Source organism: Ictidomys tridecemlineatus, unplaced genomic scaffold, assembly GCF_052094955.1.
Source record: "Ictidomys tridecemlineatus isolate mIctTri1 unplaced genomic scaffold, mIctTri1.hap1 Scaffold_75, whole genome shotgun sequence".
NCBI lineage: Eukaryota > Metazoa > Chordata > Mammalia > Rodentia > Sciuridae > Ictidomys > Ictidomys tridecemlineatus.
Window position 1 is genome coordinate 838259 of NW_027525461.1, and position 72089 is coordinate 910347.

General features: G+C 43.8%; 2 long non-coding RNA genes and 1 pseudogene across 5 annotated transcripts; 2 read left to right on the forward strand and 1 right to left on the reverse strand.

Moving 5' to 3' along the window:
* The first annotated feature begins 4833 nt into the window (after positions 1-4833).
* On the forward strand, positions 4834-6752 carry LOC144374564 (chondroitin sulfate synthase 1-like; annotated as a pseudogene).
* Positions 6753-20481: 13729 nt separating this feature from the next.
* LOC144374567 (uncharacterized) lies at positions 20482-21772 on the forward strand. The gene is made up of 2 exons (XR_013433943.1): positions 20482-20967; positions 21660-21772. It is a non-coding gene; the product is annotated as an uncharacterized LOC144374567 (long non-coding RNA).
* Positions 21773-28348: 6576 nt separating this feature from the next.
* LOC144374566 (uncharacterized) lies at positions 28349-58446 on the reverse strand. Of its 4 annotated transcripts, XR_013433939.1 has the most exons (6): positions 58244-58446; positions 56611-56805; positions 41343-41469; positions 40326-40435; positions 29348-29461; positions 28349-28585 (listed from the first exon to the last, which is right to left on the reverse strand). It is a non-coding gene; the product is annotated as an uncharacterized LOC144374566 (long non-coding RNA). The 4 variants fall into 4 exon arrangements; XR_013433938.1 differs by having other exon boundaries at positions 28349-29461; positions 58244-58440; XR_013433941.1 differs by lacking the exon at positions 58244-58446 and adding an exon at positions 57824-57841 and having other exon boundaries at positions 28349-29461.
* Between the last annotated feature and the right edge of the window lie 13643 nt (positions 58447-72089).

The following is a 72089-nucleotide window of genomic DNA, read 5'->3' on the forward strand; positions in this document are numbered from 1 at the left end:
GAGGGGATTTTTCCCTTCAGGCGGGAGACCCCTCCCACCTGGGTGTATGAGTGGGATATACCATATACCACTGAAGCCAGGGTTGAGGGTACTTTCCCCTCCAGGCAGGAGACACCTCCCACCAGGGTGTCATGGGGATCTCTTATACCTAGCAGCCAGGGTAGACAGGACTCGCCCCTCCAAGTGAAAGATCCCTCCCATCTGCGTGTGGGGGGATTTTGTATACTGCCTCAGCCAGGATCGAGGGGACTAGCTTCTCCAGGAAAGGTGTCACCCTTCCCACCTGGGTGTCAGTGAAAGCTAGTATACCACCACACCCAGGGAAGAGAGGACTAGCCCCTTCAGGCGGGAGACCCCTCACATTTGGGTATGGGGGAAGAGCTTTTATGCAGCCAGGGCAGAGGGGACTCGCCCCTCCAGGGAAGAGGCCCCTCCCACCTTGGTGACTGGGAAGCTCATATACCTCCACAGCCAGGATAGGGTGCACTTGCTCCTCAAAGCAGGAGACCCCTCCCACCTGGGTGCCTGGGGGAACTCTTATACCTCTGCAGCCAGGGTAGAGGGGATTTGCCCCTCCAGGCGGGAGACCCTTCCTTTCTGGGTGTCGAAGGGGGCTCTTGTACCCCTGCAGCCAGGGTAGAGGAAACTTGTCCTTCCAGGCGGGAGACCCCTCTTACCTGGGTGTCTTCAGGAGCTTGTATACCGTTGCAGTCAAGGTAGAGCGGTCTTGCCCCTCCTGGTAGAAGATCCTTCCCCACTGTGTGTCGTGGTGAGCTCTTATACTGCTGCAGCCCCAATAGAGGAGACTAGCTCCTCCAGGCGTGAGACTTCTCCCACGTTGGTGTCAAGGTGATCTTGTATTCAGCCTTAGCCAGGGTAGAGAGGACTCTAACCTCAAGCAGGGAGACCCCTCTCACCTGTGTGTGGTGGGTGGGCTTGTATACAGCTGTAGCCAGGGTAGCAGGGACTCGCTCCTCCAGGCTGTAGACCCCTTCCAACTGGGTGTTGGGGAGCTAGCATACTGCCTCATGTGGTAGAGAGGACTCACATCTCCAGGCAAGAGACCTCTCCCACCTGGGCATCGCGCAGAGCTCATATACCCCCGCAGCCAGGTAGAGGGTACTTGCCCCTTCAGGCGGCAGACCCCTTCCACCTGGGTGTCTGAGTGAACTCTTATACCCTCTGCAGAGAGGGTAGAGGGGCCTTGCCCCTCCAGGGAGGAAACCCCTCCCACCTGGGTGTCACTGGAATTTTGTATACCACCTTAGCCAGGGTAGAAGTGATTGGCGCCTCCAGGCGGGAGACTCCTTCCCCCATGTGTCCAGCATACTCAGATACCACCACAGCCAGGATAGAGGGTACTTGCCCCTCCATGCGAGAGACCTCTCCACCTAGGTGTCTGGGGGATTTTCTACACCGCTGCAGCAAAAGTAGAGGGGATTCGACCCTCTAGGCAGGAGACCCCTCCCCCCTGATGTTGGGGGTAGCTCATATACCACTGCACCCAGAATAGCAGGGACTCGCCCCTCCAGGTAAGAGACCCCTCCCACCTGGGTGTCAGGAGGAGCTCATATGCCGCTGCACCCATGGTAGAGGGGACTCGCCCCTCCAGGCGAAAGACCCCTCCCACCTGAGTGTCTAGGGGAGCCCCTACACCATCGCAGGCAGGAGACCCCTTCCATCTGGGTGTCAGGGGGAGCTCATATACTCCCGCAGCCAGGATAGAGAGTACTTGCCCCTCTAGATGGGAGTCACCTCCAACCAGAGTGCCTGGGAGCCCTTATGTGGCACCAGCCAAAGTAGAGGTGACTGGCCCCTCCAGGTGGGAGAGCCCTCCCACTTGGGAGTTGGGGTGAGCTAGAATACTGCCCCAGCTAGGGTAGAAGGCCACTCGCCCCTCCAGGCAGGAGAGCCCTCTCACTGGGTGTTGGGGTGCTCATATAGAGGTAGAGGTTACTTGCCCTCCATGTGGGAGACCTCTACCACCTGGCTTGTATACTGCCGCAGCCAGGTTAGAGGGGACTCACCCCTCCATGTGGGAGATGCCTCTCATCTGGGTGTCTGGGGAGCTCATACACAGCTGCAGCCAGGGTAGAGGGGACTCACCACTCTAGGCGGGAGATCCTTCCCATTTGGATGTCAGGGGGAGCTCCTATACTGCTGCTGCCAGGGTACAGCAGACTTCCCCCTCTAGTGAGAAGACCATCATATACTGTAGCAGCCAGGGTAGAGGGGACTCGCCCCTCCAGGCAAGACACGCCTCCCACCTGGGTATAGGAGTGGAGATCTTATACAACTGCAACAGTGTAGAGGAGACTCGCCCCTGATGGTGGGAGACCCATTTTTTCTGGGTTTCCGGGGAGTTGTATACAGCCTTAGCCAGGGTGGAGGGAGAAGTGACCATGTGCCCCCCTCCCTCATGCAAGACCACATAGGAAATTCTTTCTAAGGAAAGGTATGTATGGCTAGAGGTGGGAGGAAATGCCAGAGAAAACTGTGTAGGTATCTTTAGAGGACCCTAGGATAGAGAAGCCTTCCCAGGGATGACTTCTGGACAGTGATAAATAGTCCCCTGAGATTAGCAGGAGGCACATGCAGTCATGCTGGGAGAAGGAAATAGTTCCTAGGAGCCCCATCTTCTCACACTGTGCTCTCTCCTACAGCATCTGGACTTTAGCATGTTCTCCCTAAGGAAATTCAACCACCATGGTCTGCCATGCTTACACATACAATCAGCCTCCTTCAGTGCATTTTACAGGTGAGGTCCTCTTGTGCTTTGGCTCTTGCCAGTGTCCTGGGGGTGACCCTGTGTTAGTCTGACCCTCAGAATGTGGTTACTGCAACCTCAGACAAAGTTTAAACTCTCCTGATGCCCATTCCTCCTGTTCACTCCCAGGACTGGCCTCACTCCTGAACTCTGTACAACCCCAGCTTCTCTCCTGGATTCCTATGAATGCCCCTCCACTGCTCCTTTCTTGTTTAGGTTTCACAGAGTAGCAGCCCGCCTCCTGAGGACCCCAAATCTTCTGTCACTGGAGAGCCTATTGCAAGGGTGTCCAGCCTCATTCTGTGCCAGTTGTGCCAAAAGGTGTCCTGTCCTGTGTCTCAGACTGGTGGCATTGACAGAGCATGGGAAGTCATGGCAGGTCAAGTTTGTGTTACCAGGTGCATTGTTTCTGTTAGAAGAGAATCCATCAAACCCAAGCTTATCTCCCTAATGCAATATTGTAAGGAAATTGTGTGAAACTTTGTGTGGATGCAGGCTTCTTAGGTATTTAGAAACCAAGACTCATCTGTTCCATCTAATGTCATCACAGATAATGAAAGACTTCTGCCAATGGGCTGTTTTTTACATGTGTTTTTTCCTTTGTTTTAGGTTCCTCACTGCTCCACTAGCAGCTTCCATTTTGATTGGTTTATTTATTCCCTATCATACCATTTTTGTTACCTTTTATATCCTTTTATCTATATTTGAAATTTATTTTTATAGTGGTTTCTATGTGTTTTACATCAATACCAACATATGCCTGAGTTCTATTACCATGTTCCCTCTCCTCCTACCCTCATCTCTTCCTTATTGTTTATGATGCTGTTGTCACTATTATGATGTGCACACTGGAATTTTGGTGTTCATTTCCATTATTGATTCAAACTATGAAATTTTTCTCCTGTTTTTAATTTATAATATAATATGTTAGAAACTAAAATACAAGGATATGTCATTGTTAGGATTTATGTTCAGCTGTGTAAGTACCTTTAGCAGAGATATTAATTTCCCAGGTTCTCAAGTTCCCATCTCTTACCCTTCTTAAGTCTTAGGACTCCCCTCAGTATTTCATGCTGGGCAGAACTACAAGAAACACTAATGTGCTCTGCAACTGTCCCATTTGTGGTGGTCAGATCTTCTTCACTGTGACCATTTTACGTGACAGGAACAAGTTAGAGGAGGGCAGATTAATTTTTGGCTCATGGCTTCACAGGTCCCCATAAGCTTCTGACTCTATCACAGAAACAGCATCATAGAAAGTCATAGTGGAATATGTAGAAAAATAAAACTAGACCCTATTTCTCACATTGCACAAAAATTAACTCAAAATAAATCAAAGGGCAATGGTGAGCCATGTGCACCAGCAGCAGCAGCAGTCTAGGCCACATGGAGAACAGGGGTGGAGCCTGCCGGGGCACCATAAGGACAGGACCAATATCTCTGAGCAGGTGCCATTGCCAATGAATTTTCATTGGCCCCACACTTCTTTGCCAAAGCTTGAATAGCCATGGTGGCCTTGCTCAGGAGAGGCAGCTTGCATGAGCAGGGCATGTTCCCCTCTTAAAGGAGCAGGTCACTGTTGTGCAGGCAGGTGTGCATAATGAAGCTTCAGCATCAGGCCTGTTATCAGCTCCAGGGTTGCCATGGGCAAGGATGGCCCTAGGCACCCGCTGAGAAGCTGGGACCAGGCTTCCTAGCATGAAGGCAACCAGTCTCTGCCGCTGGGAGCTGTGGTGGGAGGGCTTCTGAACATAGGCAGTGAAAGTGGCCCTATAGGCAGATTGGTGTGGGCATGGCTCCAGGCAAGTTAGCAAGCCTAGCTCTGCTTGTTGCCTCATATCTGACTCCTGCTGGGCTTTGGGCTGGCCACACAGGCTTGTCCTACCCTGTGCTTCAGAGCTGAAACCAGTGGGTTAGTGGTGCCATACTAGCCTGAAGGACTGCTGGTGGGCAAAAGGATCTCAGGCCTGTGGGGCACAAGAAAATGTCTGTGGGGCACAGATATGGCCACAAGGCTTGGCCCAGTGGCAGCCTCGAATGACAGGAAACTTCTCTTTGTGGGAGTCATGACCACCCAGAAATACTTCAGACTCCTGCTGTGGCTGCCTTCAGAATACGACCTAAAACAATTTCTGGGAAAGTGGAGTTTTTCTCTAGTGAGTGTTAAGACACACCTGTACCATTTCCAATTGTGCCACTATGGGGTGTGGATGGCACTTACCCACCCCAGAAGACTTTCATGATACTCGAGTATATGCTTGAGCACTGCTTGGACAGTGATCTGGAAGTAGATGATGATCTTTACATCAACAGAGATCATCTGAAGAGTTTCCTGAGGAGTTTAAATATCATTGAGTCCCTGCTCTTCAGGCAGACAGGACTGAGCACTACAGAAATGTTTTGGGTCTTGTGAGATATATCAGCTTTTTTTAATGAGCATTCTGAACAGAACAAGAAGGGGTACATCTGAGATCTCCAGAACAGTAAGATTCACTAAGCTATCATGCTCACCCTGAACAAAAACCCAAGATACCAGTACAAACTGCACAGCTACATTCTCAGTTGCCAAATTACAGAGCAGAGTTATCACACAATTCAGATCCACTGAGAAATCATCCTAATGAGCAAATACAGCAACACATAGATGCATAGAGGACCATGCATAGGAATTCCTGCTTCCTTCATGAGGTTTCAGTCCTGCCCTCAAGAGGAAGTTCTGCAATGAGAATTTCTGACTGGGAAGAATTTGTGTTTGGCTGTGGACCGTTAGCCACCCTGTACCCCTCCCTCCCAAGAAGAATGGACTCAGCCTAGATAGAAGCCTTGGTTGACATCATCATGTAGGTAGTGGAAATGATCAAGGCCGCCACCAAGACCCGGATATGCATCATGGACTTCAAGGAGATCTGTGTGGCTATCGTCCTGTGGTGAATCCCATGTATGGGGCAGAGTACATTCTGAACCTACTGCTTGTACACAGGAAGTATAAAGGAAAGATGTCAGTTGCTGTGAGGAGGCATGCAGACCTACAGAATATTTTCAGCAAGATCCAGTTAGTGGAGCGTGAGGAACTAGAAACTCAGGAGCTGGCCAACAGAATCAACCAGAAGTCTGGATACCTGTTCTTCCTCTCCAATTCCCTGAAGTAGCTTTTTCCCTTCTAGTTCCCTGGATCCAAGAACAAACACAAAGAGGTCAAAGATGAAAATGTCATATACTGGTGCCATTATCTGGACATTTTGACATGTTTGTGAGGTTTCTGGAAAACTTAGGAAAGACATGTCCCACCCCAAGTCAGCATGCCAAAGTGGTTGTACTACTTTTTAATTCTGATTCCAACCCTGATAAGGCCAAACTAGTGGAACTGATGAGAAATTATAGCAGGAAGTACCCTAAAGGTGATCTGAAGGTTTTGCCTTCATCTTCAGAATTTTAAATTATTCTGGCCCTCAGGGTAAGATCTTCCCATTTCATAATAAATCTTTGCACTTCTTCTGTGAAGTTGACCTGGTGTTTACCATGGAACTCCTGCAATAGTGTTGAGCAAATAGAGTTTGGGGCCAATAAACATATTCCACAATCATCTTTAGACAGTATTATTGAAAGATTATTTATGATGGGAAAGTTCCCAGAGACAACCATTTTTTTTTCCTTTTACTCAAAAACTGGCTTCTGGAGAAACTATGGGTTTAGCATTACTTGTAATTATAAGGGACATCTTGTCCAAGTGGGTGGCAATTTCCATCCATGGCTGGGGCTGAAGGATGTGGACATTTTCAATAATGTTCTCCAAGTATGTTTGAAGATGTTAAGAATCCAATAGGTAGAAGTAGTGCATGTCCAACACTCTGTCTTCCATGACTCCAATCTGGATCCCAAACAATACAAAGTGTGCTTGGGGTCCAAAGCATCATCACATGGTTCCATGCAGCAATTAGCTGAAATGTGACTGGAGATAAATGATCCAAGTTACAGTAGCAGCTAGCCTGATGTCCAGCTCTGCTGGACAAAATATTTTTAATAATCTATTTTTTTTAAAAAAAAAATTGTAAGATCAACTTTTGAAGTCCATGCAAGGATATAATTTCTAAGTGTTTTTCTTACATAGGACTCCTTTAAATTGAGATTTGTGAACAAAATTATGATTAGTCTTTGCCTTTTAACACATCTTCCTTGTGGACGTGATGTAGCAAACCAGCTTAATTCTGATTTGAAAGTCTTGGATGAAATTTTTTTCATTTCCTTCCAGGCCCCTTGTCTACAGTCCTATGGCAAAAACATGAACACTCTCATGAAATATTATTGTAATAAAAAACCAAAACACTGTAAGATTCTGTTTTGCTAACATTGCACAGTTTCTAACTTTTGTCTGTTTTTACAAGTTTTTTAAAAGCCATCTCAAGTTCTGGAGCAGGAAGTAGAGCAGAGAGTGCAGGTAGAAGGATCTTTGATGTTGCAGTCTGGCTTTATGGCTGTGTTGAGATGGCAAAACCTTTAAGACCTGGGGCTTTTGGAAGGTCTCCAGTCATAGTGTGCCCTTCAAGGAGTTAATGGAGTCCCCATTCCTCTCTCTTTTCCTCTTACCCTTACCTGCCATGAGGTGGGCAGAACCTCTCTACCATGTGCTGCCCAACATGATAGACTCCATTACTTCACGGTCAAAGTGATGTAGTCAACTGCTCATGGACCAAAATGTAGACACCTGAAAGGAAGAAGAGACCTTTTATTCATATTAGTTCATTTTTTCTGGTGTTTGTTAGGATGATGAAAAACTAACACTGCAGGAATGCAGAACCAGAGTTGTATCCCTGCATCCCTCCTTCTGTAACAACCCCTGCAGCCTGCCACTGGATGTCTAGCCTCCCCCATGAAGAGCTTCAACTCTTTCCAGCTCTCAGCTCCCCATGTCTGGTCTCTGCTGCTCCATATTGGACTGTCCATGTCAGACATTCTAAGAACTTGGATGGAGAGATTGAAGTTACAGAATTAAAATTGCCTAAAAAACCACCATCCAGTTTCAGGCTCACATCATGCCAGGTGTTTTAAAATGTCTCGTCCTCCCAGGTCTTGGCTAATATTGTTAAAGTCCCAGGACACAGAATTTATACAAAGTTGCTGTGTGCTTTATGCAAGAAAAACTCCCTCTCTGTACCTCTACTAAGTGATCAACAGAAGGAACTAGAATATCCCTTCCAGGTCAGTGAGTCTGTGATAGCATATATTCTACTAGGAGAAAGGAGTCTTTCCCAATTTCTGGAGAGAGCTGACGTAGGAAATACTGTCCTCCCCATATATTTCTAGAGGAGGCAGTGTTCTTAAGATCTTGGAAGCCTCTCCAAAGGGGCTTGGTTCTACAGAGCTAGCTCCTAACTGAGAATTCTGAGACTCAGAACCATTCTTATGTCCCCAGAACAATACTGTCATCCTCTGTCTCAGAATCCCCAATTCCCCACCCTGCAGTGGGACAATCACATGAGTTGAGAAGAGCCATTGGGGATGGCAAGAACAGGAAGCTGAGGACAACTGGGCCTAGGAAGAATGAGCACCTTATACCCACAGGGAGAGTCTCTGAGGACTGTGAGTAGAAATGAGGCAGCAGGAGGCTAGCGCAAGTCCTTCTGACAGGGGAGCACTGGAATAGCATACCTACCCCTTTTCAAAAGGAGAGACACTCCAGGCTCCAGGGACACTGAGAAAAGGGCCAGCTGGACCCAGACTCCTCTCTCACTGCCAGAATCCAGTTCTCAGTGTATATCAGTCTGGAGCAGGGGAGGGCATGGGCATCTAGAGCTGCAGCTGCAACAGCTGAGGAGATCCTCTGCCCAGCCCCGTGAGGATCTCCAGGATCCCGCCAAATCTGAATTTCCAAATTTCTGAGTGTGGTCACCTTGTGAGGATGTGGTCTGTGGTGAGACATCTGCTGCAGGTGCAGGAGCTGGTGGGCGGGGGAGAGGAGCTGAGGCTGGGCATTGGTATAGCTGGTGATACTATGTTTAGGGACAGTCCCTTTTTTCTCCCTGAGACCTGAGACAGCCCCTAGGGGAAACCACAGCTTCTGGGTCCTGATTAGTCAGAGAGTCATGCACATATGGGGGTGCTGTGGAAGAAGCAGCTGCAGCCCAGACTCCTAGGATGGAACCTGGCACCAGTCCCCAGGATGTGAGGAGTCCAAGGCCAGAGGCAGGAGTTAGACATGCACCCTAACAGGAGAGAAGCAGAAGTGGCTCAGGGAACTCCCAGGGACTCCCCCTCCTGAACGCTGAATGAAATCTTTTATACCATCTTGCTCATCTACAAGGTCAGTGACATGTAGGGTTTATTAGCCTTCAGCGTCAGGCCTGGCCCTCAGAAAATGAGAAAACAATATTGTGTAATGGAGAGATTCAGCCTGTAGATAAAGACAGCTGATGTGATGAGTTAAGGAAAATCATTCAGTCATGATCATTGTCCTTGTCTTTATCTCATTCTTCCTTCTAATCATAATCATCACTGAGTTGTTTGACAGTTATTTGAGATTGAGTGATCAAAATTCATCATCTGTACTGGGACTTTACTGGGAGTGGAGAAGAGAGTAGTAATAATCATGTGAGGAAAACAGGTACAAATTAGGAATGTCTGGAACCCCAGGAAATAGGCCTAGATCCCTTCTGCATAGAGCCCCTGTGGTCTAGAGTAATTCTGTGTAATAATTGACCTAACAGATTGGTTTGAGATTCCAGGTAACTAGGCAGTTATTCAGAAAGACTGACCATGACCCTAGCACTCTCTTTCATGTCTCTGTGTTTATGTTCCCATGGCCTCTCTACAATTCTTCAAGAAGGCCAAATAAGTGAGCATTTTCCTCAGGTCACCCCAGATGGAGGGAGTTCTCATGCAAGGTGCTTTTAAACAATCTCTTGACTCTTGAGGACTTTGCACAACAAAATGTTTTTGAGAAAGAAGCAACCTTCCTAGACTGTGTCAATGCTACCTTGAAAGTCATCCAATCTCATGTGTGTGAGGGATCCAGGTTGATTTAGAACTGTTCTTCGTGCATATCTCATTGAGGAGCCTCAGAGGGAGCTTTGATTCAAGGTCATAACATGTGGTCTCTTCAGAACCATAGAAACCCATCCTGAACAGGGGATGAAGATTGGGCATTCTGTGAGATTCTCAAGGATTCAGACAACAGTAGGAAAATTCCCTGGAGATGAGGTTGGAGACAATGAAAATGGCCCAGGAATGACAGAGACCCTGTTGAAGAAGCTGATGTGTCAGGAAGAAAGGATAAAGTTCACAAACATTAAATGTCAGTGGGCACTTCAGTGGACAGTGACTATGTCACCTATACTCCTAGAAGCTCAAGTTTCTAGTTGGCTTGAAAACTTTGTTTTGGACCTGTGAGATGGAAAGTACAGGCTGGGAGTCAGAGTACTATGGGATGAAGAATATTGGTGTCTCCTGTCCAGACCTGGTGGAGGATACTCTCCTGGTGCCTTTGTAGGTCTTGCAGTTGGGGGCATGGACCAGATGGGAGAGTCAACCTGCTCAACTCAGGAAGAGCTACTGGCTCTGCTTCTCCCTTCCACCAGAGCCCAAAATAGCCACTTGATTCCCCTCCCCCAGACCTGACAGCCACTTCACTCTCCCTCCTCTAGAGCCCCAGAGTCCCCTCCCTAAGTATCCCCCACACCCACCTGTGCTATTCTGGGGTATGACTTTTGCTATAGAGAAAGCCAGTCTCTCTCCCCCTTCTGACTCTGAGAACCTTGTCTCATCCCAGGACCCATCAGCTACTGGACCCTGACATCTTCCTTGTACATTGAGGGGCTTACCCAGCTTAGACCTGCTGTGTGGTGAGGCTGTTGCTCCCTAGGGTCAATATAGGTCTGAGCTGGGTATAGAGATGGGAGCGGATGGGTGAGTTTAGGTCTGGGTCTGCTGCCTTTGGCCTATGTGGAGTCTGGGCAGACTGTGTATGTCTCTCAGAATCACCGTGAGATGGGCAACCATAGCCCTCAGGTCTCAGAGGCACTGAGGGTCAATGAAATACTGTGACGTGGCCAAAGTGGCCAAGCACAGGCAGCTGAAGCATCACATGGATGCTTCTGTTGGTTAAATTTATCCCAAGCTTAGGGGGAGATTCCTGTGCTGCATCTGACATTATTGGTCTGCGTGGGTGGTGCTGACCTCCAGGAACTTGAGGCAGGGAGCAGTAGTATAAATTCCAAATTGTCCCCCACTAGTTTGTGAATTCCTCCAGGGTAGGTGGTCCTCATGTTCCTCCACTCAGCAGTTGGCCCATACCACAGCTATGTTCACTAAGGGATTGTCGAATGAATGTGTGATTGAATTAATGATTCAATGACATGGGCCACAGGGATGAGGATCTGTGGAAAGAGCCTGGGGATGGGTCGCCCAGCAACTAACTGTGACCATGATTGTTCATCCATTCATTGTTGGAGCCTCAGTTCTCTCATCTGGAAAATGGGCATACAAATACCTGGTTTGCTTTGCTTTGTGGACCCACTGAGACAGAGTAGACAGAGTAATCCAGGTGCTCCAACTCCACAGACCCACAAGAGTGTTCACATGCTCAGCATTTTCTCTTGGCATTGTATAGGCACAGCCTGCCTAGGAGGGAGAGTGACCTAAGGCCAGGCAGTTGGGTACCCACTATCCATGTGGCCTTTAATACCTATGGCACCTAAGCTGGCTTTTCCCTTACAGTCAGGCATGGGGGAAGATATAGTCACCTTGGGTTGACCTTGGACCATTGGACCTAGGTACTCACCATCTGTGTAGCTGTGGGACTCAGACAAGCTGCCTTAGTTCTTGGAACTTCTGTCTCCTCATCCACAAGGTGTGGTAGTCATATGTCATGCAGTCATATGCATATGTCATGCAGTCATATAGATTCACACAGTAATAATAAAGTCTGTTTCATTCTCTATCCTTCTTATCTCCCCAACCCCTTCCATTCAAATGTCACTCCTTCCAAGGACTTGCCTGACCATCCGACCTCACTTCCCAGGCCCTGCAAACATCTCCTTGGTATTTCCTTCCCTGCACTATGATCTGAATCTTCCTGTGGGTTGTGGTTTTTGTTCATGGTCTGTTTCCCTCTAGAGCACATGCTCCTTGGCCCAGGAAGGTGCCTGTGTGGCGAAGTGTCAGGGGTTCATGAGCAGCCACCGTCTCACACGCTGCCTCTCATGCCTACACACACCAAGCAGCCTTGTGCTCCCAAACAAGTCTTTGCACTGCCCTCATCATCAGGAGCATCCATGCTCCTGGGTGAGTCACCTGTTACCATGCAACACAGTAGCCCTGCAGGGAAGTTCTTGACTTATTCTTTTCCCTCTCAAGTTTTGATCATTTTAAGCTATGAAGGAAACGGAGCAATAGACAGATTAATAGGGAACTTACGTGGTAATTTAGGCACTATATGCCTAAACACAGGAGGCACACACTCCTACAAGAGGCCCAGGGAAGGGCAGGATGGTGGATGGGGTCTTTGGGTTCCTGGGGCACAGGCAGTGGTGCTGGCTTCAGAAGCTTGGGGGAGGAGCAGAGGGAGCCAGGGTTGTCCTGTGGTCCGATAACTTCCACAGCACAGGCACTTGTGACCACCTCGGACTGGGCAGGTGTCAGAGCCCCATCTTCTTTCTGCAGAAGAAACTCTTCCAGGCAGAAAGGGAATGAGTGTCAAACAGGAAGTCCTACCTGCATCTGCCATTTTTCCTAGTATGGATGGATGTAAATCTCAGTTACAAAGGGCATCTTTTCAGCAGCTTCTCGGTATTTCACCTTGAAATATGCCAAAGACATGCTTCAGGGTGGCATGTTTCTGGCCCCATGCCCCCAAAATAAAAAAATAAGCATTGATTATCTTACTCCTGCTTTGGATCAGAATCTGAGGTGTGGTTTGGCCAGCTACCCAGGCCCCAGGTCTCTGTGGCCAGGGCTGCAGTCTCTTTTGAAGGCTAGGTTGGGAACTCCACTTCCAAGCTCCCTCCTGTGGCTGTGGACAGACCAGCCTCTTCTGGGGCTGCCTCAGCACATGGTAAGTGGCTTCCCTGAGGATGAAAGTAAAGCCAGAATGTTTTTACCATGTCAAAGACAAGGTTGGACACTGAGCTGGGGGCTCAGTGGTCAGGCCTAAGGAGGGGTACTCTGCTTCTTTCCCTCAGCCTGTAAGGACAGAACTGGTCACCAGAGGGCACACTGACCCTTCTGTACAGCTTGCAGCAGCTAGACCCAGGATCTGGGAAGTGAGGGCTCCCTTAGGGAGATAGATAGGCTTCCTGCTAGACCACTGCAGCCTGTATTCCTCTCACTTCTATGTCACCAGACAGAACCCAGCCATGAAAATGAGAAAACCTGGATCGACAAAGCAGGCGGAGGCTCAGAGAGCAGGGAATACAGCCGAGCAGGATGCTGGCCTCCAGTCTCAGGGTCTGGTGGTAGGAAACAAGCCCTCCCACCTTTGGAGCCCTCTCTGCCTGTGCCTGGGCTCTGGAGTCCCATGGAGAAGTGATCACAGTGGCAGAGGGGAGGGCCTGGCAGTTTACCAGCACAGCCTCTAGCAGAACACATCTTCTCTCTGTGGTCCTCCAGAGTCGGGGGCTGAGCATCTGAGCGTGGGGTCCCTTCCCACATACCATCAATGAGGTTCACCTGACACTCTCTCATCAACATCTAGTACAGGAAATGTCCCCACATTGTGTCCTTCCTTCTGCTCACTCCCAAGAGAAATCCAAGAAAGAGCCTGAGGTTTAGGTGCTGGCCCCCAGTGCCACCTGCACCAGAGGGTCCCCTACCATTATGGCCTCTCTAGATGCACAAGCTCTTACACAAGGTGACCAAGCCCATGACCCTGTCCAAAGCTGACACCTGCCCAGCTTCCCACACAGCCCCCAGGGGGCAAAAATCCTCCTTCCAGCCCTGTTGCACCTGCCTGAATTCCTGTAGCATTGCCCAAGTGTGTGTAGGTATTCCCAGAGTATGTGTAGAAAGTAAGGGTGAGGAATCAGTAAGCTTCACAGAAAAGACAAATGCCTTAACAATAGCAAGGCTCCCAAAGTGTGGGCTTTTTTTTCTGGACACTAATTCCAGACTCATGTTCCAGGAAGGATCTTTCCATAGCTGTTTGGTCAGGACACCTGACCTGAGTCCCTCCCCACACTCTGGGAGACACTGCATTGACTCTGTGACCCTAGGGTGCAGGTTTGCAGATCTGAGCATGTGCACACATCTAGGGACTGACCCAGCTTTGCAGGGACTATGGGATAGAGGAAGAAGGGCTGTCTCTCATGCTGGTCCAGCAGTGAGAGCTCCTGTCAACAGCAAGCACCTGGCCTCCTCAGCGTATTGTGTGATCTCCACAGGCCTGTTGCCCCCATCTCACCCCATTCCTGGCAGGACACTTTCATTTTCCACCCCACTCGTAAACTCCACCTTCTGAAGCCCCTGAAAACTAAATACAAAACCAGCACTCCAGGTACCACTCCAAACCTGCTAGAATGCTAAATTTCAAAAAGTAAAATAACAGGTGTTGATGAGGATGTGGAGAAGTTAGAACCCTCTTGTATGACTGGTGAGGTTATGAAATGTGGAAGGGCAACTTCTCACGAAAGTTAAGCACAGAATCACACAGGACACAAAATTCCAGTCTCCGGCACCTGCCAGAAAGGACTGCAACTAGTGCTCAACAACACTTAATGTCGACAACCTCATTGCCCACAATGGCCATACAGTGGGAGCGCCCCAGGGCCATCAGTGGGTGAATGATACAACTGTGGTCCAGCCACAGGGTGAATGCTATTCAGCCCCAAAGGGAATAAAGTTTGACACATGCTTCAACATGGATGAACTCTGAAAACAGTATGATCAGCAAAAACAGGCATCTAGTGCAGGACTCCAACTAGAAAAGAGTCCAGAAAAGACAAATCCATAGAAACAGGAAATAGAGTTGTGGTTACCCAGCTCGAGGGAAGGAAGAACAGGGGTGACTGCTTGGTGCTACGAAATGTGTCAAGAGTTAGGTGAAATTTCAAGTTGTACAACATTGTGAATGCAAAAAGCACCACTGAATTTTTCACTTTGAGCTTAAATTTATATTGTGTGAATTTTTTAATATTTTTATACTTGTAGTTTAACACAATACCTTTATTTTGTTTATTTATTTTTTGTGGTGCTGAGGATCAAACCCAGGGCCCTACATACGCTAAGCGGGCACTCTACGGCTGAGCCACAACCCCAGCCCCTGTAATGTGAATACTATCTCAATAAAATAAAAAATAAGCCATGCAGGCCATATGTGCCCCGCACTCAGCCATCTAGCTGTGCCTGAGTGCTAGTACCCAGCTGTCCCTAGAACTCGAGCCCCACCATCCTCAGCCAGATCAGGACTCTCTGGGCTGTGGCTAAGAGCCCTACTCTCCCTCCACCTGCATCCCCCTTCTGCTGCGTGTCCACGACGACTCCTCTCTACCTGATCTGCCCTCACCAGCTGCAGACGAGCTCCACCTCCTGACACTGTTCCCTGCAGAGGGGACCCTGATGGCTCACCTCTGCCCACACTGTGGCTTCAGTCATTTAGCAGCAACCTCTGAACCTTTGCACCTCACCGAGCCATTGGCAGAAGCCCTGATGACCCCCTCCCTGCCTTCCTCCTCCTTCACCAACCTTGAACAAACCCCCACCCATCAGGCATTCCTGCCCTTGGCCTGATGCTGGGGGTTCACCTCCCATCTAAGTCTGACCTTGCTTTGGGGGAAACTTTCCTGGATCTTCAGCCCCCACCTCAGCCCCTTGGCCCTTAAACATGTTCAGTCTCTCACCAGTCAGGCCAAGGGTCAATTCACCCTGACCCTGACTTTCTTCACTCTGCCTCTCTCTGACCTCCTGGTCAGTTGTCTAGGAAGAGAAGTTTGCAGGTATCTCACCCTGCATGGGCAGTGGGCTCCACCGCCTTCAGGAGCAGATCCAGCACTATCCTCTGAGTCAAGGCCCTCCTCACTTGCCAACCCACTCTTGCCAGTTTTAAGGATGTACCGCAGCAGTGCAGCATAACCCATGGAATTATCCTCACCCACCCGTAGGCTTTGATAGTGGCATAAGATGCAGACCTTGGCTGGGTGCAGAGTTGTCCCTCATGGTCAGTCTCTTGGACCCCAGCCCCTCCACATGTGCTCAGTCTACTGTCCTCCTACTGCAAGAGGTGACTGTATGCAGCCAGAGGTCCTCCTGGCATGTGACCTGGCTCTCAGAAACCAGTTTCCCACCCTCTTTTCTTTCCTGCTCAGAAAAATGGAGAGAGTTCCCATAGTTCAGCAAATCCAGCTGTCTCCACCTAGGATGAGACTGGGTATTGAATCCAAGGTCACAAGTGAGGGGGACATTTGGGGAGATGCTGAGAAATTTAGCCAGCCACCACCCACCTAAAATGCAGAGGAGCCAGGAAGATGGTTTGGGACTGCCCTGCAGTTGCTACAGGACTCTGGGTCCCAGGTATCCCTGTCCAACCTGTGGGCTACAGCTGTGCTGAGACCTCCCAAGCCCCAACAAAGAAACCCAGAGAAAATGGACTGCAGCAGTTCTGATCAGGTGAGACTCAACCTCTCCTTGACTGGAGGGGCTGAAGGCCCACGTCCTCTTGCACACACTTGCTACCCAGACCTCAGCCGAGTCCTGGGGAACTGAATACGTGTAGTAGAGAGGCTGAGGCTGTGGAAACCCTAGGAGCCCTAATTTTGAGCACCTCTCTCTCTCCCTTGTCTCCAGTAGTGTGCCCAAGCCTTTCCTGTCATTCTCTGGCTGACCAATGATTTCTGTTCCTTAATGTCTTATTTTCTTTTGTTTTCCCTGGTGCTGGGTATTGAACCCAGGCCTCATGGTAGAGCATGCTGGGCAGTGCTCTACTACTAAACTACACCTTAACCCCTTAAAGTTCTAGTTTTTGTTGTTTGTTTGTTTGTGCTGGGGATTTAATACCGGTCACTTTACCACTGATCAACATCCTTAGTCTTGTCTCTCTCTCTCTGTATGTGTGTGTGTGTGTGTGTGTGTGTGTGTGTGTGTGTGTGTGTGTGTGTATTTTGTTTTTTGTTTTTGTTTTGTTTTATTTTTGAGACAGGGTCTTGCTAAGTAACCAAGGGTGGCCTCAAATTCATTATCCTAATAACTCTGGACCAAGTCTCTGGGATCATAGGCACGTGCCACAGCAGCCGACCTTTACGTTATTTTTAAGGCTCCTATCTATGGTTCAAATGCCAGTCTTGTGTGAGAACTCAAGCTGGCATTGCAGTGGGCAACAGGGGTTGGTACAATGTCTACCCCTTAGCCCATCCAGAGTCAAAGAGAGGTTGAGTCTCACCTGATTGGAACTGCTGCAGTCCATTTTCTCTGGGTTTCATGACTGTTGACTCTTCCTCCTTGAGATCCAAAGATACTCCCACTCCCAGGGATTCATCATCTGCAGACCCTCCTCAGAGACTCTGAGAATCCAGAGGCCCACCTCCCCACAAGTCCATTTCAATTCCTGCACCATCTCCTTGGGAGGGAGAAGAGGAAGGGGCAGGGGCCAGGAGAGAGGGGAGTGAATGCCTTTAGTCCTGGTGCAGGAGGCAGGATCCAGTTCTACCACCTGCCAGAGCTGAGCCAAGTCCTGGCCTCTCAGAGCCTCAGTTTCCTTGGCAGGCCCTCTTGACAAGGTTCATGATTTGCACAAGGAGCTGGGTAGGGAGCCCAGCATACTAACAATTTTAGCAGAAATTGTCATTATCCAGTGTGTCCTCACTGTGTCCCTGTGGTACAAGGGGAAGACAGCAGGCCTGACTGCAGACCCTGGGAAAAGGGGGCAGGAGGGAGGGGCAGTGTCCTCAGTGACCTGGTCCAGCGTCTTTCTCCAGCCTGAAGCTCCAGTAGGAGCTGCTCCTGGGCTGCCCACTGGGGCCAACTTAGGCACAGCGGATGTCAGCTAGTCCCTGAGACAGAAGTGTTAGACCAGTGGAGACCTAAGGGTTAAGCCAGGCCTGGGCATGAGGGTTAGCCCAGAGAGACTAAGGGTTAAGCCCATGGGGGCAGGCTGGGGGCAGGCCAGGGGCAGTGGCGGCGCGGCTGCCCAGACTTCCCGGACGCGCCTGGCGCCGCAGCCGCCAGCCTCCGGGGACGCAGCCGGCGGCTGGGGACAGCTCCACCAGCCAGTGCCCCCTCCAGCGCCCCCTCCCGTCTCCGCCCCCGCTTCTCTCTGGGCCCACAACCATCGTGACTGACAGGGACTGTCACACAGCGAGGCGCCCACCATCCATGCTTCTTGGCCAAGATTGAGAGGTCCTGCAGGACTATCTGACCCATGTCCAGCCAGGGGGCTAACCTGCCTGCCAGAGGGAGGCTGCTGGCTGACCACAGTGGAGGGAAGTCCTGGGTCTGCTCAGCCCTCCCAGACCCCAGAACCTTGCCCACCATAAGCAGTCGGGGTGAGCTTGCTCTCTGGCACCTGCGCCTCCCAGCTTCCACCCACCCAGCCACACACATCCCACCCAGGCCTGGGACCTTGGAGTGGGTGAGCAGGCCAGAACCCCAAATCCCACCGGCAGCAATGCAGGTTCCCTCACCAAACACCTGGAAGTGACCAATGGCAAGTGTTACTTTGTTTATTTTTCTTAGTTGTAGATGGACACAATACCTTTTATTTTGTTTATTTTTGTGTGGTGCTGAGAATGGAACCTACTGCCTCCTACCTGCTAAGCAAGTGCTCTACTACTGAGCCCCAGCTCCAGCCCCAGCCAACAAGTGTTACTTTGAAGTGTGGGTGTGCAGTAGCTGGTAAGATGGGCATTGTTAAAAACAGTGGATTAGCAGGGTTGAGGACAGAGGATCTCAAGTTCAAGGCCAGCCTGGGCAACTTAGCAAGATCCTGTCTCAAAATTTAAAAATGACAAGGGCTGGGGGTGTGGCTCAGTGAGTTCAGTTCACAGTACTGCAAATTAAAAAAAAAAAGGAAACCAAACAGAAACACATGGATTCAAAGAGAATCTGATTGCTGTGGCAATTTTCAGAGGAAAGCATCCCCACTTTTTCTGTTTGGATGCTGGAGTTACACATCTGCCCCTCCATACTCCCACCTGTAGGGCCCTCAGCCCTAGTCAGGACGTGGGGGATGGCTATGTCCTGGTTTTGCCCTATCTGGACAGGGAGACCTGCTCTGCCTTCCCTGCCTCCTCACTCCCATCTGGAGTGGCCAGCCACCCTGACGGGGCTCTTTCCTCCCCAACTGCCAGTCTCCACTTATGGAGAGGCAGGATTCCCCTTCCCACCACCCTCTGGAGAGGAAGACAGCAAGGCGACCACCTGCCCTGCTCCCTCATCTATCACCCTGAACTGTGCTTCACAATAAAATTACTCATCCTCGGTCAGTGATAAATGAAATCAGTCTAGAGGCGACCACACGGAGTGGGGGTGGGGACTCCCCATTCAGGGGCTCCAGACCTGGGTGAGGGAAACCCAGCCAGCTGTCTTTGTGTTAATGCACAGCCTGGCCAGGGCCAAGTCAGTGGACTGTGCATGCCTGGAATGCTCCCGGGGTAAGGGATTCTGTGTGTGTGAGCTGGGGCCGGGAGGAAGCCATCTGAGGTAGAGGGTGTGGTGTGGTAGCAGGGAGGTGGCCAGACAGGCCACAGGGGACAGGAGCAGAGGGACCAGAAAAATGGGGAAGGGCAGACCCAAACAGGAACAGCCCTCTGAGAGCCCAGCCTGGGGCTGTGGAAAGCCTGGAGCCTCCGGACCTTCAGATATCCCGCAGACCTCAGCCCTGCCCACAGCCCATCCGGAAGGACCGTGCCCTTGGTTGGCTCTTCTCTTCTGGTTTCAGTTAAAGAACCATCAGCCAAGAATGCTAGAGTGCCATCCACTGGGGCTCCCGTCCAGTTAGAGGAAGACAGGATTTCTGTGGGAGTCAGAATACCACGGTTTGGATGTGTTCAGAAGCTCCAGGAACAGGATGCTTTCTGACTGGAGGATCCAGGAAGCTTCCTGGCAGAAATGGCATTCAAAACTGGCATCAAGGATGCAGAGGGTTAGAAAGAGGGACCCCAGGGCTGCTCTGTGTCTCAGGCCCTGATGAGTGGTCTTCAGTGCCAGGTGCAGGGTGGGGGCTTCCTGTTCTGCCACAGCAGGTGGAAGAAAGTCTATGCCCTAGAGGTAGAAAGTAGCCAGACTTCGCTGCTGCAGGGGCTGCAGCCTCCCAGCCCCTGCCCACAGAGCCCCTTCAATCTCTCCCTGGGGAATGTTCAGGAAGTCCCAGACCTAACCAAAACACCATAGCAAAATTGGATTGGCAGGGCTATAGCTCAGTAGCAGAGCGCTTGCCTAGCATGTGTGAGCACTGGGTTCCATCCTTTGTACCACACAAAAATAAACAAATAAAATAAAGGCATTCTGTCCATCTGTACTACCAAAAAGAAAAAGTGGGTTGGCAGCTGTTGGGGCTGAGGGTGTGTTCAGCAGGTTGCAGAGGGCATGGGGTCAGCTATGTTGTGCAGCCCAGGCACTGTGAGAGGGCTAGCTCAGAGATGAGGTGTAGCATGTATGAGGCCCTGGGTTTGATCCTCAGCACCACATAAAGATAAATAAACAAAATAAACATGGAGGGAGGGATGGAAGGGAAGAGAGAGAGAGAGAGAGAGAGAGAGAGAGAGAGAGAGAGAGAGAGAGAGAGAGAGAGAGAACACCCTCACAGGTGTGCAAAGAAGCAAAAAACACAGCCCAGCAGGAAAAGAGGAAACCAGTCAACTGAAGGTGACCCAGAAATGATAGAGATGACCTGGGAGGAGACAAGTACATTGGGACATTCACTACAACTCTGTCCAGATGTTAAGAAAACAGAAAGCAGATGGAATGTGGTCAGACTTTTTGAAGCCTGAAGGATGGAACTGCCCAGCATGCAGGGCTGCAGGGGCCACCCCACTCCACCTATGACACCTGCACACACCCCAGACACTCAGTACATACTAATTTTGTCTCCTTTTATCCTCATTCCCATTTTACAGACTGAGGTTGGAAGAACTGACAGTCTCTCCAAGGCCACACAGCCAGGAAGTGGTGGGCAAACAGCCGTGGGCGCAAGGCCTACCCTCTAGGTTCCACATCCTCACAGAGATGAAGTAGGGCTGCAGCCCAGGAGGCACCTGGAGGGGCTTGGCAGGCAAGAGGCAGAGGTGGGTGCCAGGTCCCCATTCCTCCCACACCCCAGCTTTGCCTTAGCCTTGCACTCCCCAGCTTGGCTGGGAGCCTTGCAGGAGGGTGCGTGCTTCTGTGACAGTAACCACCTGGTCACCATCTGGGCTGTGGCCTTGGAGTTCAGCCCCCAGCCCACACACCTCAGCAGCTGTACTTGGAGGTGCAGACAAAAAGCCCAGGAGACCAGGCACAAAGCCCACAGAAGGCTCCCCGTACCCCCACCCAGACCCTAGCCAGCACCATCCCTTTCCTCAGGGTCTCCTCAAGCCCCTGGCTGTTCTGCAGGTGATGGAGCTCTGACTGCCTAAGGCACTGTGGCTCCCAGAGGGGACTTCCTCTCCTCTCTGGCCAGGGACTAGGCAGTCTGTGCCCCTTGGAGAGCACCCTGATAAGGACCCCACCCTCCCTGGGCCAGTGCTTTGCTGGCATGTGAGGTCTGGCTTCACTAACAGAGAGGATCTGAGGCTCAGAGCACAGCACTGCAGCTCCCATGCCTGTTGCAGCCTCCTGCTCCAGGGGTCACACTCCCAGAAGGGCTGGGTGGGGTAGTGCTGAGCCCCACCGGGAGTCTCCAAGAGAAGCAGCAGCTCAGGGCCAGCAGAGGAAGCGGGGGACCTCTGCCAGCTCCCACCAGGTCCTGACAGCATGAACTAATAATTCATGTTTCCAGCTCCCGAAGCCGGCACCAAGGGAAGGCTGAGCCGAAGCCACCCCCACACTGGAGCAGCCGCAACCCTTTATTGCACAAATTATTAACGACCAGAGAATGAATGGCTGTAATCAGATCAGGGCTGCCAGCACTTTTCATTTCACTTATTTGTATAAATCCTAAAGTCAGGGTCTGCCCTGGGGCACAGAAAGCCAGCCTCCTGCTGGCCAGGTGCCCACCCAAGACAGAGCCAACCCTCCTCCTACCCCACCCCTGACTCCAGGGGGTGATGAGGACAGAGGGCTCCAGAGGGCTTAGGTGGGGGCCATGGGTTCATGGTCACCCATGGCAACTCCATTTGGCAGTGGGTCCCTGGGCCAGAGCCTGAGCTCTGCTGTGACTGTTCTGAACAGGGGCTCGCCCACGGCTGAGGGCCAGGCCTGATACCAGGCACAAGATCTGCATCCTCAGCACAGATGGTCCAGGCTGGCCCTCTCCAAGACTCCTGCCACAGCTGTGGCCCCGCCCGACAGAGTCCCTCTCTCTCCCACTTACACCAAACGGCATGCCTCTCAGGCAGGGCTCTCCTTGGCGGTCCTTTCCCTGTTGGGCCAGGCTGGAGTTGGGGACAAAGACTGTGAAGTTTCCTTACAGCACCTGGGAGTGAGCCTGCCAGCTCCTCTCAGGAGCCCACTTTCAATCTCATTGACCTCTCCTTATACTCCGGCACATAAATTCAGATTTGGAGATCTTATGTTCCATCATAAATTGGGCTGGCAGACTTCCGATCAACAAGATAAAGCTGTCTCCTGTGAGGTGGGTGTTTTATTACTCTCTGCCTCAGTGCTGCAGGTGGGGGCTGGGGTGGGAGTAGGAACTGCACTGTTCAGAAGGCTAGATGGTGCCCAGGGCCCTGCGTCCCTCCTGCCATCACAGGCTAGGTTCTAGGGAACTGGGCAGCCCCTGGACCTGGCCTGCAAATGCCCACACACCACTGGAGTGAGCAGCCATAGATGAGCCCTGCCTGGGTTCCCAAGGCCCTGTGTTGACCGTTCATGCAGACGGGTGAAGTACGGCTGCAGATGTGTGCACCATTCCTTCCAGGTGGCTATCATCAGGTCATGAGCCTCTGCATCTGGGCTCTGCACAGGGCCTCAACACATTCCCAACTGGGACCACAGCTGGGGTCATGGCCATTCAGCAGCAGAGTCCTGGTCCCAGGGAACAGCACTCAGGGCTGCCCCACCTGCCCTCACACAGTGCAGGAGATGAGATGGTCCCAGGGGAGCCTGCCTAGTCAGGAATAGGAACTTACACATCCAGAGGGCCTCACCGGACATCCATGCACAAAGCCACCAGTGCACCTCAAAGGATGTCATTGTCAACCTGCCCCCCAAGGACTGGGGCTGGGTGGCAATGGGAGCCTGGAGTCAGACTCGGTCTATACATCAGGAAGCCAGGACAGTGATCTGGTCCACCCAAGCTTCCTACCTCCAACAATCCCGACATGACAAAGACACTGGTGTTGATGAAGGGGCTGCTGGCCCTCCAGGTGGGGCCTCACGTGTCCATGCCCTCTTCCTTTTTTTAAATATTTATTTTTCAGTTTTCGGTGGACACAACATCTTCATTTTATTTTTATGTGGTGCTGAGGATCAAACCCAGCGCCCTGCGCATGCCAGGCGAGCGCATGACCGCTTGAGCCCCCTCCCCAGCCCCCATGCCCTCTTCTTGATGCAGCTGGTTCAGAGGTGTGACCTACTGAGCACAAGGTGACAGTATTATAGCATGAAGAAACACTGAAGGGACAGCCCCAGACAACTGGGCAGCCTCGGGCTGTGTGAGGGAGCATGCTCCACGTCAGGCACTCTGCATTGAACACCCACGTGTTGTCCCCGGGTACACACCTGTGTGTGCACCACTGCTCCCTGTCACTCACCTGAGTGTATGCTGCTGTTCTGTGTTCTGTTCCTGAACACTTACCACTGCTCCACCCCAAATGCCGTGTGCAGGTTGACTCAGGCCACACTGGGGCAAGGACATGAGACATTGGGGGGCATCTGGTACACCGGCCTGCACCTGGGCCACCATCAGTGTCAGGCTCTCAGCAGGTGGCCTTTAGCTTTTTCTTGTGTCCTTCTACCCAGGAGAAGGCCAAGGCTGTTACCAGGCAACTCTGACTAGTTTTCTCTATTTTGAGCTTCCATATCTGCTTCTCCTAGGCCTGAATCCTGCCCTGTGGGGCCCCAGACAGCAAAAATTCCCCACGAGCCCTCGCTGGTGGACAGAGAAGGCACTTCACAGGAGAAACATGGATAAGCATCAGGAGATCTCAGGCAGCCAGCACTTGGTCTGCAGGATCTCAGACCCTCTATGGTGTGACCACTGCCTGTCGCTGTGTGTTCGTGGGCACTCTGCCTCACCCTTGTGTCAGTGGCAGGGTCCTCAGAACAGCACCACATCCCACTTATGCACCCTTAGATCTAACCTTACCTTCCAGCTTGGGCAGTGCTTGCTGAAGACCAAGGATGTCTACCTAGGCTTCTTCATCAGAAGACTTTCAGGTATCTCTCTCTGATGAAGAGGGTACCTGTGGCAGTACCCTTTTTTTTTAGTAATGAGGATTGAACCCAGAGGTACTTTACCAATGAGCTACATCCCCAACCCTTTTAATTTTTTTTTAATTAGAGAGAGGGTCTTGTAAGTTGCTTATATTGCCGGCTATGTTGCTAAGGCTGGCCTGAAACTTGTGATCCTCCTGCCTCAGCCTCCCAGATCTGTAGTCCAACTCTTAATAAGCTTCTGGGGACAGAAAGGTATGTAGAGATTCCAGGGCAGGTGGTAGCAGAGGGGAGCAGTCAGCCAATGGTGCTGCCCAGGGACAGGGTAGCCATGTCAAGTTAGGAATGACTCAGAGAGCCCAGAGCCCAGCAGGTACCAGATCAGGGTATGAGCTGGATCCACCCATGGCCACATTGGGTTGCTCCATGGGCAGTCCTTAAGACACTGGTACCTGCCATGTGCCAGGGTGTGTCAGGAAAGACACTACCCCAGCACTGAGAATCCACCCTGCAGCCTGAACAGCTGAGGGGGCTCTCAGATGAGTCAGAGCAGCAGCTGACCACCTGACCCCTTCTAGCCCTTTCCTTTTCCCTCCAGCACCATCCGTGATGATTCAGCACATCCCACCCAAGGTTTTCTTTGTGAAGGAACTGCCCAGATGTCCTCTTGTTTCCACCTGGCAGTCTGGCAGAGATCCCACCTGTACCCACTCCTCTCCCCACTTGGGGATGACCTCTGCCCCAAAGCTCTGCAGACAGCATAGCCTAGTGCCCCTATCAGGACTTCCTGGTGGGCTCTGGCCCTAGGGCTCACAGTGCCTGTGAATTGTACACAGAGTGAACTCTAACCAGCACTGCTGGCCTGGACCAATGAAGGCCCAGATTCCCAGAGTAAGGAACATGGGTCCCTGAGGCCTTCACACCGTATTTGTGCTGAGTGTCAGCTAAAGTGAATGGCAGGAGGCCAGGGCAGGCACACATAAGCACACGAACACCCCTCACGCAGCATTGACACACATGAGCACAAGGGGCTCCTCACTCCACCCCTGCTGACATACCCTTGGGACATGGAATGGGTGAGACTGCACTTAAGGCCTGTGTGCTACTTAGCTCTGGTGGCCCTGAGGGTGCACAACATTTCTACAATAATTTGAGCCATGAGGGAGAGAACTGCACCCTGCCCCCGCATCCACTCTGCAGGACAGCAGCTGCACCAATGCACCCCTGTGTATGCTCTAGTATCCAGACTGGGCCCAAGTGCGGCCATACTGTCTGCAGGGAGGAGAAGAATATAAACCACCCTCACATCTATCTCAGTGAGAGACAGATGAGATAGATTTGGGGGCCTCAGGGGGCACTAGAGAACTCATTTCTTTCCCTTTGCTTGGCTCAGAGTTGATGGGAGCCCTGAGGGGTTTTTTCCTCTGTAAATGGTTTCTGCGCTCCAGATCCATTTACAGAGGAAAGTGTCTAGGGTGTGCAGGGGTTTGGTGCTCCCACCTCCCATAGCTGCTCTGCTGACTGTTTTACTTCAAGCTAAAGGCGGCTTTAGAAGGTGGGTTTTGAGACCACCTCTCATTTTCAGATGGGAAAGTAAGGTCCCAAGAAGGGCAGAGAAGACTGGGTCATGCAGCTGCTGCAGGAGGGTCTGAGGCTCTGCACACCTGCTTCAGCCTCCCCAACAGAGTCTACCTTTCGGTGGGACCACAGCACCAGGAAGACTGCCCTAAGATGGGGGCTGCTTCTGCCCCCATGTGGTCAGAAACAGGCATCTCTGTCCCTTCTGCAGAAGGTCCGAGTGTACAGATCCATTGGTGACAGAGGATTAGGCCCATGCTGCCAGGCCAGGAGGAGAGGCCTCTGTGATGCCTTGAGGGTGAAGTCAGGAGTGCTGAGCACCTGTGCATCACTGCGCCTGTGTCTGGACACTGCCTGTGTTGACACCCTTGAACATGACATATGACTGTCACTGCACAGGTAACGTCACTCCAGCAGTACAGGGCGCTGTGGGTGCCTGCTAGAATTCCTGCATGTGTGCATCTGGACAACAACTGCATGGCCACAGGAGTGGGGTGAGGCTGAGTTCAGGCCCTCTCTCTTTGTTCCTTTAAGTGGCAGAGACTAAGGTAGTGGACAGCCCCAAAACACCTTCCTGCATGCTGAGAGACAAGGCATGGCTTCTTTTCAGCTCATAGCTAGCTGCCCAGGTAAACCAGCAAGGCAGCTCTCCCTAGGTCTGGAAAGGCCACATTCCTGAAGTTTCTAGCTACTTTGCAGGAATGTCTGAGGGAGCCTCATCTGGCTAACCACTAACCCCTGACCTTCCAGGTTAACTCTTTCTAGACCAATAGTGCAACCAACTGGGTGTCACCTGTGCCTGACACCCTGCCTTGGCAGGTGAACATGTGGACCTGGGTCCATCTGTGCCTGTGTTTCAAGTCCCAGTCTCGGGATATCTGTGATCTGTATCTCTTAGCACACATCCTGTCTGTGTTGGTGCTTGTGGGAAGCATTTGAGGATTTGTGTGCTCCATGAACCTGTCCGATGCATTCAGGCTCAGCAGCTACTGTGCTGGCACACAAAAAGAAAAGGGCAAGATGGAGGCTAAACTTGGAGTTAATAGTAATAAGAATAATGCTGAGGGAACATGAAGAAACTTAATGAGATACTAAATTTAATCTTTGACTGACAAATTTACATAGTAAAGCGACTTTTTATCAATGTCAGCCAAACAAATTATGATCCTATGAAAAATGGTTCAGCTAGGTTTTTTCCCCTCTCCTCCTTTTAACCTATACAATGAAAACAAATTTAAAATAATTTATTCAATGTATACATTATTTTGTACATTTAAAACTTTCTATTTCACACACATGACCAAACAAAAAATATCAATTACTTTAACACATCATCTCTCAGAATACATATTATCCTATAAGAACATGTAGAAAACATATAATATTATGTTCAAAGTGAAAATTAAAATTGAACAAAGGGGTTTTGAAAGCTATATCTTCTCCTCCAAAATATTCTCAAACTATGGAATTGTTTCTACTTTGCCTTCTCTTTGAGATCATAGTCTTCAAAATATAGCAGAGACCTTAGTCTTATTTACCAATGAGAAATACTTTGAGCAAAAGTAGTCTGGTGCCATTTTAATAGCTTTTTTCTGAAGTACTGCTCTAGCATTCTAAAACTTCTTATATGTGCCCATGTCAAATTTCAGTTACTATAAAAAAATACCTGCGACTGGGTGACATCAAGAAAAGAAGTTCATTTTTGGTTCATAGTGCTAGAAGTCCAAGGCCAAGAAATAACAACTGGTGATGGCTTTTTTTTCTGGCAGAATCCCAGGTGGATACGGGTACCATATGGAGAGGCAGCAAGCATTTATATGTGTGTGTCCTCTCTCTTCCTCCTCATCTGTAAAATGGGCTTAAGAAATCCAACCTCATAGAATTGTCTTGAAAATGAAATGTCACCAGGAGTACAGATTGCTAGGCAAAGTGTATGCACTGCATTGAGAATTGTATAAATGATATCTACAATTTTTATTTTTATAGTTAGTATTATCATTATTCCAGGAAGAAAAACAAAACAAAACAAAACAAAAAAAAAAAACCTCAGTAAATGCCAATATGTAGGCAAGCTCTGGGTAAAAAAACTACCTCAGTGATTTCATCTCAAAGGTTATTTGGAAGTGATCAGTTAGAAAGAAAAAAATCAAAATGATGGAAGCAAAGACAGAATATTAGCCTGTAAGGCAACTTCTGAAAGGTGGTATTGTTCAGTATACACACTGAACAGGCATACAAGGTAACCCTTCTTTTAATTTAGAGAATAAAAGACTTTTATAAGGAAATACGCTTTTAGCCTACATCATAAAACCGTAATATTAATTAAGCACTTAATGTTGTCAATGCCTTACATGAATATTTATATCTACATATCAGAGTATACACATCTATTTACTCATGTGTGAAACACGGCACAGAGAGGATATATGAGTTACTCAAAGTTACACATCTTCTAGCTGGTAAATACAGTATTCAAATTTCTGCAACCTGATCCTCAAACTGATCCCTTAGACTTCACTGTTACTTTTTTTAAACTGATGAATGGAGTTAGAATAAATAAATGCACAATCCTAGAATTATAAAAATGTTTAATAAGCAAAATATAAAAAGCAATAATAAATCAAAAAACTCACTTTGGAAAATAGCAGCTTATCACATCACTGACTTCTTAGAGAATTTTTTTTTAAATGTATATATTTCTAGTGTAGGTGGACACAAAACCTTTGTTTATGTGATCAAACCCAGGGCCTCACTCATGCTAGTCAAGCATTTCTACCACTGAGCCACAACGCCAGCCATACAGAATTTCTAAAAAAGAAAAACAACATATACAATTCAGAAAACATCCTGTGAGTTATAGATAAATAACTTATAAGTTTTTGTACCAGACTAAAATCCTTTTCATAGAGAGTAAGTCAGAAAAGTGGTATCATTTGTTTTGCCAAAATTTTTTTCACTTCCAATTAGCTTGGTCCATAAGTAGCAAAATAAGTTATTATCATTTTAAGAGCATGTTAGGACTATAGATTCTCATTTACCTAATTGCGGAGAAAATTATTTTAAAAAAAATTTTCCCCTCAGAAGCATTATAAGAGTAAACATTAAATATGCATAGAAGATACAGCTAAGATTTTTCCTGAAGTAAATAAGCAATTTTTAAAGAAATATAACTGAAGACAATTGAAGTCAGTATATTTAACTACTAGGATTCTATTGTTTATTTTACTCACATAAAAAGAGATTTGAAATATGACATTTTTCCTGTTTGCACACTGAAAGTCTGAAATTTATGATTTGTTACAGAAAGGTTTTGAGAGTGACAGAGGTATAGCTTGGTTAAAACCATAAAAATAAAAGAAATCTGAAAATTACTCAGGAAGATAAACTTATACTATGCTTCCTTGTCATAACTTAAATACATTTCTTAATCAGAAATAGGAAAAACCAAAGATTATATATATATTATGGAACCTCTTATATTTGGCACTTAGAGCATAATAAGAACCCTCAAAGCTGTAATTTCAAAGTTATCAAGAGGATACAAACACAAGAAAAATAAAGGCAACTAACTGCTAAGGTGAGAGCATTGACATTCGTACTGTTACTCTTTCAATTCCCATCCAAACTGCTTATAGGAATGACTGCATAGACTGTATCTTTTGCTGCAAAATACTTCTGCCAAATCTGTATAGAAAAAAAGAGGGTGAATTTGTTAAATAACTAATCTTTTCAACCTATGCCAAAAAAATTGATAACTTTCATTGCTCCCAATAATATACAATTTGATACCAATAAGGAAAAACACACTGTAGTGCTTTTATAACTAATATATAATTACAAAGAAGATTTAATGCCACATGGTCTTCTAAATAATTAAGATTTTACTCTTACTAACAAATTTTATCAGAGAAATTGATTTTATGATGTTTGAAATCACTATTTTCGAGATGTGCCTTGTGTGTGAGATCCTCTTTTTTTTTTTTTTTTTTTGGATCTTCTTTCTTTTCTTCCCAAACCCTCATCTCCCTGCCAAATGTGGGCCTGTTTCTGAATGACATAACATCAGTCATTCAGAGATCAGGGTCTGGCATCAGGAGGACATGGATGTAGATCCTCGCTCCAACAATTTGCTAGCTATGCTACATTGTGCAAATCATGAAAACTCCCAAAATAACATCATTAAAATTGCAATAATATCAACCTCACAGGATTGGTGTGAAGACTAGATGAACAAGTACAAATTTGTGCTTGGCACAAAGTAAGCACTCAAAGTAATGCTAGCCTGTATTAGTTATTCTTGCTGTGTTATAAGCAGCTTTTGAAATCCTGCTTCCTGAAAGTCTTTCATATAAGGAAGAGACAGAATATGCTGGGTGACTATGGTATATATCAGACAGAAGTCTTCCCTCTGCCTGGAATCAGAGAACAAAGACAGCACAGTAAAACCTTATCATGTAAATACCAAATTGTAAGGAATAAAAATTTATATAATAAAATTATAAAATTAGAAAATAGGGAAAAGAGAAATATGCCTATAGTCTTACTACCATAAAAGAAGCACTTTTTTCATTTTTGATAAATCTGTGTCTAGTATGTCTTAAGAATATTTTTCTGTTATAGTATAGATACAGTACATATGCAATACTGTGTCTTGCTTTTTAAAAATCTCTTAACATATCATAAACAGCCTCTGTATCCATATTTTTACTACTATTATTTTTATTGTCTTCTGTACTTTTTATGTAATTGACTCTCACTGAAAACCCATCTTCACTATCTCTGGCCCCCCAAGTCTTTCCTGTTCTCTGAATCTGAGCCTATACACTTTTTCTTTCACATATTCTCCCTTGATCACTTCAATCAGAAGAAATGAAATAAGGCAGAAGGATATAACAGACACATTCTAGGCTCAGCATGACATTATAGACAGCATAGAATTCAGAAAAGATGTCATAACCAAAGTGACCTCTGAGTGAGCAGGTCTTTAAAAATGGGTCAACCTACCTCAGAATTGCTCTGCTCTATCAACATTCTCACTTAAATATAAGGCCCCAGGATGACGGCTCACTGGTAGAATAATTATCTAGCATGTGGAAGGCCTTGGGTTTCATCTCTGGTACCACACACACACACACAAGTCCCAATTGAATATACTAATTAAAGTGTAGTCTAGCTAAAGAAAATATAGCACACAAAAGGACTCATTACCTCCTAGAACTTAAGCAAACCACTCAACTAATGCAGCCTAAAGTTCCTTTGTCTTTTTATAAAAAAAAAAGCATGTCAAAACATTGTCTTATTTTAAGGAAAGCATAGTCTGATAATTTTTAATTTAATTTATAATATCAGCAAAGTTTATGAATCAGCATTGAAATTTATGAGACTAATTCCAGCTTCATCAACTATAATGTGAGGATAGCAATACTGCCTTCAGAGAGTAGTCATGAGAATTTAATGAAATAAGTCATATGAAGAATTAGGCATAATACCTGACTACTCCTTTTATTATTATTTTCATAATTAGTACATATACCTAAAATAAAATTCATGAAATGCCAAAAATAGCTTCTTAAACTCTAATTAGAGAAGACTGAGGCATGAAAATGTAAGTGGCAATGAAAACCAAGGAACATATGGTGGCCAAATAGGCAGAATAGATGATGAGTACTTTGAAGAAAGGAGTTCAGGAAGCTTCTTGTGAAAGGTTCTGGAATAATGGAGAATTACAAATGCAAATAAAGGAAAGAAAAGAAAAGAAAAGAAAAGAAAGAAAGAAAGAAAGAAAGAAGAAAGAAAGGAAGAAAGCAATGAGAAGTTACTTAACATTTGCAAGCATGTTCCCAATATAATATTTATTTTTATTCTTTTAAGAACATAACTATAGCCCTCACTCTCTGCCAGACATTATTCTAATGCTTTAGCGAGCTTAATATGTTTAATTTTCAAGTAGCTTTCAAGAATGTACTGTAGTTATCTCCACTTTATAGTAGAGAATCTAAGGCTCAAAAAATTAATAGACATGTCCATGTTAGACAGCTAGTAGGGTAAAAATCTAGGATTTAAAACTGGCAGATTGGTTCTGGAGTCTCTGTTTGAACCAGTATACTATGATTCCCTATCAGGCAAGCAAAATTTAAGAGAACTCAGCTGGTGAGGATATGATATATAAAGGGAGAAAAATGGGAGCGGAAGACCTACTAGAAAGATAATGCAATAATCCAATATAGGGTATTGATGGTTTTATATTAGTTGTAGGTAACAGGAATGAAAAAAATGAAATAGAAGTATATTAGTTAGGTAAGAGTAAGACCAAGAAAGACAAGTTTGCTAATGTTCATATAATTTATCTCGTTTTCCTCATATTTCTAGAAACTGTTTGCACTTTCCACTTTCAGATTGTTTCACAGAACATGTTTTCATGGAATATGCCAATTCATTTTCATTTGTTATTTGTTTTACTTCTCCTGAAGTTGGGTCTTACACCATCTAAATGTTGAAAGATTAAACTGAGAGTCTTAAAGAGAAAATAAAAAGCAATTAACACCTACAATAAAAAACCCTCCCCACAGCTTTATTCTGGCTCTAATTCTTGTAGGAAACAAAATATTTTTTTTCTTTTGCACATTGAAACAGATCTTCAATAAGCAGAGGAATAGTATATGAAAAGCTATATAAGGAACTGGAGTTCTGGCTCACTGGTAGAATGCTGGCTGTCATGTATGAGGTCCTGGTTTTGATGATCAGCACCAAGTATAAAATAATGATTAATATTTATTTTGGTGGTGCAGGGGACTGAACCCAGGGCCTTTTACATTGGAGGCAAGAACTCTACCAACTGAGCTATATCTCCAGCCCATGCTTGATCAATGTGATTCTGCAACCTGTATACTCAGAAAAATGAGAAAATATATCCCATCTGATAAAAATGTATGATATGTTAAGATCATTGTACTGTCATGTGTAACTAAGTAAAACAAATAAAAAAGTAAATTAATAATTAATTAAATAATTTAAAAAGAAAATCTGTATGCTCAGAGACATAGATTTCTCACCTAACAGAGTCTTTTATATATCTATTCTTTAGGAATATCTATTAGTTCTCCGTGTTAATGCTTCACAACATTACTATAATATCCTGAGGGTGTAAAGGCCCTTTCCTGGGGGCTGTTCTGTGAGTATCACTTATGAAGTTGGAAACAGACAATTCTGTGTTGGGACCATTCTTTGAGGGAAGACAAAAATGCTCATGACAGGTCACAAGATGGAGTCACGTCCTTCCATTAACTGTCACCCACTCCACAACAGCCACTCCTGGAATTCCCAGTGCTCAGAACCCAGTGACCTCATCTTGAAGAAATAATGGGGCTGGGGGCCTTCTGAAGACTCCCATTGGTGGAGCGAGGAGTGGGTGAGTTCATTCTGTCCAGAGCCACAGTCCTGGTAACAAGCCTCATACGAATGGACTCCTCAAGCCTCAAAATTATGGATTCCCCAATGGAGGACCTGGACATTCCTGGTTGTAAGTGCCCCTCTCATCCTTAGAGAGTAGGGGAATAACCTTTGTAGGCATGGGGTGGTGGTTGCCTCCATAAAGTGCTAAGCAGTTCATAGATAGACTCCACCAGAAAAGGGAGGACTCCTCGAAGACAGACAACATTCTGCCCAAATATAAAAGATACATGGGAGTCTTTGTCAAGTGGGGAGCTTTGACGTCCTCAAGGACCTTGCCCTTAGTGAGACTTCTCAGTCTGAAAAACGGCATGGGTCCCGGACTGGGAGCTGGAAGTTCTAAAAGAGTCCGCATAAGTCATGGCCCCTGTTACACCTAGTGTTCCTCATCTTTCAAAGGCCAAAGTGGACTCTCAACTTCCTGCCAAAATAGCTTGAACTCTATCAGAATACAATGTGGCAAGTCTTGCAAGAGGGAGGGAAAGAATAAATGGATGACTGAGCCAAATCAAGGAGAGGAATTAGAATCAGTTCAGGACTCAAGCTACAGCTGTCAGACAACTTATCTCTTTTCTTTTTTTTTTTTTTTTTACTGCCTCAGTGTGGGTCCCATTGTACTTTGTATGGCTGGGGCTGGGCACTCTGATAATTGGTGGATGCATGATGTTTCTACACTGGAGGAAGAAGCTGCAGCGGGAGGAGCGTGCCCAGCAGTGGGTGGAGGTGATGAAATCTGCAACATTCACTTACAGCCCATTCCTATACTGGGTCAACAAACAACGCAGATATGGATTGACTGCGGCCATCAAGACAGGCCCTCCCAGGGCTGTTGCCAATGCTGAGATTAAAGTCCACATTTCAGATATTATGTGGGAGCAGGAACTCCCATAAAGACAGATGTTATGACTTCAGAGTTAGCAGCCCCAAGGCAGAGGACCCTTTTCTCCTGCAACTTGCTTTGGTGGCTGCACAGCATCCCCTAGTTAACCCAATGCCAAATCAACAGACCACATCCCCATTCCAATGGTCTTTCTGGAGATACCCTCTGCCCCACCCCTCTGAATGTCAAACCAACCTCACATGCTGGACTACTCTGGCACCTAACTCTTTCTTAAGTCTCCTGAAAGGCCTATCCACTTTTAATCCCTTCAGACACTGTCCCATGGGGTGAAGTATTTCAATGTGTCTCCTCTGGCTTCTCAGTTGTAACCACCTCTCACTGAAGGAGGTAGCTTCAGCTACCAGAGGTAGTAGTAAAGGGAACTAACCTAGAGCATAAGATAATTACATAGAGGTCAGAGCCCGTAGATTTGTTACATTATTAAAGATTTTTGAAAAGTGAGAGTCTTTTGTGTCTCATGTGCTGGTAGAAGGGCAATGTCCTTCCTCTGTTTGATGGGAAACAAATCTCACTAATACAGTGAGAAATGGAGGCTGACTTAGAAGAAACACATTGAACCAGTACTTGTGGATGAGCTCAATTACCTCCATCAAGTGTTAAATGTGTTCAAGACCTTTGGTTAGGTCCCCAAAGGCACTGCTGTTCTATAGGATGGGAAGTACAATTTCCACAAGAGTGAAAGTTGCTGAGGGCACATGGCTATGTGAGTCCCACGGTGCCTATGCCATTGGCCAAACAAGTCAGCATGAAGGCAATGAATCACACCACACTATGGGCTGAATGGCTGGTATCTAGTATATATGAATTTGGATCTGATGGATTTTTTAGGATATCAAATAAAGGTTTCAACTCTCCTGTTGGTATGCCTAGATAAGGCGTTACCCAATTTATGTCTCCTAATAACTTTTGAAAGTCATTAAGTGATTTGAGTTGATCTACTAGTATTGAATTTTGGGGGGATGGACCATGGTTGAGGATCATAGAACTCCTAAATAATTAATTGGAAAATTTAATTGTACTTTATCTATTGCTATCTCTAGATTATAATTTTTAATGAGTTTGTAAGAGTGGCATAACATTCTAGCAATCTGTTTTTATCTTTGTGTGCTAACAATAAATCATCCATATAGTGAAATATTTGTAGTTTAGGATTTTGATTTCTAAGTGGCTGGATTGCTTTGTTAACATAAATTTGATGCATAGTTGGGCTGTTAGCCATCCCTTGTGGTAGTACTTTCCATTTATATCTCTGATCAGGACCTTCATGATTCAGTGCAGGGATAGTAAATGCAAAACTTGGACTATCCTTAGAATGAATTGGAATTGAAAAAACAAAAATCTTTAATATCTATAGCTAAAACATACCAGGTTTTGGGGAAAGCAGACAATTGGGAAATCCCCAATTGCTGAGGGCCATTACCAAGTAGGAATGGCGCATCGAAATTTCCTTGCCAAGCGTACCCCATGCTGCTTAGAGGACATTCGATGGGACATTGCATGCCTGCTTTAATAAGGTGACCTTGCTCAAGGACCAAGGCGGATCCGGGTTTAGAGCTGATCAGGTTTGAGGAAGTAACCGGCTCCTTGAGTTTAAGGCATTGCCAGTTTAAGACAATGGGTTTTAGGGAAGTTGAAAGTTGAAGATTATTGCTGGGATTAGGGTGTTCCTGCTGCTTGTTCCCATTGAGTTCTCGTGAGATTAAAATGGGATTTGGAGAGAGCCTCGTGGAGTAGGTGAATTGTGCGGGAGACGGCAGAACGCAATTGCCCCTGGACCTGTGTGGAGGCGGTGTGAGAGGGGAATAAAGAATTGCTGTTTGAACCTACAAAGCTGTGTGGTGGCTCGTGATTCTGGTGCCAATTGGTGCTTGGCACCCAATTGAGCAGGTCCCATAATAACCATCTCATTATTAATGGCTCTTAAATCTTGCAATAATCTCCATTTACCAAATTTCTTTTTAATGACAAAAATGGGAATATTATTTGGAGATATGGAAATTGTATATGTCCCTCCGCTAATTGTTGTTCGACCAGATCATGGGCTTCTTGTATCTTTTCTTTAGTCAGGGGCCACTGAGGAAACCATACTGGTCTTTCTGATTTCCAAGTAATTTTTATTGTCTCAGTGATCCCTTCTGAAAATCCAATCCATGTTTATTTATTTCTTGATCTATTTGAATTGGTGCTGCTATACCTTGTTCTTGTTCTACTAATCTTTTTTTCTTTCCTAAAACCTTGTCTAGCCCTAATAGTGGGCAAATTATGATTGATGTTATTTGTTAATGTCAAATCTAATTGATCTAGGACATCTTGTTTTATGAGGTTGAAAGTTCTGAATGTCTCTCAGTTGAAATGTTTCTGTCATTGTTGTCATGATTAGACTGGTGTTACATGTGTGGATGAGGAAGACTACAAAAGTAAAGCACTCTTCTCAGAACCTTATTGTGGGTGTTCACACTATAAAGATAATTACTCTTGATGCTAACTTTAGTCACCTGACTAAGGTAGTGATGGTGAGGTGTTCTAGAGTAAGGCTCTTCTGTTTTTCTCCTTTCCACTGTGTAGAGATAGCCCATATTTAAGGAGTACAGATTATGCTTTACTTTTTTGAGAAGAGATAATCTAACTTTGGAATTCTTATGCATAGATTTTTTTTTTTTGATGTACTTTCTGGAACAGTCCCGAAATTTATATTTCATTTTTTTTATTTATTTTTGTTTCAATTAGCTATACATCACAGTAGAATGCATTTATGCACTTTGATATATCATACATAGATGGGATATAATTTCTCATTTTTCTGAGTGCACATGTTGCAGAATCATATTGGTCATGTAGTCACATGTACACATACACTGATAATGTCTGTTTCATTCTACTACCTTTTACATTCTATTAATTATAATTATGTAAACTTCATTTTTTATACTTTGCTGGTATATAGGATATCTTATAATATAGTTTACAGAGGGAATCCTTAACTTTTAGGAACATTTTGAAAACCAAACAATTTATAAATATTTATTTATTTATTTTCTTATAGTTTATAAATCTGGTCCAGAAAATAAAATTCAACTACATGTGTGAAATGATACATTTGATTTATATCAGAAAGTGAGAAAATCAACACTGTAGCCTCATTAAAAAATACCAGTAAAGGCACATTTAAGCATCAATACCCCAAAACACTAAAGTTATGCTTTTATCCAAGCACTTCCCAAATTGTTAAATTTTTTTTTGAAAGTTAAATTATAATACAGGTTTTGAAGCCCATACCATAAGCATAAGACTACCATTTTAACTACACCAAGGCAGAATAACAGTATATCTTTCTACATCATTTTCTGTCCTCATCCCAAGTTCCAGGAGTCACTGCCTAGTATAAACTCTTTTTACTTCTCCAAGATCACCTCCTATCAATCTCACCCTATATATCGCTGGGTCAGATATACTGAACTCCACCAACCTATGGGGATTTCTCCCCTCTGTGACATTGCTTGCATGTCCATCTTTTTCTCTTTTTTAGGTCACCTCCACTCAGGCTTTTGGTCTCAGTTTAAATGCTACTTCCTCAGGAAAGTCATTCCAAGTCTTCCACTAAGTCATGTGCTCCTGATGTAGGTGCTAGAGTATCACCCTACATTCACTTCCCTATCACAGCATTTACCATACTGTATTATAATTACTTTTGTCCATCTCCTCATAAATGCCACTGTATCTTGGATTCATTTCATTTGCTATTTTTTATACCAGAGCTTAGAAAAGAATGCCTGGCATACTGAAGATGTTTAATATGTATATTCATACGAACAGTGTTTTAGAAGAAAGAATATTTCAAGGCATTCTTAAAGTGATCTAGGAAATATTTAACTTCATCTATGTTCATTACCAAAGAAGAAGGCTGTATGCCAAAGGCAACTATCTTATTCCTAAATTTACCCCAAGAATGGAAGCTCTCTAATTTCTTCCCAATTGCTGGTCAATGGAATAAAGTAAATAGGGGCTGGGGTTGTAACTCTGTGTAGAGCACTTGCTTAGCATGTATGAGGCACTGGGTTTGATTCTCAGCATCACATAAAATAAATAAATATAGGTATTTTTTCTGTCTACAACTAAAAACAAAAAAAAAGTTTTTAAAAATTCTATGATTCAGTTAAATTCTTAAATTAGTACATTTTAAAATATTTTATTTCATCTCTTTCTTGCAGGTAATTTCCTTGATTCTCACACCCTTAACTACCAGGTATAAAATGCTATTGACAATTTTTTATCTCTAGGTTTCACTTTCCCCCTTATCCATAATATCCAAATTTCCAGTTATCAATAACATTTTTTTACCTGAATGTCCCACAAAGACACAAATTCCTTGAATTCTCCCCTTTCTTTTATCTTGTGTTCCCAATTTCAAATGATGACATCATCATAAAGTCATTGGAGCTTCACAGTCAAGTTATTTTACTGTAGCTATTTAAACATAGTACATGGACAAAGAGTATTGACATCACTGTGAACCTATCCAATGCTAAATCTCAGGCCTTGCCCTTCTGCATCTGCATCAGAACCTATCTTTTAATTCCCAGGCAATTAATATACACATAAAAATTTTAGAAACACTGGTCTGTAATTCCTTCTATCCCTACCCCTATACATCAACTCTGACACCAAGTCTACACAGCCAAATATAGAGGAACACCACAATGGCCTCTTAGCTGATCTCCTTCTTTAGTCCACTGGTTCTTGCTCAGAATATCAGAAGAGACACTCTTATGTACAGCTATAGTAAGATCACAAAGTTGACTGGCTAGAACTGTGTATAATACAGTTTGTTTTACCTATGTTGCATTCTAAAATATGGGGATGCTTACTTAACTGTTACATGGAAAAGCATTCAACAACAACAAAAAAAAAATAAGAGTTTAAGAATCACTTTTCTTTTGTCTTCTTGTTATAATCATTCTCCACATTGTCCTCAAGTTTCTTTCAAAAGAACAAACCTGATCATGTTATATACCTAACATCTTTCAGTGGCTTATCCACATATCCTTTACTTCTATACCTCTGCCTTTCTGTTCATGCTTTTTTTATCCATTCCTCCTGGCAAAAATTTTTGTCCATTTTCTGAAGTCCGGCTGAAGGGTTCACTAGTGAAGAATCTTGCATATAACTGGACTCCTTTGGTAAAAAAAGAAAAAAAAAAGAACTACTTCTCTCCCCTGCCTTCCTTTACATTTTGTTCATCACATGCTCATGGCCCTTATGGAACAATATAAAGTGCCTCTGGATTTGTCTCTCTTCCCTAATGAACAAGAGTTTGTCTACAGAAATTCTCTATATTGGTCACAGAAAGATGATCAAGACTCAAAATATGTTTAAGAAATCAATTACCAATTATATTTGACATCATTAGAAACTATAGAGTTTATTGCTGGTAATGGGAACACATTTGTAAAGTAAAAATGAAGCTCTATGTACTCATAAGATACAATTATTTAGAAAATAAAATATCTCAAGCTATATGCATTAAGATACAGTGTAATTTCAAATATGCTTGAGGACCTAATTCCACTCACATAAACACAATTAACCTTAAAAGTTCACAAAAATATGGAGGCCCATACTGCTACATGTTAGAAAACATAAATGTACAGGAAACCCAGAGTAATTTTGTGATGGAGGAGGTAGAAGTCAAGTTTGTCAGTTGTTTGTTTGTTTATTTATTTATTTATTTATTTATTTATGGTGGTGCTGGGGATTGAACACAGACTTTGTGCATGTGAGGCAAGCACTATACCAACTGAGATATATCCCCAGACCTCAGTTGATTTTTTAAAATTACATATTTTGTCATAAAGACAACAGTAAATTTGAGAAGTATATCAATAGTCTTAAAAGTTAAAAGAAGCTCATTTTATGCATATTACTTTTCAAGTACAGTTAAAATTACAGTAAAAATAACATTGTGTACTAATTACAAAAATTTGCCAAACTCATACCTCCAATAATCATGTTATTTCAACAACCAACATGCTGTAGTTCATTAAAACATTCATCAAAATTCAATGATTTAGGACAACAGTCATCTAACAGTTAATGGGTGCCACAACCTACTGGAAGATCTGACCATCCCAAACCTCAAGACCCACTTTCCAGTGGCAAGGACTGACTCATATGCCAATGCCCACAGTGCAGGGTGCTCACCAGTGCTGAGTTGGGGGGAATGCTCCCAGCTTCTCACTGCAGCTCTGAAAGTGTGAAGATCTGACAGGAGACCAGTTGGTAATGGGTAAATACTTATGAGGTACCAGAGTCTGAAATCACACAAAATATTTAAAGAAAAGCAGTGATTAAAAATAGATAAAGCATGACAAACAAAAAACTATGAATGGGCTCCTTTCCTTTAAAACTCTCAAGAACATGGAATTATTTTAAGTACTTTGAGAGAATGGAAATGGTAACTCAAGGTTGATTTAAAATGCATTTATTTGATTTCCCAGTTATGGGAAAAATTATGGAAATATTCCCACACTTTACTGTACTACTTGTTAACTACTAAAATACTCTCCTCACTTATGCACTGAACTTTTAAATTTTTATTTATAGTCAGACACAATATCTTTAATTCAGTTATTTATTTTTTTCTAATGTGGTGCAGATGATCTAACCCAGGGTCTCACACATGCAAGGTGAGTGCTCTACCACTGAGTCAAGACCCCAACCCTGGACTTTAATATTTTTACATAATTAAGTTTCAGGGAACTCTTCATGTATTTGGGATATCAATCTTTAATCATGCTTAATACATTGCCAGGCATAGTGATGCACACTTGTAATCCCAGCATCTCAGGAGAATAAAGCAGTAGGATTGCATGTTCAAAGCCAGCCTCAGCAAAAGTGATATACTAAGCAACTCAGTGAGACCCTGTCTCTAAATAAAATATAAAAATAGGGCTGGGGATGTGGCTCAGAGGTCAAATGTCAAGGATTCAATTCCTGGCATATCCCCAACACCCATCGCCAAAAGAAAAGTAAAAATAAAAAAATTCAACTGAAAAAAAACATAAAAATAATTCCAAATCTAACTTGCTATGTGTATTTATTACTTAGAGCACTTCCATCTGTATTCATTAAAATATAGGCTAAAATGCTATAAAACAAGACCAAAAATACAATGACTAAAAATAAATAAATAAGTAGATAGATAGATAGTAAATTTACCTTTACAGAGAGTACAGGGGCATGCAAATGGTTCAGGGGAGGTAGACAGCTCATCTCTGCAAGGTCTTCCAATGCCAGGTCATCCAGTGGGCTCTTTATAGCTTTTCTTGTGGCACTTCTCTTGTCCCTAGCTCACCAACAATTCATGGGTAGGAAAGTGAATGGGTAAAAGAGTATGACAGAGAAACAGCTTTTGTAATACAAATGTGTTTAAGAGTAGCATCACACATCACCTTCACTCTCACCTCACTGCCCAAACTTAGAAACTGGTTTAGTGACTTTATCTAGCAATAAGAAACCTGAGATATAGTTTCTTTTTATATAGAGACTATATACGTAGCTAAATATCAGAGTTGCAAGTATGTCTTCTTCCCAGTATACAAGAGACATCTCCTTTCTCAAGAGTAAATTGAAAGTTCCACTCAATTACTGGAATTTGTTCAAAGTCTAGGATCTCTGGATGATGACAACCCACTTCAACAGGTACCATGTGGCTTCTTCCCTATTAGTGACCTATAACTAACAGATAACTAATCTTTGCTATATATTATCACCATCACGCCTAATATTCAATGGTCAAATACAATTAAGTGTTTATTCTGAAAAGAATTCTAAACACCTATTTTATCAATAATGAAATTCTGTTGGAAAAGAACTGCAAAGAATTCATGCTCCAAAATAAAATGTTTCTTGGTTAAATTAAGGTTCTGTTCCCTGAAAGAAATTTTTTTATCCATTTGATGGTGGGAGCCCTGTCTTGGCCTCTGGAAGATTTTTTCTTTTCCAAAATGTTTTCTGTCCATATATGAAGTGGACACAGAAGAGAATGTGCTTCAACAAGGAAGCAAAGATCTAATTGTATACTTCTTGCTGGTGTATATTTGGGACTAAGAGTTACTCAACTACTTAAGTGTCAAGCAACATCAAAACACCACAGGTTTTTGCAAGTCAAACTTTTTTGATTTTGGACAACAAAATCCTCTCAAAAACCTAATAGATGTATTTGTTTTCTGTCAGTGCCACAAGAAAGTAATCACAACTAAACATTTTGTTTGTCATGGATATTAAACTTGTCAACTCTGTTTTTTTTTTTCTGACACCAGTGGAAGATCTAACCCTCTCTCTCTTGATTTACAACTAAGTTCCTTGAAGTCATCTGATTCATACCAAGAGGATTTTTCACCCCAATGACATCAACGACTTGAGATGATCCTGATTATCTGAGTGATTTCAGACTCAGTCACTTACTTGCTTTGCTTTGGCCAGTAAAATATAAACAAATGTAATGTCACTTCCAAGAAGCTGGTTCTGCCATTTCTTTTTTCCTCTGTCACAAAAATGGCAATGTACCCCCCCCCACACACACACATGGCAATATTTCTTCAGCTTAAATCTTGGGTGTGAGAGAGGACATAGAAGAGAGCCACAGCTAACATATCATGGGTAAAAAAAAAATAAGCATTTACTTTACAGGGAAATAAGACTATATTTCAAACTGTAGCTTTTATTTAATTCAACTGACTAGTTCAGGTAAAAAAGCAAATACTTAATTTGATTCTTGCCTGGGCTAGCTTCCACAGTTGAGCCAAAAAAATATAGCAGGAGGTTTTTGAGAATGAGTACTTTAATCATCACTGTTTGGCACACAGGAGCAATGTTTTTCAACCACCCTAATGCTCCACCTGACAGTTTAGACCACAAACAATGGAGAAAAAGAATATCCAATAGTTATAAACTACAGACACACTTTGAACTCTAAATACAAACTAACTTGCTTGTTCTTTGATGCCCTCTTATAGTAACTGCTAAAGAAACAAGCAGTAATCACTATATTAGCAATCTGATTCTAACTACTTCCCTGGAGGTATAGACAGGATAGAGAAATTGATGCCATATAAATATTATCAGAGGTGGCATTTTCACCAAATATTGTACCACTGTATAATTGAGTGTCACTGAATTTTTTTAGCTTATAATGTTTTTTATAAAGTATTTCAGCCAATGATTTAGCATGTATCACGCCTTTTAAATTTATTATTATAAAATACCCCACTTCAGGTACTCAATTTTGGTATTTTATAGAATATTGGTTAAATATTTTTAATGAAGTGATACCAAAATACATTGGCTCAAAGAAGAAAAAAATGTATTCTTTTTCATGAAACAACATGGAGCTACACAGGTGGCTGCTGGGAGAGCAAGCAGTACTGGTTTTCTCCACAAGGTTTTCTGGGGCTGATACCCTCATGAAAGGAATTCCATATAAGTTCAAGGCAGTTGCCATTAGAGTAAGTGGAAGGGAAAAGAAGATGGACGCAAAAAATCAAGGACAAGGACTTTTAAAAAGATAATTCAGAAGTTGCATATTTCACTGCTCTTCATATATAACTGGCCTAAACCTAACCACACCGCCAATACTAACATTAGAAGATGATGAAATCTAGATTGTCTAACCGATAGCCATGCTGCCATCTAAACCACAGGGATCTCATTCTAGAAATAAAGAAGGAGGAAGTGGATAATGGAGAAGTATTAGCTGTCTCTAATTAGAATTAGCCATACCCTCATACAATCCTTCCACAATAGTCATCAGAAAGCTTCTTTTTAAAAACATTTTTCAGATTAGGACACCTCTGTTGAAAATCCTCCTATTCACTTCGTGTAAAAACCAAAGTCCTCACCATGGCTTACAAGTCTTCCCATTTCTGTTCCTCCCATGATCTCTCTAACCTCATCCCTAATAAAAATCGTCCTCAACTTAAGTTGGTTACATCTCAAAACAATTATAATATAAAATAAAATTCAGGTATATGTTTATTATATGTGTTCTACCAAACCTCACAGCTTAGCAGCACAAAACAGAGTACCAGTCATTTATCTTCATGGTGGATTTATGATCTGGGATCTTCAGTTCCCTGCTATTGTTCAGCATGAAAAAAGAAGATCCTGCAGGCATGATGGCACTTGCCTGTAATCTCAGCTCCTTACAAAGCTGAGGCAGGAGGACTGTAAGTTGCAGGTCAAATTGTGTAGTTTTGCAAGAGCCTGTCTCAAAATAAAAAGATCTGGAAATGTAGCTCAGTGATAGCTAACCGCTGGATCTAATTTCTTTTACAAACAAATATTATGCTGCATATAACTAGTGTAACAAAAGATTAAATTCAAAATCTGAAATACTGTCCTACTGAATATATATTGCTTTCAAGATTAAAAAATCCTTGAATCAAACCATCATAAATGTAGCCATTTTAAATGTGGAGCCACCAATTCTCTTCCCATGAAATAAAACCAAATAGACTATATATGCTATAAGACAAATAAAAGACAGAATAATATATTTGAAACTGTAAATGATGAAAATTTTTAAATAAAATAAATGTCTAAGCATCATGGGGAAATTTTGATTAAACCGACTCTGTTGAAATTATGGACTTGTTTTTTTTTTTCAACAAAGGACAATATGAAGTTAAAAGACAGAAAACACCAGAAGCATTTGTTTGAAACATCCAAAAAAGACAAAGGACTAATATTCAGTTTATGCAAAGTCCTCTTACAAAAACAGGAATTATAACTGAAAATTTGATAAAAACCAGAAAGTAGAATGATTTTTCCATGGGCTGGGCTTGTAGCTTATTTGTAGAGTTTATGTGTAAGGCACTGCGTTCAATTATCAGCAACACACATAAGTAAATAAAATAAAGTCCCATGGAAAACTAAAAATGAATATATTAAAAAAATGAGCATTACAAGAAAATTCAGTATGCCCAATTAAATTTGAAATTCAGATAGACACTGACTTTTGTTCAAGCATAAGTAGATACCCTATATTGCATGACACCTTTAAAAATATTATTTGTTATTTATCTGAAATTCACATTTATAATAGCAAATCCTCTATTTTTATTTCATAAATTTGGCAAGTGTAGGTAAAATCCACACAGCTAACAAGCGAATAAAGAGAAGTTCAGCTTTACCAGCAATCAAAGAATGCAAATTAAACAGAAAATGTCATTTTACCTATTAGCAAAGACTAGAAAACAAAGCTTTTATTGAAAAGTGTACAATGCTCGCTTTTTTTCCCCAATTAATTTAAAAAGACAGCCTACCACCTTACCTATGATCCTTTTTAAAATCAGTTAACTAGGCAATAAATGCTCAACTAGTCACTGGATATGTAAAGAGACACATTTGAAATCCATTACTTTATATCATAAATATCACAGAAATAAACAAATAACCACATTTGGGACAACAACAATTTTTTCCTTATAAAATACAGGTGCTAATTAAGTATAATTTTGTGAAGTTTAACTCTTAAGAATAAAACTCCTGAATACCATGTGGTAGAAAAACAATAGCTGTTTTGTATATATCAATTTTAATGTTGGGTTAAGATCAATGTAATTGGTGATCCTCATAGGTTAATAAATTTGGCTGGTAAACAAAAATAAGAGTCAGAATTTACATTTTTTCAAGAGATTTCATGTAAAATTATTTTATCAAAATCACAATTATAGCTTCATTACTAAATAATACCTATCTGGAAGTCACAAGGTATGACACAAAAACTGAGGTTAAGAAAAAAAGTACAGGCTTCATATAAAATAAATGCCCACTATTTTAAAAATTATTCTGAAATTATAAATATAGTACTTTAAATAAAATTTGAATATAACAAAGAAATTATATGAAAAACTCTCTTTGGCTTCTCTTACTTCCAAGATAACAAATGCCCCACTTTATCTTAAATCTATACAGGAAAAAAAATTAAATGAAGTCACAATATATCAATTTTAAAAACTGTTTTGTTACAATTCCAGCAGTCATAAATGGTAACATTTTATTTTATTCTGAAAAATATATTATAAATATTAAACAGCTGAATGAATTTATATACATAGTGCTATGATATAATAATTGTTGTAGTGTGATTCAAAGAAACTAAAATGATTCAGCATATCTTATCAAACAAAAGACATGATCATCAAACCTTCTAAAATGTTAACAGGAATAATTGCTAGTTAACTTTCCTTCCAAAAATATTCTATTTTAAATATATCTCTAATAAAAAAACAAAAACTTTCAGATCCATAATTCATCATCTGTGAAGGTTAATCTTGGCAAATACATGATCAACCAGAATAATAGACATAAAAGTAACACAATCTTCACCATAATTTTTACAGAACTTCTACCAAAAAAAATACATTTCACTATATAAATGATTCTTGAAGCAGCCTGAGTCCCAAATATGAAATAATCCTGATTTTGGTAGATAACAAAATGTAGAATTTGTTACCTTTTTTTAAAAAGTTCAAAAGTAAAACCAGAACTCTATTATCACAATAGCTAACATGAATATGTGTAACATAAATAAAGAGAATAAAGAGTACCTATTCTTCAACTTCAAGAAAGAAAAAGATCATTCTTCTGCTCTTGCCCCAAGATGGAAAAAACTCAACTACAATTGTAATTTTAAATTTGCCATGACCAATCAATCTTGAAGGTCGACTCAACTTTTTATTCAGTGAAGAAAATCAACCAATCACCAACTTCCTGAATTTAGTAATGTCCTCAAAGTAAGTCAGTTTCTAAAATTTCAAGCTTAAAGTTAACCAATCCTTAAATTGTCTAACTTTTGAAAATCACCCAAACTTAAAACTCCATGCTTTTTCAAACTCCACATAAGAACATTTTTCGCCTTCTGGGAGAACAGTGATCTCAAAAAGCAGAGTTCTCCGTTGCTTAGAAAGCATGCAATTCAGCTTTATTTCAGCAATATTTAATGGTGATCTCCTCACTCATTATTCTAATAAATGAGTATTTAGATATTAGTATTTTTCCTCACTGAAGTAAGAAAAATATTTGTTACAATAATGCAACATAATGTCAAGTTTGGAATCTTCTTCATTTATAAAAAAGTACATTTTTTCATGTCCAACATATATGCACACTAGCAAAAGTCAGACTCCTTCTCTCCCTTCCTCTAAAATCCACAATATCATATTATCAATGGTCCAAATCCAGCCAATGAATGTACAATATAAAATATTTTAATATTCAACCACTAAAATTTATACAAAGAATTGAATAATATCAAAAATATTTTAAATACAGCTTAACTATTTAAGTTTATATTCTTTTTAACCTAATAAAATGATGATCTAGCTTGTTTCTGTAAAACCTGACACTCCAAATTCAAAATCCTATCTTGGATTTAATTGGACAAAGTAACAAACTCCTAAATTCCCCAATTAAGAAATAAAATAACTATCACCAGTTCCTATCACCTCATAAAAATGATATGCTCATTTAGCATAGAATAAACTCCAAATGTTTCACAAAGAAAATAAAAACTGTATTATTATAATTTACTCTGTTGTTAAGTCAGTTTGAGGTTTAGGTTACAATGAAAAGAAACAGCCTCAAACATGATGTAAACAATGACTACCCAATTTATTTCACTTGTCTATATGATCAAATTAGAAAATAAGATAAATGGGAAGCTTAACCCTTGCATAAATCTATCTGTATCAGAATGGCAACATAAATCCCAGCATGTTGGACACCTGCCTTAACTATGCTCAAAAAACAGCTGAGAGCTACACTTGGACTATTTTTGGATTAAGTGGTCTCAAAAAATATATTCTAAATAGCAAAAAGAGCTACCTTATGATAAAAAAAAAAACTCAGTGAACTTTCAGTATTACAAACAGTATTACAAACATTCAATTTACCAACCAATTCAAGTGGCAAATTAACCTTTGTGTCAAAAGAAATATTAAGTAATGTAATCATAGATTTCGTGAATTTATACAAAACTTGACAATTTTATTTTTTGAAGAATTATAATTTAAGAAGCAACACAGCTCAAAGCAAACAGTAAAAATTACATTATGAGTGGCTGAGGTTATGGCTTGAGTAGAGCATTCGCCAAGAACATGTGGGGGGCCCTGGGTTCAATCCTCAGCACAACATAAAAATAAAATAAAGTTATTGTGTCCTACAACTAAAACAAAATATTTTTAAATTACATTATGAGTTTGGTGATCTTGAATATAGAGTGTAATTTCCCTAAATCAACTTTCTTATCTATAAAGTGCGAACAATTACTCAATTCAAGGGTTTTTAGGAAGATTAAATGAGTTAAAAATAATTGGTGACTTTAAAAATAACCCAGGCATTAAGACCTACCTCCAAATCTTAGTCTTCCTCATCACTAACTTGCCCCAACAATATGGAAAGTCCTTTGACCTATGTCTGTTTTATTATTCATCAAATAATGAAGATAATGTATTGCTATGTATTTTACGGGGGTTATATGACAATGGTATATGAAAACTAACGTATAAAGGGTCATTGAAATATATAGTCAAGTAACTCTAAGATAGCTAATTGTACAAAAAATAAAGAAAATTTATTCTAGCAAACCTGTTACAATGCAGGACTGTATAATGCCCAAATTAAATTAATTTTATAAGAAAAATTTCATAGTTCAAAAAACACAAAAGCTCTAGATCAATGCCAACCAAAAGTATTTAAAGTTATTGTCACTAGTTTCAAGAACTATTTTCTGTGCAATTAATGAACCAAATTATCCCAGCTATACAACAAACTAAAAGCAACAAAACAAAACCTTTTATTCCAGTTCAGGAATTTGCCACTTAAAACGACCACCTCCATTGGGGAAAGCAGAAAGTATAAAGAGGATAGGAGAGAGACAGCCAAGAGAAAGACAGATTAAAAATAGAAAGAGAACACAGGAAGAGAAGATTTGGGGGAAAAAAGAAAAGGAGGAGAGTAGAGCAGAGCAGAACAGAACAGAATAATGGTTTTGATCTTGAATGTCCACCAAAGGTTCATGTACTAAAGGTTGGTTGCCAGCCTGTGGCCTTATTGGGAGGTGCTGGAACAAAGCCTAGTGGAAGAAAGTCTGTTCATTGTAGCATGCCCTTAAAAGTTTTATTGGCATCCCATCCCCTTCTTCCACTCCTTCTCTCTCACTCTCTGCTTCCCAGCCACTATGCACTCCCCATCATGATGTACTGTGCCACCACAGACCCAAAGCAATGGGCCAAGCAATCATGGACTGACCCACACCAAAATACTAGGCCAAAATAAATCTTTTCTAATTTTAATCTCAGATATGCTGTCCCAGTTATAGAGACATAACCCAAGAAGAAAGAGTGATGTGAGCAGAGTGGAAAGGACAGGAGAAGAAAGAAGGGAAGTAATAAATGAAGTGATAGGAGAGATTTATACAATTTCTCAACATCAGCAGCATTGAGCTTTTACAACATTTTTTGTTGTTGTTAGGAGGTGGTCAGATGAATGGTAGAATGCTTCTGGCATAAACCCACTATATATCCCAAACACAGTTATGACAACCAACATTGCAAAATATCACCAGAGTGGGTTGAAGCAGATAAAATTATCTTTTTACTAGTCTAAATTCATAGCATCAAATTCCAATATTTATCTCTCTACAGATTAGTGGTTCAGAATGGAACTTGACACTAGCAGCTTTGAAACAAAAGAACCAAATGAAAAACTGCTGCTTGTGGAATGGCAACAAAGACAACTATAGTTATAGTAGGTAGCTATGGATAAGCTACGTATTCCATCAACAGGAAAGGGATAACTTTTGCTTATGATTATCTTTTGGGGTGACAATTTGGTTTATCTGTCACTAAATCTTAGTCTCACCCACACTTACCAATTATTAGTCATTAGTTTTTATGTAAAAAAAACTAAGAAACTATGAATTACAATTCATAATTTAAGTTTACATAAATTATTTAATTTATTATTACATTTACAGTGTTAAAAATACAAAAAAGTACTTAGTTAGCACTCCTAATCTCTATGAGCAAAAAGGTGATATGCAAAAACAAGGGTAACTAAAAGAAGTAGCATTTTATGAATTATATTTAAATGCCTGATATGCTCATCACTGGCTATATACATTGTTTTCTACAATAAAAAAATGTCCATATATTTATATTTGCACTCTTGCAATAAAGGATCTTTAAAATTAGCTTGTTTAGGAAACTGAGGGCAGGTAGTTATTTTATAACTTATCCTTAGTGATTTGGGTCCTGGAAGGATCTCACAGGAAGCCTGGACTATTGTTGACATATGTTAGGCAGGCCCCTCCTTGTGTAATCTGTATAGTTTATGTTTTGGGCATTTTCTTTGAAAAATTTGATTTTCTCTTCTGAATCAAAAATAAGTGTATTTGTGTTAAATTTAGAATGTTTAGCTTTTCCATTTATCTTTCAAAATAATTTCCAGGCTGTGCTCAGATGTTGTGTAAAAGTTACCATCCAATACCATGTTTTCTAAGAAACCTTTTCTTCAAGGCACTGGCAATTATAATTTAAAAATAAAATAATATAACTAGTATTGGAAATCTTTGTGACAATGGGTCTCAAGAGCTAAATCAGATTTCTTTTAAGACAGAATTTTAAAAAAATACTGAGGGACTCATATCTGACAATTCTGATAAAACATAAAACCTCCCAATGCCCAAACTATTAGATACATCATTTAAACAGGATAGAAAAATTATAAAATGGAATTTCATTTCATTTTATTTCTCCAATACATATAAATAAACCATTTTAACCATCATGTTTGCTAGCAGAATCATGAAATAAAAACAACTTCTGCATTCAAGAGAAAAAATGTAAATGCTCTTTTTTTACCTAAGAGCCCAAATTATTCTTTGTTGTTTTCTACACCTGTATTTAAAAATCATTACCAAAGGCCAAGAGTCGATTGGTTTACCTGAATTGAATAGTCAGTAGGTTCTATTGTTGCTACATACAGCATGTGTGTCATTTAACAAGCCCAGAACTCAAAATGTTGGAGCTTTTCTAAAAAAAAAAAAAAAAAAAAAAAAAAAAAAAAAACATATTTAGGAATACTTGAGAATTCCAAAGTGACTCTGAAAGTCGAATCCTAAAATCTAGTAGACATTCATCCTGAGCATTTCATGGGTACTGAAGCATGTCTAGTATGCACACAAAATTACTTGCTCAAATTGACGTAAAACAGAGAACAATACTCAATACTTAATATTAACAGAAGTTGCATAATTAAGACTACCCTCCTTTTGTTGCTTATTTCACAATCTTTTAAATTTTCTCACAATAAAGAGACCCTCAAACCAATTTTTCTGATTTCAGTCATTGAAAAATTAAGACATTTCTTTCAAATCCATTATTAGTGAAGAATGTTTTGAAGGAAAATGTTTCCCACAGAACCTAATAAAATTTCTCATTGTTTTTCAAATTTAGAAACAACTAATGCCTGGAATTGATATTTTTTCAGACTAGCAAACAATACTAACAGGATTCATACATAGAATTTTCTGACATAAGCAGGAAAGTCTGCTAACATTCACAACATTCCTACCACTCTTCTTTCAATCAAAAAGATGGCTGAGAATTAGCAGTTATTTGTTGTCAGTACAAATATACATTTAAACTTTTATTTTTTGGCTAAAATTTTAAATAGTCAAATTTTATTCCACTTCCAGGGCTCAAATAAAAAAAATGAAAATTAAAATGGGCAACAAGGCCCATATGCCAAAGTTATTTTTAACCAGTAATTGTAACCTATTGCCAGTAATTATTTACATATATCTGCTTGTTTTATGAAATAAGCACTGGTAAGTTATATAGGAGAAAATTTGCAAGAATGGTACTTGCCAATGGGTTATCTTAAAGCTTCTGGAATAAATAAGCATTTAGAAAACATCAGCTCTTAAGCCTTTTTTTTAATCTGTAATTTGAGTTAACAAAACATTTTCTAATATTACTTTTCCACTGTTATATTCTGGAGAGTCTAGTTACATGTAACAAGGGTGATTTATTAAAAAAATAACTAAGTCACATGTAATGGAATGCTATATACTTGCTTTTAATATGATATGGAAACAGTTTAAAGCAGACAAAAAATCTGTCAAATCAAAGTAAATAAAGTTCATTTTATGTACCCCCAGCAGAAAACTGTAAAAACATCACAACCAAAAGATTACCCACTCTCCTCACCAGGCCAAAAAAAAAAAAAAATCATCACAATTGTTTTATTGGTGAGCTTAACATTTCCCTAGGATTTAATTAGAAGTTGTAAAGAACTTAAAGCTTCAGCAGTAACTGTTGAAAGTGATACAGTACAAAGCTAAAGCCCGAAAGGGTTCAGATTGCCCACCCATCATTCACCACTCCTCACCCCACTAATATGTAAAAGCTCCTGATAATTTCTTTTTTTTTTCCTTTTGAAGTTTTTTTTTCTTTAAAAATGTATTTGCTGATTGTTTTTCTTGGTTGGCTAAAAATATTAATGCTAGTTTCAACAATAAATAAATTAATTAAATATTTTAATAGAAGGAAGAAATATGTAAAGCAAATATAAGGGAAAATTACTTAGGACACTTTTTTGGTTTTGAAGGGGAATGTGACACTTTGCAGTCTTGAAGTGCTACGTTATTGCTATTTGTTTGTTTTATCAAAATCTCAAATTTTGAGAATCACTGAAATATAGACATGGTCTGAATGAAAAAATATGGTGGAAAAAAAGCAAAAACAGAATAATGAAGGAAATTTAGCTAATATATAGTTCCACAGCATCATCTTTTCCATTTTGAAAATAAGTCTTTACAGGTGTGTTTCCTATCTTGATTTCTGCTCAACAATGTTTATTATGTTCTGAATTCAACAGTAATTGATGTGTGCTGAAGGCTCATTTGTTTCTTACTAAATGTAATTAATTCATTTTTGTCCTCTTAAATTTGAAAGACCTGCTACCCATGGGAGGTGCTAAATCTTCATAGAATTCTGGATTCTGTGTTTAATGTCTGTCTATCAAGGGGACAAGGGAACAATGTGCTTTAATGCACATATTTTCTCTATCCATGTGTAAGAAGCTAAAACTTTAATTTTGTTAATAAAACTTACAATTGAGTAAAAATAAACACTGATTTTAGTGACATTTGAAGCACTGTATTTAGTTTTGCTTGACGTACCATAGCTCCTTAATGCTGCTTTGTTTCTATAGAGTTATATTTTTAAATATTTGTGAATTAGAGGGACTCATTTACTGAAAGAGTAGCAGAAGAGGCCAAATGGGATGTTAAAAACAAAGCAAAATTGGAAAAGAAAACATTCCTTAATTTTAAATTGGTTTATAATTCATTTGCTGATTATATTTTAAAAATTGATAATCTTTTAAACATTTATTTGAAAGGAAAGCAAAAACTGTAACTTTATCAGTAAATTCTTCACTAATATATAAGAAAATATGAACTTCAAAATCATCACTACATTCTTGAATTTTCAAAATTACAATGTTTTGTCATTTTACCTTGTGTTTTTATTGTTATATTATTGAGAATTGATTATTTTTATTGTAGAATTTCTTGAAGAACAGTTGAATTTCCATAAAGGTGATTAGTATGTTTTGAAAAAAAGTTAAAAATTATTTTCATGTGGAAAATATTGGAACCCTGGTGTTCTACCCTAACTCTAGGGCAACAGTTAGCTTTCTGTGTTTCTAGTAGTCTCTTTTCCTATCTGTTGAATTCCACAAGCCCACGCACAGACTTTGAGCAAAGCTCCTGTTGGAGCTATTCTGACAAGGGTGTCGATGTCCTGGAAGCCCATGAGCATGGGATAGTAATGCCATCTGTGCCCAGGGGCCAGTGATGGGAGCATGGAGCCAAGTACAGGGAGGGGCACAAAGGATGAACCACCTCTATCCTGCTGTGAAGGCAGAGCCAGAGGAGAGCGCCTGGGCCAGCTTGCCTGACCTCCTGAACTCAGGTATGAACTCAGCAGGTCTTCACTCCACCATAATGTGCCTGCTGTAGGAAAACTGAGTTTTTACAGATTCTTGCACTCTCCTAGTTTTCTTTTGGCTCCTGGCCGCTGCCAGTCCTGTGGCCGTGTTTGCTGTGGGCATTTAAATCTTGGAAGATCAGGGGAGCTGCTGGACATGGTGAAGGCATTCATGCTTTTCAGAGCGGGAGCCTGCTGTTCGGGGAGAGAGGCACCAAGGTTTGGGAAGGCCAGGCCTCACCCAGCAGGTCAGGGTCATCACTTTTCCCCACAGAGGCTGAGAGAGCCTGTGAGCCAGGGGAACATGCAAATGGACATGGCTTTTAAGCATTTCTGGTGAAGGGATTTAGATTTATAATCCTTTCCCCTCCGTCCTTCAAGTGGAAATGTGAAGTCTGGGATGTATTCTAAATTTAACACAAATACACTTATTTTTGATTCAGAAGAGAAAATCAAATTTTTCAAAGAAAATGCCAAAAACATAAACTTTACAGATTACACAAGGAGGGGGCTGCCTAACATATGTCAACAATAGATGTGAAGTTTATATTTTCATCTTTTTATTAAAATTCCAGAGGGCTGGTGAAAAAGTTTGATCAAACTTCTTCTTTAAGTCAATTGTATAGAATTTTAAACTTATTATATAATTAACGTGAATGTGAAAATGTGTATGTCTTAATAAACTCACTTTGAAAAAAAACAAATCCCCTCAAGTTCCCATTTTGACTCCATGAAATAGAATTTTTGAGTCTGTCACATACCCTATAAACTTATTTTTAATTTCTTTATGTTTAAATCACAACCCAGCCTGGGATCTTCTTCCAATACCTCTCTCTGTAGACTTTAATGGGGAATCAAAATGTAAAGCAAAAATGTGATTTGAATTGCAAATTTCCAAACTAAGTATCACAAGCTTAGTATCAAATGGTAGATTTGGAGTTAAGATATAATAACCTCATAAATGGCATATTTACTATCACCATTATTATTCAAAATTGATTTGAAAACTTGTGTTAATACAGAAGAAAAAAATATGAATGAAAATAAGGAATGTTTTCTTTTCCAGTAAATGAGTTACTTTCAGTACTAGAAAACCATGGGCAATTTACATTATTTTCAGATGCTATAATACCTAGAATGCCCAAGAAACAATATTAAAACACGTTTTTAAATAATAGAATTAGGTGAAATGGAAAAATGTAAAATAATTATACAAGTATCAATGGACTTTCTCTGTACTAGCTGCAGCTTTGTTGAATAGCCAAAGGACTGTATATGTCACAGCGACTCATAATAGCTAAACTTTCTTATTAACATCACAAGAAAGCTGAGGATTATTATTGAAGAAAACTCCTACAAGGGTCTGTCACATTCTCACATGTCTTGCTAGATATAATAAATATGCAAGAATCTGATCTTTTCCTACCCATCATTTTATCAGGGTTGTTTTTAAAGTGAGAAACCTTGATAGATGAGTTAATTTCTACTTCTGAAGAAATTAACTCATCTTGCTCACTGCATGTGACAAAATAATGGGATTTCAAGCCCAGAGCACTTTTCCTATAATGTAGCCCAGTGTTTATCCAGGCATATATCTATACCCATTAACATCACCACTGCAGGAATGGAGATTTAGGAAACTGATCCAAATGTGCTGATATCTTGATTGCTGCTTTTTCTGTACAGAACTGAGCTGGTGCTTCACCATGTTCTTGAATCCCCAAAACTGTGAGCTAAATAAACTTCTTTTCTTCATAAGTAGCATGCCTCCAGTATTTCATTATGGTGCCAAAATGTTGACTAATCACTAAAGTATATAGAACAAGCATGGATATATATAATCTTCTTACCAAGTAGGGAAGAGGTAATGGCCAATAATAAAGTCAAACATTCGAATGATAAACAGATATAAATGGAAAACCAATTTTTATTTTTTTATATTTTTGGTAAAAAACAAAATTTATGACGAAATCTCCCACTAAAAGGCAAGCTCTAAAATGACTGAGAGGCACCAACCCAGCATCCAGCTTCAGAACCAGTTGTGTTGACAGATGATCAGGACTGGGGGCACAGAGAATGTATGGACAGTGTTTCGTATAGGGCCTGGAACCCAAGTCTGTGCAGGGTTGAGGGGTGTTGCTGGACAGGCAGTTCAGAGGGCAGGATCTTTATCACACATAGTTGTTGATGGACCTTTATTTTATTTATTTATTTATACACAGTGCTGAGAATTGAACCCAGTGCCTTATGCATGCTAGGTAAGTGCTCCACCACTAAGCTACAACCCCAGGCCCTTCACAGAGTCTTTTAAATTTGAAAACTATGAAGTATTTCTGCAGTATTGTTCTTGATGTAAAAATAAAAGCATCTAATTGCTTGGAAGACAACCTGACAATGTTACCTTTTAGCACTAGTGGATAACTTACCAGTGGTTGTGCTAGAGAGTTTGGTTCTCTTCTTCTGATGGGTGGCAGAAGGTTGTTTCTTCATGATCTTCAGACTCTGGAGCAGCAGGGTCTTGCTGGTTCGCATCTGAACTGCCACTGCTGGTGTTGGGGCTGTCATCATCATCAGACATTTGCTTATCACTGGCCATCTTCATGAAGTTGTCACTTGGAAAACTGTTTTAAAGAGAAAAGGGAAGAAATGTTAATCTAAGAAATCAATCAACAGCTTTTCCTTATCTTAATATCATTCCCAAATTGTATCTTTATAAAAAGGCTTCAAAAGTGTTCACATTTATTGTATGAAAATGTTACTGGGGATAGGATGAGTCTTACAATGCCAGCTCTCAGGGATTGTCCGAAATCACCCACTCACATTTTTTTCCATTCCTTGGATAATCTATCAATTGTCTACTTTCTCAGAAGGCATGAAAAAGATTTGTCGGGGAACTTAAGGCAAGGAGTATTAACAACATATGACACACTGTAAATAATAGGTTTTTATGAAAAATGTTAAAAAGTCACTACAGGTCTAAATATTCACAGACTGACATGGGTCAGAGCTACCAAATTCCCTTTCCCAGAGGAAAACATTCCCTGTTAACCGCTCATATGCTTATTTAAGGTGAACATCCCTCTTCTATGCATGTAAAACCTTTAAAAACAACACTGGGAAATTTAAAACTCAACTAACAAGCTGCCTTAGCCTTTTCCAGGGCCAGCAGTGAAGATTCATCCAGCTGCCACCATGGGAAAAGCAGAATCCAAACTACACTTTCGGCAAAGCTCCCCACATCACCAAGGTTCCTTGCTCAATCTTTACATCATGGGGAACATTTTATCCAAAATCAACGAAAAGAAGGGTAAAAGCCCAAGGAAAAACAACAAAGCCCCAAGAACTGCAACAAATGTCTGTGCCCTCATAGGCGAGCCGCTGCCGCTGTCGCTGCTGCTGCCGGTGTCCACGCAGCTGCACGGTCCTTTGTGGGGAAGGCCGCCCACGGACAGTTCGCTACCCCAGCCGCCAAGTAATAGGAGCAGCCAAAAGGCCCCGCAGCTCACGGACACCGGTGGCGTGGATGCCTGGCGTGAACGTAGCTGCCGCTGCCGATGCTACCTCCCTACCTTGCCGCCTGAAGGAAGCTGCCGCCGCCCCTACTGCCCCCCACGTGGACCCCAGCCCCCCACCCCTTACCGCGCAGCGAGAATGAAGCTGCCGCTGCCACTGCCTCGGCTGAAGCTCACGCGGACAGCATTCCCGCTGCCATACTTCCCGGCAGGAATGAAGCTGCCGCAGCCCCACCGCTGCCGCCCCCGGCCGCCGCCCCCCACCCCACCCCCACCGCCCCCCCACCCCACCCCCGCCGCCCCCCCACCCCACCCAAGCCGCCGCCACCCCCGCCGCCCCACCCCCACCCCCGCCGCCCCACCCCCACCCCCACCGCCCATGCAGACCCCAGCCTGGTGCCTTACCTTGCCGCCTGAAGGAAGCCAACGCGGCTCCCCTCCACTGCCCCCACGGGGACTCCAGCCCAGCTTACACCGCTGTGGGAAGGAAGCTGCCGCTGCCACTCCAGGGCTGCCCCCCACACAGACCCCAGCCCCTACGCCTTACCTCACGGCCAGAAAATGAAGCTGCCACTGCCGCCACCGCCGGCTGAAGCCCACGCGGACACCATCCCCGCTGCCCTACTTCCTGGCTGGAACGAAGCTGCAGCCGCCGCTATCACAGCCCTAGCTGCCCCCAAGGCGGCAGGAAGGAGGCGGCGGCAGGAAGGAGGCGGCGGCAGGAAGGAGGCGGCGGCAGGAAGGAGGCGGCGGCAGGAAGGAGGCGGCGGCAGGAAGGAGGCGGCGGCAGGAAGGAGGCGGCGGCGGCAGGAAGGAGGCGGCGGCGGCAGGAAGGAGGCGGCGGCGGCAGGAAGGAGGCGGCGGCGGCAGGAAGGAGGCGGCGGCGGCAGGAAGGAGGCGGCGGCGGCAGGAAGGAGGCGGCGGCGGCAGGAAGGAGGCGGCGGCGGCAGGAAGGAGGCGGCGGCGGCAGGAAGGAGGCGGCGGCGGCAGGAAGGAGGCGGCGGCGGCAGGAAGGAGGCGGCGGCGGCAGGAAGGAGGCGGCGGCAGGAAGGAGGCGGCGGCAGGAAGGAGGCGGCGGCAGGAAGGAGGCGGCGGCAGGAAGGAGGCGGCGGCAGGAAGGAGGCCAAGGCCGCCACCCCTGCGCCGACCCCCTCCTTACCTCGCGGCAGAAACAAAGCTGCTGCTGCCACCAAGGCTGATGCCCACAGGAGCCCAGACCCGCTGCCTTACCTGGAAAAAGAATGAAGCTGCCGCTGCCCAGACCCCAGCCTCGTGCCTTACCTCGCTGCCTGAAGGAAGCCGCCGCCGCCCCCCTCCACTGCCCGCATGCAGACTCCGGCCCCGCTTACATTGCGGTGGGAAGGAAGCTGGTGCTGCCACTCCCCGGTTGCCCCCACTCGGACCCCAGCCCCGACACCTTACCTCATGGCCAGAATGAAGCTGCAGCCGCTGCCCTGGCTGACGCCCTCCGGACCCAAGCCCTGCCAACTTACCTCGCTGTGGGAAGGAAGGTTCTGCTGCAGCCGCCCTGGTTGACCACCAAGTGGACCCCAGGCTCCTCCCCCGCCCCTTACCTCGGAGTGGGAATGAAACTGCAGCCATTGTGGCGCCCCCCGGCCCCCCCTGCGCCAGCTGCCCTCTACGCGGACCCCAGCCTCGCTACTTCACACACCTTCCTTTTTATAATCTCCCATCATCCTTGAATTACACTATACCCAGGGACAGAAAGGGTGCTATCTGTCTAGAGCATCTCACAGCAAAGTCTTTCACACAGTAGTCTCTTCCCATCCTGCACTCACTATCAGTAACATTTTAGCAGAAAGACAGTACCTGTAAAGGCTCAGTTCTTTCACTAGACAACACTTTCATGTTCAAAGTAAGTCATTCCATCAATGCAAAAAAAAAAAAAAAAACCTCAACCACCAATGTCTATTTCTGTCAAATATTACCTTTGAATTGATGATTTAATTTATTTTAAAATGAATTATTAAATTTATAAGAAAATCTTTATGTATGAATAATATGTTGGAGGTTGCTTAAATTAGGAAACAACTTAATGACCTAAAAACCACTGTCTGATTGATTTTTTTGCATGTATATATTTTCTTTTTTAAAATTTAATTTGTAATATATAACAAAAGAATGGCTTAAAATCCATATTACACCTATAGAACACATTTTATTTTATATCTCTGGTTGTACACAAAGTAGAGTCTTATCCTTCTGACTTCATACATGTACTTCGGGTAATGAAAACCATCACATTCCAGTGCCTTTCTTACTCATATACCCCCTTCCTTCCCCTCTACCCCCTTTTCTCCTTTGCTTTATCTGGAGTCTAATTAATCCTCCCATCCTGCCCCCTCCTACAATATGTTATGAATTAGTATCCTTAAATCAGAAAAATAATTTCGCATTTGTTTCTTGTGGATTGGAAAATTTCACTTAGCATTATATTCTCCAGCTCCATCAATTTACCAGAAATTGTCGTAATTTTATTCTCTTCTAATGCTAAATAATATTCTAGTGTCTCTGTGTGTGTGTGTGTGTGTGTGTGTGTGTGTGTGTGTGTGTATCACATTTTCTGTATCCATTCATCTAATGAAGGGAATCTAGGTTGGCTCCACAGTTTAGCTATTGTGAATTGTGCTGCTATAAACATTGATGTGGCTTTGTCCCTGTAGTATTCTGTTATTAATTTCTTTAGGTACAGAACAAGGATTGGGATAGCTGGGTCAAATTGTGGTTTCATTCAAAGTTTCCCAAAGAATCTCCATACTGCTTCCAGATTAGCTGCAGCAATTTGAAATCCCACCAGCATTGTATGAGTATGTACATTTTACCCACATGCTCGCCAACAATTATGTAGTTTATATGCTTAAATGAATGGAGTAAGATGAATTCATACAGTCGTTTTAATTAGCATTTCTCTAATTGCTAGGAATGTTGAACAATTTTTCATGTATGTGTTTATAGATTGTATATCATCTTCTCATCTTCTGAGAAGTATCTGTTCAATTTCTTGGTCATTTGTTGATTGGGTTATTTCTTCTTTTTTTCTTTTTTTAAAGATTTTTTAGTTCTTTATATATTCCAGAGATTAGTTCTATATCTGATTTGCATGTGGTAAGAATGTCTTTCCAATTACTAAGCTCTCTAATTACTTCACTGATTATTATTATTTTTTTTTTGCTAAGAACAGTTTTAGTTTGCATTCATTCTATAAATTGATGCTTAATAGTAATTATTGGGCTATGGATTATTATTTAAAAAGTGGTGGAATAAATAGATATGATGGAGATCCGGGCCTACTTTTACTTCTAAGAGAAATAGTATCTCTGGTATAATTTCTATGTCCTTGATTCAATTTGAGTTGAGGTTTGTGCATGGTGAGACATAGGGGTTTGATTACATTTTATTGCATATAAATTTCCAATTTTTCCAGCATCATTTTTTGAAGATGCTATATTTTCTCCAATGTATATTATTGATGCCTTTGTCAAATATAAGATAACGGTAATTATGGGAGTTAGTCTCTGTGTTATCTATTCCGTACCATTGTTATACAAGTCTATTTTGGTGCCAACACCATACTGTTTTTGTTATTATTAATATGTAGCATAGTTTAAGTTCTGGTATTGTGATGTCTGCTTCACTCTTCTTGCTAAAGATTGCTGTAGCTATCCTGTGCCTCTTATTTTGCCAGATAAATTTTATGACTGCTTTTTCTATTTCTATGAGGAATGTCATTGGAATTTTGATTGAAATTGCATTAAATCTGTATAATGCTTTTGGTGGTATGGTCATTATACAACATTAATTCTGTCTATCCAAACAAAATAAAAAGGTAAATCTTTCCATCTTCCCATGTTTTATTTGATTGTTTTTCTTAAGATTGTTTAGTTTTTATTGTAGAGGTCTATCACCTCTTTTGTTAAGTTGATTCTCAAGTATTTTATTATTATTTATGATACTATTCTAAATGGAGTAATTTTGTCATTTTTCTTTCAGTGGATTTGTCACTAATATAAAGAAATGCCTTTGATTTATGAGTGTTGATTTTGTAGCCTGTTAATTTTCTGAATTGTTTTCCTAATTCTAGCAGTTTTCTGATGAAATTTGATGGGTCTTCTAGGTATGTAATTATATTGTCAAAAATAGTGCTAATGAGTTCTTCTTTACCTATAGATAGTCCATTAGTTTCTTCCATCTGTTTAATTGCTCAGGATACTGTTTCAAGAACTATATTAAATAGAAGTGGTAAAGGAGAGCATCCCTGTCTTTTTTCAGTTTTAGAGGAAATGCTTCCATTTTATGGTTTTGTGTTCTAGAATAATGCTACTTAACATTGTGGCCATGGCCATGTAATCCATTGAAGGAACAAACTCAGTTGTTTTGTCATAATATCTATATGCCAAAATATTATTTGCTTGAAGCTAAAGATTAGAATGGAAAGGTACAGAACATTTCCATAATAGCAAAAAATATTGAATGATGATGTTCTATAAATTAAAGGTGCAAATACTATGGACAATATGACCTATTTAGAGTTCAGATTTAGTATCTTGCCACAAATTCATAGTGGTAACTGTGTTCTGATATAAATTTTTGCTAAAAAGAATTAATAAATAAATTAAATAGTGTGGTGTGGATACAGCCATCAGGTGCTAATTTTAAGAATTCTGTTCCAGATAATCTTCCAGGTTATACCTGAACTCTTCCAATCACAAGATTCCAAGCACCTCCCTAAAAAGCCCCCTCCCATTATGGTAAATGCCAGCAACTCTTAAAATGTCCATCAGAATGCCTCTTACCTTCTAGGCTAAGGAGGGAACTGGCCAGGCAGATGACCACTGCCACTCCATATAAGTCCTGTGAATGGGCATTCATTGTCATTCTATGAGTATGACTCTGCTGGCATTGGGACCACACTTAGAGAACCTCTGCTCCAGAATACTGCAATATTTAGAAGATTTGGCTGGTTTTAGAACAGGTAGTAGAAGAACATGACTCATAAGCCAATTGCTTTACAAGTAGAAGATGTTGATGAAATAAGACACATATGACCACTACCACCACCACCACCAACATAAAGCCCTCAAATTGGTTATTGCATAAATAATTGGGACACAATACTCCAGGTCATTTTTAACGACTGACATCACATTTTTAAAATTTTTATTACCTAAGGCTTTATAAATCTCTCAATCTCCCAATCTCTCTCTCTCTCTCTCTCTCTCTCTCTCTCTCTCTCTCTCTAAATCTCTCTCAATCTCTCTCAATCTCTCTCTCCCTCCCATCCTCTCCCTCCTCCTACCTCCCTCTGTCTCCCCTTCCTCACTCCCACTCTATGCTCATTCACACTATAAGAAGGGGCCAAGAAAAAGAAGGCCATATCAGACCCCTGGCCAGCCAACATGGGCTGTTTCCTCATGGGAATGGGTCCTGGTTTAGATTGTAATTGACAGAATGTTCCAACATTTTAAGTTAGTTTGCAAAGTCCTTCTGCAAATGGCCCAAATGATACGGTTTCCTCCTGGTTTTCAATAATGCCACCAAATTCAGAGTGGCTAGGTTTTCCAATACAGACCTTGAGCTGAATATTACAAGGACCTCACCATGCATGGTGATATTTATGGCAAAAAGGGAGCAAAAAGGGTCACAGTCCCAGCCCTATGTTTTAATCATACTGATACGTACTTGAGAGGTGGATGACTTCCCGCCACTTCTATTTCCAAGTTGGGGCTGGGAATGACCAGAATAACTGAGTAAATATAAAATCACAGGGAAAATAATTCATTTCATAATGACAGCTTCATTAACTCTGACAGGCACTTTCAGCGCAATATTCTAAAAGATTTGTAAAAATTCATTAGGTTTCTCTATAACACTATGATGTGGACTTACTATTTATTTTCTGCAGATGAGGAAACTGAAGCACAGAGAGATGATGCACTTTGCACAACATCATGCACCTGGTGAGTTATGGTTGGAAGCTGTGCAGCTGTGACCCCAGAGTATCGCTGGTGTCTCATAGTAAATAATGAGAATTGGGAGTATCCTCTGCTGGATATCTCTGCTGGCAGCACTTCTTTTCACCCACGTGCCACCTCTTTCCACTATCAGTTCAGGAGTTTCTGATTTCTCATCTTGGGGTGAAGCCCCTAGCAGCACCTCCCCAACCTTAAGAATCTTCTAGGCAGAGTCATGGAACTAAGGCCAGGTGATTATATCAGATGTCAAGACTGCTGTGGTGGAGGCAAAGATGGAGACATGCTGGACTTTCATTTCACTGGATTTGAACTGGAAATAGGCAGCTTTAGAAGAACCCAACACCTTGTCCCTGCAGAGGGAGACTGGCTACTGGAATGATTATGAAATCTGCATTGAGAACAACCAGAACTGTAAAGTGGGTCCTGTTGGCATCCAAAAGCCTAAATCAAGTTGGGCCTGCTGCTGAAACCTGTGCTTCCACATTGCACATTTAGAAAATCTTTCCCTTTACTGTTTATTTGGTTAAAGTCTATCTTCTATCATTGTAATGGAAAGAGATCTACCTGAAAGAGGCTGACCCCGCAAAAAACATGGTTTGGTCCAAATAATAACCCAGTGCTACCCATAAATAAAAGCCCATCTGCATGCTCCATATGCTCCAGTCCCAGTGATACACATCCCAAAGGCCATTTCCTGGCCAAAACTTTCTCAGGATGCACCAGGCAGAATAACCTGTCACTGCTCTTGGTTGTGACCATAGAAAACTTGTAGCTACTTATTCATCAACATTCATCAACAAACTCATTCATCAACATTTATCAAATGCTTCTGATGTGCTACATCTTCTTTAGGGCACAGAAATTTGGGCAAAATAATGTCAATCAATATCTGAGTCTTACTAAGTGTTGGGCACTCTGCTTGGGACCTAGCAAGCTTCAGTGATGTCACTGCATCTCCCCAAAACCCCAGTAGATAAGAAGGGTCATGCCTGAGGAAATAATGATGGAGCACCAAGATTTCAAAGCTGCAAAAGTGGCAAGTTAGTTATCAAATGAAGATGTAAATTTCTACAGACAAAGCTTTAGAACTTGTCTCACTGCACAAATCCTGCCAGCTTCACAAATTCCTAGTCCACAAAGAGGATATAAAAAAATCTATAGGTATTAGAGAATTTTACAAACATTTTTAGACTGTTATTCACCTTCTGATGAACACATGCATACACCAAATTTGGAGATGTTTTATCTATTTCTGTACCTCTAGTCCAGCTTCTTTGAGAGGCTGTGAAGTGTTTGATTCTCTGAGGCTGGAGAGATGGAGGCATGGGGACTGTGTGAAATTTTTTTCTGAGAGTAGAGAAGGTTAGAGACCAGTGAGTAAGCTGCTATGGCTTAGGTCTGCAATATCTACCCAGTGCCCATTTATTAAAGGCTTATTCCCTATCTTGATGCTATTGGGTGGTGGTTATGGAGCCTTTGAGAGGTGGGACCTAGCCAAGTTTAGGGGAGACTGTAATCCCCCCCCTATTCTGGAGGCTGAAGTAGGAGTATCACAAGTTCAAGGCTAGCCTTGGCAACTTAGCAAGACCTGATTCAAAATAAATGTCAAAAAGCACTGGTGTACATCTAGGTGGTAGAACACCCTTGGATTTAATCCATAGTTGAAGAGCATGACAGACAGCGAGAGAGAGGGAGAGAGCGAGAGAGAGAGAAAGTAGGCATTGTAGGTAACTGAAGGTGACCCCCCCAAAAGGATTGTAGAAACCCATTATTTTCCTGTCTGCCTCTGTTACACTTGGCCTTGAGTAGAAGTCTTTCCTAACACAAGCTTCAGTCTGATGTCCTCCCTAACTAAAAGCCCAAATGCAACTAGGCAATCAGTCATGGACTCCAAAATTGTGAGCCAAAATAATTCTTTTCTTTCAAGGAGCTGTGGTGCATGCCTATAATCCCAGTGGTTCAGGAGGGTGAAGCAGGATGATTGCAAGTTTAAAGCCAGCTGCAGCAAAAAGCGAGGTACTGCACAACACAGTGAGACCCTGTCTCTAAATAAAATATAAAATAGGGCTTGGGATCTGGCTCCATGGATGAGTGACCCTGAGATCAATCACTGGCATTCCGCTCAAAAACAAAAGCAGAACAAAAAAAGAAAGAAGTCCTTTTATCTTTATAAATGTATTAACATAGGTAATTGTTAAAGTCAAGGAAAGCTGACTAACACAAAAACGAATGTGAATTTGTATGCTGAAACCTGGACTTGACAGAGTATGTTTCCTTCAGACAGTCTTGTGATGTGGACCATCTTAGATATGGTCTACTGGGATAATCTAGAGGGCATGAATCCCCATCAGACACTTGGGAAGGTGGACCACCAGAGTCTGCAAAGAAAGAAGGAATTCTTAAGCTGGCCAGAGCTGCAGCTGCCTCAGGGCTGGTGGCTCCTTCTGTGCATTATTATTATTATTATTATTATTATTAGTAGTTGGACACAATACATTTATTTTATTTATTTGTATGTGGCAAGACCCCTCATACCTGGGTGAAGGGGGAAGATCAGATATGGCCACAAAAAGGGTCCAGAAAATCCCTCCATCTAAAGGCGAGACACCTCCAACCTAGGTGCGGGGGGCGGTGGTGGTGGAAATGGGGTATGGCCACACCCAGGATCCAGAGAACTCCCCCCTCTAGGGGCAAGACCCTTTGAACCCGCATGTCGAGGGGAGCTCCCCCCGCATCCAGGGTGGAGGGGACTCCTCAACCTAGGAGCAAGACTCCTCGAACCAGGGAGCCAAGGGTGATCACTTACGGTCACACCCATGGTCCAGGGGACTCTATACTCTAGGGTAGAGACCCCTCAAACCATATGCTGGGGGGGAGATCAGGTACGGCAGCTCTCAGGGTCCAGGGACCCTCCCCTTCTAGGGCCCAGTCTTCTCATACACGGATGCCAAGGGTAGATCATGTAAGGCCACACCCAGGCTCCAGGGGACTCCCCACATTATGGTTGAAATCTCTCAAACCAGGTATCGGGTGTAGACCATATATGGCTGCACCCAGGGTCCAGGGGATGCCCCTCTCTAGGGACGAGACCCCTTGAACCCGGGTGCCATGGGAGATCATGTACGGCTACATCCATGGTCCAAGGGACTCCCACCTCTAGGGGAGAGGCTCCTCAAATCGGGTACTGTGGGGGAACTCATGTATCACCACACCCAGTGTTCAGTGGACTCCCCCTTCTAGGGATGAGACCCCTCAAACCCGGTGTGAGAGGGAGATCAAGAATGGCCACACCCAAGGACCAGGGGATGGCCCTTCTAGGGGTGAGACCTCTAGAACCTGGGTGCCGAGGAAGATCAGGTACTGCTGCACTCAGGTTCCAGGGAATTCCCCCCTCTAGGGGGCGAATGCATTCGAACCTGGTGCTGGAGGTAGATCAGGTACACCAGCACCCAGGGTTCAGGGGACTCCCCCCTCTGAGACCCCTTGAACCCGGGTGTTGGGAGGAGATAATGTACGGCTGCATCCAGGGTTCAGGGTACTCCCCCTTCTAGGGTAGAGACCCCTCAAACCAGATGCCAGGGGAGGTCAGGTATAGCCAGCCACCCCCAGGGTCCAGGGGACTCCCCATTCTAGAGTAGAGACCCCTCGAACCAGATGCCAGGGGTAGATCAGGTATGGCCATACCCAGGGACCAGGGGACGCCCCGTCTAGGGACAAGACCCCTCAAACCTGGGTGCCGGGGCTCATCAAGTACGGCTGCACTCAGGAACAAGGTGATGCCCCCCTCTAGGAGAGAGACCCCTGGAACCCGGGTGCCAAGGAAGATCAGGTACTCTTGCACCCAGTGTCCAGGGAACTCTCCCCTCTATTGGCTAAACCCCTTGAACCTGGGTCATGGGGGATATCAGTTATGGTATTGCCACACCCAGGGTCAAGGGGACTTTCCCCTCTAGGGACAAGACCCCTCGAACCTGGGTATTGGTGGGAGATAAGGTATGGCCGCACCCAGGGTCCAGGGAATGCCCCAATCTAGGAGTGTGTCCCCTGGAAATTGGGTGCTGGGGAAGATCAGGTAGAGCCCCAACCAGGGTCCTGGGTTCCCCCTCTTTAGGGGTGAGAAACCTCGTACCCAGGTGAAGGTGGAAGATCAGGTACGGCTGCACCCAGGGTCCAGGGAACTCCTTTCTATAGGGGCAAGACCCCTCGAACACGGTGCAGGGGAGAGCAGGTATGGCTGCACCCAGGGTCCAGGGGACAACCCACTCTAGGGGCGAGACCCCTCAAACCCAGGGGAAATCAGATACTACCACACACAAGGTCAAGGGGACTTCCCCCTCTAGGGGAGAAAACCCTCGTGTATGGGTGCCTGGGGGAGACCAGGTAAGGTACAGCCCAACCAAGGTTCCAGGGGGCTTCCTCTTTAGGGGCAAGACCCTTCATACCCGGGTGAAGGGGGTAGATCAGATAAGGCTGCACCCAGGGTCCAGGAACTCCCCCCTCTAGGTGTGACACCCCTCAAAACCATGGGGAGATCAGGTACCACTGCACACAAAGTCGAGGGAACTTCCACAACTAGGGGTGAGACACCTCAAACCCTGGTGAGGGGGCAAGATCCCGTTTGGCCACACCCTGGATCCAGGGGACCCCCCGAACTAAGGAGGAGACCCATTGAACCCAGGTGTCAGGGGGACATAAGTTACGGCCACACCCATGGTACAAGAGCCCCCCCCCCAGGGGAGAGACGCCTCAAATCAGGTACTGTGGAAGATCACGAACGGCTGCATCCAGGGACCAGGGGAACCCCCCCTCTGGGGGCGAGATCCCTGAAACCCAGGTTCTGGGGAAGATCAGAGATGGCCCAGAGTCCAGGGAACTCACCCCTCCAGGGGGGAAACCCCTTAAACCTGGGTCCCTAAGGGAGATCAGGTATGGTATGGCTGCACCCAGGATACAGGGGACTTCCCCCTCTATGGACCAGACCCCTCCAACTCGGGTGTCTGTGTGAGATTAAGTACGGCCACACCCAAGGTCCAAGAGATGCCCCACTCGAGGGGTGTGACACCTGGAATTTGGGTGCCAAGAAAGATCAGGTAGGGCCCCACCCAGGTTCCAGGGGTCCCCCACTGTATGGGCGAGAACCCTCCTACCCAGATGAAGGTGGGGAAATCAGGTAAGGCTGCACCCAGGTCCAGGGAACTCTTTCCTCTAGTGGCGAGACCCCTCGAACATGGTGCCCGAGGGAGAGGAGGTTCAGCGGCATCCAGGGTCCAGGGGACGTCTCCCTTTAGGGGCGTGACCCTTGGAACCCAGGGGAGATCAGGTACCACCACACACAAGGTCGAGGGGACTCCCTTTTCTAGGAGCAAAACCCCTCGACCTGGGTGCAGGGAGGAGACAAGGTATGGCAGCACCCAGGGTCCAGGGGATCCCCCCTATAGTGGGGTGACTCCTTGAACTTGTGGAGAGATCAGGTATCACTGTACACAAGGTCGAGGGGACTTCCCCATTTAGGGGCGAGACCACTCCCACCCAGGTGACAGGGCGAGATAAGGTTCCGACGCACCCAGGATCCAGGTGACTCCCCCATATAGGGACAAGACCCCTTGAACCAGGGCGTCACCCTGAAACCAGGTGCCATGGGGAGATCAGGTACGGCTACACCCAGGGTCCAGAGGACTCCCGCCACTAGGAGGGAAACCTCTCTAACCACGTGCCGGGAGGAGATCAGGGAAGGCCGCACCCATGGTCCAGGGGATGCCCAACTCTAAGGATGAGACCCCTGGAAACCGTGTGCTGGGAGAGATCAGTTACTGCTGCACCAAGGGTTCAGGGGACAACCCAACTAGAAGAGAGACCCCTCGAAGCTGATGTTGGGTTGAGATCATGTATGGCAGCAACCAGGGTCCAGTTGTCCCTTCATTAAGGGGCGAGACTCCTGGAACCAGGATGTCGGGAGGAGATCAGGTACTGCCGCACCCAGGGTCCAGGAGACTTCCCCCTCTAGGGACCAGACCACTCTGACCAGGTGCTGGGGGGAAAGGAGGTACAACCGCACTAAGGGTCCAGGGGCACCCACCTCTAAGGAGGAGACACCTCGATCCCGGTGCCAAGGGAAGATCAGATATGGCCGCATCCAGGGTCCAGGGAACGCCCCCCTCTAGGGGCAAAACCCCTGGAATCTTGGTGCCTGGGGGAGATCAGGTATGGTCCAATCGCACCCATGGTCCAGGGGACTCTGCCCTCTAGGGATGAGACCCCTGACACTCGGGTGTTGGTAGGAGATAAGGTATGGCCACACCCAAGGGCCAGGAGATGCTCTCCCTCTAGGAACGAGAATTCTTAAATCAGATATGCTGGGGGAAGATCAGGTATGGCAGCAACCAGGGTCTGGCCATCTCCCCTTTAAGGGGTGAGACCCCTCGAACACGGATGCTCGGGGAGACCAGGTAGGGCCACACCCACGGTTTAGGGGACTTCCCTTTCTAGGGGCAAGACTCCTCAAACCCAGGGCCAAGGGGAGATCATGTACGGCCACACCCAGGGACTAGGGGAAAACCCCCACTAGGGGAGAGACCCAGCAAACCCGGTGCCGGGGGAGATTAGGTGCAGTGGCACCCAGGTTCCAGGGGACTCGCCCCTTAGGGATGAGACATTTGGAACATGGGTGCCAGGGTAGATGAGGTACGGCCTCACTTAGGTCCAGGGGAATCCCCCCTCTAGGGGAGAGAACCCTGAAACCTGATGCCAGGGGGAGATCAGGTATGGAAGCAACTCTCGAACACGGAACTTTGGGTAGAGATCATATACGTGTGCACCCAAGTCCAGGGGGCTTCCCCCAAAAGGGGCAAGACCCTTCGAATCAGGTGTCTTGGGGAGATCAGGTACAGCTGCACACAAGGTCCAGGGGAATCCCCCTATAGAGGTGAGACCCCTGGAAATTGGTTGCTGGTGGGAGATTAGGTACTGTGGCACCCAGGGTCCAAGGGACTCCCCCTTTAGAGATGAGTCACCTGGAACCCGGGTGCTGGGTGAGATAAGGTACTGCCGCACCCAGGGTCCAGAGGACTTCCCCCTCTATGGGAGAGACCCCTCGAATGTGATGGCATGGGGAGATAAGGTATGGCAGCAACCAGGGTCCAGGGGTGCCCAATAAGGGGCGAGACACCTCCAACACGGATGCCAGGGGGAGATCAGGTAATGCCGCACCAGGGTCCAAGGAACTCCCCCCTCTAGGGGCGAAACCCCTCGAACCTGGGTGCCAGGGGAGATCAAGTACGCTCGCACTCAGGGTCCAGGGGACACCCCCTTCTAGGCTAGAGACACCTCGAAACAGATGCCGGGAGGAGATCAGGTACAGCAGTACCCAGGGTACAGGGATGCCCCACTCTATGGGCGAGTTTCCTCGAACCCGGATGCTGGAGATAGATCAAATACCGCCACACCCAGTGTCCAGGGGACTCCCTACTTTAGGAGCAAAACCTCTCAAACCAGGTGCCTGTGGGAGATCAGGTACAGCCGCACCCAGAATCCAGGGAAAGTCCCTCTCTAGGGACAAGACCCATTAAACCCGGGTGCAGAGGTAGATCATGTACGGCTGCACTAGGGTCCAGGGGCCTCCCCTCTCTAGGCTAGAGGCACCTCGAACCGGATACCAGGGGTAGATGAGGTACGGCACCACCCAGGGTCCAGGCATGCCCCCCTATAGAGACTAGACTCCTGGAACCTGGATGCCTGAGGGAGATCAGGTACAGCCACAGCCAGGATCCGAGAGACTCTTCCCTCTGGGGGAGAGACCCCTCGAACCTGGTGCCAGGATGAGATCAGGTACCACTGCACCCAGGGTCCAGTGGACTCCCCCCACTGGGTGCGAGACTTCTCAAACCTAGTGCGGGGGAAGATCAGATTTGGCTGCACCCTGAGACTAGGGAACGACCCACTCTAGGGGCGAGACCCCTCCAACCTGAGTGTCAGGGGGATATTAGGTACGGCCGCACCCAGGGAACAAGGGACGTCCCCCTCTAGGGGTGAGACCCGTGGAAACTGTATGTGGAGGAAAATCAGGTACTGCCACACCCAGGGTCCAGGGAACTACCCCCTAAGGGGCGAAAGCCCTCGAAACGGTGGCGGGCAGAGATCAGGTACTGCTGCTCCCAGTGTCCAGAGAACTCCCCGCTCTAGGCGTGAGACCGGAACCCGGTGCCGAGGGGAGATGAGGTAGGACCGCACCCAATGTCCAGGGGATGCCCCCCTCTAGGGGTGAGACCCCTCTAACCCAGTGTCATTGGGAGATCAGGTATGGCCACACCCAGGGTCTAGGGGTCCCCCTCTTTAGGGTCGGGACCCCTCAAACCCGGGTGCCAGAGGAAGATCAGGTACGCCTGAATCCAGGGTCCAGGGGAT